We start from the raw sequence: 72089 nt of genomic DNA, 5'->3' as shown, positions 1-72089 counted from the left end.
TAATCATTAAAATAAATATTAAAAAATAAAAAAGAAAACGAAAAACTAAATGCAAAATTTTAAAATAAATATTAAAAGAAAGAAAAATAAAAAGTATTCAAACAAAATAAAAGAAAAAATAGTAATAAAAATTGTATTTAAAAATTAATAATTAGAAATAAATATCAACAAAAAACCTAAAAAAATAAAGAATAAATATCCAAAAATGTAAAATAGATATGAAAGAATTTTACGAAAAAAGAATGTTTCGAAAAAGAAAAATTGTTAAAAAAATAATAAAAAAAACAAAAAAATAAAAGAAAAATTGTTACGACAAAAAAATAAAAGAAAAATTGTTAAAAAAATAATAAAAAAAATATATTTAAAAATTAATAATTAAAAATAAATATCAAACAAAAACATTAAAAAAAGGTAATTAAATATTCAAAAAAATTTTAACATACATATGTATGTATGTATATAAAAAAATTACAAAACTATAAGAGAATGTTTCGAAAAAAAATAAAAGTAAAATAGTAAAAAGAAAAAAAAATATATTTAAAAATAAATGTCTACAAAAAAATGAAAACATATTGTAAATACCAAAAATTAATTAAAAAAATCAAGAAATAGTAAAGTAAAATAGTAAAAGGTAAAAACATATATTTAAAAAATAATAATTTAAAATAAATGTCCACGATAAAAAAAATATTGTAAATACAAAAAATGAATTAAAAAATCAAGAAATACAAAAATATTTTTTTATACATCTATGTCTGTCTTCAAGCAGCCTAAAATGCGTGCAAAGTGTAGTAGCCGGCCAAAGAGTTTTTGGTGTTAAGAACGAAGCCATAACGAATCGCGCTACATACGAGGGCATAAATGCGTACATACATACTTATAAGCGTACATACATACTAATAGTACACATACACAGTTAATTCGAAATAGAGTAAATCGAAAATATCTGTGGCATGCGTAGCAAGTAAGCCAACGGATCTTAATTTTTTTGTGCACTTCAAGTGATCTTTTAACATTTTTTATGCTTTTGTTGTTGTTGTTGTGTGCTAGGTAGGCAATGCGACCCGGCAACGCACGAAAACACTTACAAATCGGATTAAAGTTGACAAAAATCCAATTAGCGCGAGGTGAGGCAGGCGCGTTACGGTGGCACGAACGCGCTGTCGCATAGATTTAACGTGACCAAACGGTCTAGTAAGGCAAATAGAAAAAATAAAATCAAAAAAACACCACGCATAGAGGCCAGCGAACGAGCCATTTGCCATGCAACTCAATACAAAAACATAAACAAAAAAACAAACGAGGCGATCGACGCGCGTATTGGAGCAGCGATCGTTGGCATTAATCTGCGTGTTCAAGGTGTGAATAGACGAAGTGGAGCGGAGTGTGGCGTAGAAAGACTTTATTTACAGATATATGTAGACCATATATGTACATATATCTTCGTACATATATACATATACTATATATACATATATGTATTTATATATATATATATATACATATGTATATGTATACATTTCGCTATAAAATCACACAATGCCATTGAGTCAATGAGCCGTGTAAGGGCGCCGTTGGAGCGGCGCTCAGCTAAATGTCCACTTTTAGGCGCGCACACAGGTGATGCTGCGGCCACACACGCGCCATTCATTTGCGTAAATATGTAAGTATTGCATGTGAATTTAAACATTTGCATATATTATATACAATATTGGTACAAATGGCAAATTGGATTGCGCAAATGCCAAACGAAATCAATTTAATTGAATTATTCACAGTCGAGCGGGCAAGAGACTTTTTTTCACTGCGTTGTCTCTGAAAATGGACAACTAAATTTTGGAAAAAAAAGAACGAGAAAATAAAAGGAAAATATATAGAGAAGAATTTTAATTAAGTTCAAATAAATAAATAAAACAAGAAAAAACGTTAAGGTATAATGTCCTTCACATCGATCCATTTGTATGGCAGCTATATGCTATAGTAGCCCAATCTAAAAAATTGGTAATGAATATTATAGCAATGCTTAAGACTATAACCAGTGCCGAATTTCATGAAGATATTCAGTCGAATAAAAGATTTTTCTTTACAAGGACTTCAGTTTAATCGAGTCGTTTGTATGCCAGCTATAAGCTATAGTATGCCGATCTGAAAAATTTGCTCGGAGATAATAGCGATGCCTCGCATAATAACCTGTGCCAAATTTCGTGAAGATATCTTGACAAATAAAAAGCTTTTTCATATTAGGACTTAAGCTTAACCGATCCGTTTGTATGACAGATATATCCTATAATGGTCCGATATGAAAGATTGGTTTTGAAGATTGTAGAACTGCATTGGGTAATAACACTTGCCAAATTTTGTGAAGATATCTTGACAAATAAAAACCTTTTCCATACAAGGACTTGAATTTAAGCAAACCATTTGTATGACAGCTATATCATATAATGATCCGATTTGAACAATTTGTTTGGAGATTGTAGCGTTACTTTAGGCAATAATCTGTGCCAAATTTCGTGAAGATATTTTATCAAATAAAAAAGTTTCTCATACAAGGTTCTCGATTTTCATCGATCAGCTTGTATAACAGCTATATCTTATATTGGCTCAACGGTTTCAACGAATGAAGGGAGAAAAACAACATTCACAAAACTTCAGATCGATATCTCAAGAATTGAAGGACTCATATATACAGACCTAGAATACGAGCAAAGGTGCCCAGAACCAAAGCGATTACACAAGACTTCAGAGACTAGACGTTCGTTTTCTCAAGTAAAAAGCATAGCTTTCGAGATTACTTGAAATAACATACAAGCTTACAGAAAGAACGGTGGCACTTCATAAAATTGTTACAATATCCTGAAATTTAATGAAACTTGGAAAATGTTCCACAAGCTCAGTGAACTCATAAAGCGGGCACAAAAAGAGTTACGAAGTGCACGTCAAAGATACTTCAAGAGCTTGTTGAACCCGTGAACCAAAACTTTGGAACCGACAGAAGTGAGACCGTGATCAAGAAATATTTTCAGTTAGATTCTATATTCTAGAAAATCAAAGCACGAAGGGAACGAGCTACCTGGATGCCAAACGGCAAAAGTCATGTGCAAAACAATAGATCGGTAGCTCATTCTATTGGCACTTGATCGAAGAGACTGTAGGAATATGGGACTGACAGATCAAGAAAACTGCAGGAAATGTGTAAAAAAAGGCTTCCATGAAACTACGGGGCAATTCTTGTGCACTTTTTTCGCATTGGCAAGACTACGCTGTAAGCATCTGGGTTCCCCACAGAGTTTGTTAAAATTCGCAAGCATCCTAAAGGATGACTACTCCTCATGGATATAGTAACTGAACACCATTTGGTATCGCAAACGACCAAAACTGGTCTATGCGTGGCTCATTGGCCTATCAGATGGACCTAACCTAACCAATTGCCGTACCTAAAAGTAGATCTATCCCAGCCTAGCTGTAGATATACTATATAACCATATGTTCATCCAACCTTTGGATTATCGCTCTTGTGAAAGCATCACCTATCGATAAACATACGTCGAACGCACTCACTTCAATCGACCTCACTGTGTACTAAATTGCACTATCATTTGCCAGCACATTTTTTGTTGGCGATTCGGCGCTTAAACAGGTGAATTTAATTAATTTTTCGTCCAACACAATTTTCTGCAAACAAATATACGCACAACAACGTGTACACATGTATGTGGCATTTTCAATTTGTATTATTTCATCTTAACGATATTCGCTATTTTTACCACACACATGCTTTTTTAATCAATTCTTTATTTTTTAATTAACCACACCCCGGTGGGTGATGGGTGATGGGTGATTGCATGCATACAAACATACATACTATATAGTAAGTGTATTATACATATATGTACTCGTATAAACCTTATATGGCAATGCTTATGTATCAACCTGCCTATAAGCCCATATGATGGTCAAAAGTGCAAAGTACTGTGGGGCAAGTGCAGTATTGCTGGGTGTAGAATTAATATTTACTTGCCTTCTATATACATATATTATGGATAAGAATTAAGAATTTTATATGTGAAATATAAACATTTATTTCTTTGAAAATATATCTACTTGTCGATATATTAGACAAACTGATACCAGTTGGAATATTCAAGCGCTTTAGACATTTTCATAATTTTTATAAAATATTTACAAGAAATTATATATTGTTATCGATTCGACACTGTGCTATATTGAAAAATTTTGTCAATTTTACAATAAAAAAAATTGTTATACAATTTCAAATATATAGTATTAAAGTTTTAAAAATTCCTAAAGAACAATAGAATGAAAATTAATATTTTATTTGTTAATATTTTTTTAATCTTTTCATTGTAATAAGCCCACTGTGCAATCCTTAATATAATAAATATTTCACAAAATTTTTGTAGAGCAATAAATGAAAATTAATATATTATTTATTAATTAAATTTTTAACGTTTTCAGCGTAATAGGCCCACTGTGCAAACTTTAATGTAAAAAATATTGCTATTAATGAAGTGTTCCGCTTAAAAAACATATAATTTTTTAACAGAAATTAAAAAAATACAACTTTTAGACTAAAATTGGCCCACTGTGCAACTTTTAATCTAACAAATATTGTAAAAAAAAGATGTGTATTAATTAAAATAAATGTAATTTCTTTTCAATAATACAAAATTGTCACTTTTTCGCTAGCAAAAGGTACCACTGTGCAAAGGTTAATGCAGTAAATACTGCTTAATGGATATGTAGTTTCATAAATGCACATACATACATATTAGCATCAACGAAAAAATTTAGCATTTCAATGCAATTATTAATAGAAAAGCACTTTTTCACTAAAATGTAAGCACCGTACATCTTTTATGTAAATAAATAATTGAAAAAAAGATAAATTTTTCGCTAAAACGAGCCCACTGTGCAAAATCTAAAGTATCAAATGCAGCTTAAATTTATAAGTTTTATTAAAAAATTTGAAAATTTTGCATTTTAATAAAAAAAATAATATAAAAAAATCACTTCGTCAATAAACTTGATCCACTGTGCAAACTTTTACATACTTAAATTTTGCTACATATTAATTGCTGCATTTAAAATATATATAATTTTGTAACAATAATTTAAAAATTTCAGCTTTTTTATAAAAAAAAAAGCCCACTGTGCAAAGCCAGTTGTATTAAATTCTGCTACAATTTTTTTAAATTATTAAATCATATAATAAATATGTATATCGATTTCCAAACGTTTAATTTTTTTGGAATAATTAAGAAATATTACTTTCACACTAAAAGTGACCCACTGTTAAATATCTTATAACAAGCAAAAAAATGGCATTACAATGTTGTTTTTTTTTGGTATAAAATTAAATTACGATGTTTTAAATTATTTAAAATTTTGTAATATTTTTTTTTCAAAAAAAAGTTCACTTTTTTCATAAAATGGCACAGTTATCGTATATTAATTTCACAAAGTTACTATTTTATTACAAAAAATTAAAATATAAGCTTTTTAGTGAAAGTGACCCACTGTTAAATGTGTGATGAAATTAAAAAAATGACATTAAAAGGTCATTAGTATTATAATACAAATTTTTAAATGTTATAACAAGTTTTTTTTATAAAATTTTTTTAAGCTTTTTCATAAAATAGCCCACTGTGCTGTTGATATTGGAAATACTGCTTAAGTTTTTGAAACTTATTACAGTATATTAATTTCACTTTTTTTAATTTGTTGCAAATTTATTGCTATTAAATGTAAATAAAAAAATAAATTTTTCACTAAAAGTGACCCACTGTTAAACGTATGATAAAATTTAAAAAATTACATAAAAAAGCTTTTAGTATTTTTTCTTCATTTTTAAATTTTATTACAGTTTTTTCATACAAAGATTTTAATTTTTTTCGTAAAATAGCCCACTGTGCAATGGCTGTTTTAACAAAACATGTTGCAATTTATTTATTTTCTTAAAAAAACTCTGTAAAATATTATTAAAGCAATAAAATTAACTGCAGTTTTATCAAAAATTACACACTGTGCCTTGAAAATTACTTTAGTTGCAACTTCAATTTATGCGCAAGACGGCAAAAAAGCGCAATGTTGCTATAAAAATGTATTTCCAATGCAAAAATATACAAATAGGCGAAGTCTACATTTATAATATACATACATACATATGTACATATGTATGTATACATACAAAATACATATATGCATGTATGTACATATGTATGTCTGCTATGTATATGTATGTATGTACAGGTAGTACAGTGTACTGCATATATGAGCGCTCATAGATAAAATTCATGGCATTCGCAGGTCAACACAGCGGGCATGGAAGGTCGCAACATGCACTCGTCCGGTCGCCGCCATTTTTTGCCAATATACATACATACGTACATATGTAGTATCATATATATTTTTTTATTTCATGCGATTTTTTTATCACTCCGCACCTTGCATTTGCATGTGGCGCACAAGATAAAAAATGTGCAGAACACACATACACACATAAACAGCGAGCGAGCAATAGTCTATTAAAGTGCCTGTCAGTCACTCAGTACGTCCGTCCGTTCGTCAATTTGGCCGACAGACAATCAGGCACCTGAACATATGCTTCAATGAACATTTAAATGTGGCTGAGTGGATTATTGAATGGTTCGATAGCAACGCACCGAATTAAACCAAAAACAAACTGGACGCTAGCTCGTCATCTCCAGTACATAGCGTGGTGCATGGCATGGCATAGCTGAGCATAGCGCTGCACAGAACCGATTCGAACTGAACTGTACTGAACCGAACTGATTGATTGATTATTTGTTCCGCATCATTCACCTGGAAAATTCATCTCAACTTCAATTAATTTGCGCTTATATACCAGCATATATATACATATATACACACTTATGTACATACAAAGCAAATATACAGGGAAAAATGTATATATACTTGTATATATGTACTTTATTGATACACCAGCAACTAGTTACATAACTCTATAGAGCACACATTCATATGGATTCAACACATATCTTCATACTACCGTTACATGCACATAATTCACTTGTCAGCTCGCCAGCTCACATATGTCTGATGTGCCCATTGGAGCTCCATTTGCCGGCGCTCTAGCTGGGCTTGGCGGCGCCTCTATTTATTGCTCGGCTTTAGGTGTGTTTTACCCCCAAGTATAGCCATGTTACCTTGCCTCACCTTGCACTCAGCCACATACATACATGGCTATACCGTACATATACGGCGTTAAGCATGTGGCACCTGCCCAAAACTGGTAGTCACTGGTAGCCCGTTGGCATTCATCAGCCGACTCAATCACTCTCTGTCTATAATTACGCCATTAAAACTTAATTTAAATGATTACAGTAATGAGTTCTTTACAAATTTCTCTTCGATTTCGTTGATTGGTTAAGGTGCAGCGCCAAAAAATTTAAATGAAATTGCTGGGAAAATGCACAAAACTTATGATTGGAGCTTGAAATAGGTGACCGCTGGTTTTGGTAGCTAGAAACCTAGAAAAAAAGGTAGATTTGTAGAATGCACTCAAGATCAAATTTGTCCCAGACTAGTCCGCATAAACTACGCTCAATCGATCGAAAAAATTTCGTAGATTGGCTCATGAAGTCTTATTTTATGTTAGTTTGAAGCTTGATCTCCATATGTAAAATAAATGAGTCGCGCGTTCGTCGAAGCGGATTTTTCAGTTTCGAAAAGAGTTAGAGCGAGTCAAATATGACGAGTACGCTGCCCTAGCGATGACTTCCGTTTAGTATTTGGCCAAAAAGTCAGTCGCAATTATCCTAAAATGTATCGTCACATTCAAGTTTTTTGCTGCAAGTCTAGTTTTGACAAGCTTCATACCCAAAAACTTAACCAGAAAGCTTTAAAGTTGACTCAAAACCAAAGTTAAGATCTTCTTTTGTCTCTCATAAGCTAAACAATGATTTCCAAGCTCTGTCTCTTTAACATTTTCCATGTTATCCTTATTAACAGAGGACTTGATTCAGCGAAGTTTTTAATGGCCTTCACAGAATTCAAAAGACTTGTTTGAGCCAAGTTTTTCAGGAACTTCATTGAATTCTTTGTGCCTCTCAAATACGTATGTTCCTGATAAAGTAGCCTCCTCAAAACATTTCTGCAACATTTTCAACGTTTCCGTAGTCTCGAGATGATCCGAAACTTTTTACGCGAGGTTAGGAATTTAGATCAAACACTCAAGTTTAGGACTTCATATATTTTCCAAGAAATATGAGAGTGAAGACATTCTTAAGGTGAAAAGTCTACTCCGAGTTTATGAGGGAATGTACGAAACGACTACACTTCATTGTCTCAAGAAAGTTAGGGTGAAAAGAAATTCACTCTAACTTTCATGAGACAAGATTTCAAAGCTTGACAACATTTGAGGAACCAAATATCAATGACTAAGTAAGCTTTGCATCGATCACTAAACAATTATGGAAACATCCTAGCTTCCTCACGAAAATCAGCAATCAACTACGACCAAGTAATCCTTGTACAGATCACTAAAACATTATGGTAACCTCCCATCTTCCTTACGGAAGTCACTAATAAAGCTCAGTTATCGTAAAGTTTAAGTTCTATAACTCTTGAACTTTATATTACTTTCCTCTCTAGCATTTTGCTTGAATCGCATGTGAAGTAATACCAACCAACTAAATACAACATATCTTATTTCTAGTCAACCAGTTAGATTGGCTTAGGTTAAAAGTTCAGTCGCATTACAAGCGCCAAGAGATATCCCACTTGGGCAGCTAACAACTCCAGTCGATTATGATACCTAAAACTCTTATCTTGATCTTTTTAGCTTTCCGCTTATCATAAATTTATTGGAACGGCTAATATCAGTTTCGGCTATCTCTCTTTGGTACCATGTACAGGGAATCTTATACTATGGCCAAACTTTTAATTCGGATCTCTACTATCAACAATTTGAACGTCTGAATTCAGGAATCGCTCAAAAGTGATCAGCTTTGACCTTTAGGAGAGGAATCATGTTGCATCTAAATAACACATCGAAAGTGTCTCACCAGAAGCTGCGGTTGCTTTGTTGGAAGGTACTCAGGCATTCTCTCTTGGTTCGTAGAAAGTATAAGTGCCTTCCAGTACTATGTGTAGTTGCCTAATCAACTCGAGAACATAACCTCATATATAAAACAGAAAGTAGAATATGGGATCATTCGTTTCAAATACTTTCTGAAAGTAAAACTTACATTTTCTTTACAGTGTCGGCGTACAGCAAAATAATAGTTTTCCATTACACAGAAATTAAAGATCAAGTCAAAGCCAAATTTTATAGCAGATGATGTTCTCTGACGGCGGCAGCTACGATATACTATACAGACTAAAGTGCAGCAGTACCACTTCGCTGGATATTCCGTTAATACTTTTTGACCAACACCACCACATTTTTTGAAAGTGGTTGCAACCCTCGGAGGAAGTTTCTTCATGACAGAAACATTAGTTAAGTACATATATCTTAGAAACGCACAGTTCTTAATTCGATCTATTGGTTATGCTGATCTTCAAGGTGTAGATCTTTATTTTAGGGTTAGTTTGAATTTATACTATTTCTTCAGACAGTTCAGAGTTGACATATACATATACAATTTAGTTTCGTCTTGCAATACGTTTTTTTCTGATCCAGGGAAAGAGTTTTAAAGTTAAGGTTTAGTTACTGAAATTCAAATTTCAAGTTGGAAGGAATAGTTGTATACAGGATCTGAAACATGTGATACATGTACTTAATGATAAGTAAGAAATCAAATTGTATAATATTGGATAGTCGAAAAAGCCTTTTCGTATTTCTAATCAAACTTAAATTTATTTTTTTATATTTGTTATATTTGAAGCCAACTTTCTCCATTAAAGGTGTTCTGCATTGACCGAAACAAATGGTAGTCCGATGGTGCAAGGTCAGGGCTATATGGTGGTTGCATTAAAACTTCCCAAGTCGTCAAAGATGAGTGTGGTTTAGCGTTGTCCTGATAGAAGACGAAGCCCTTTCTGTTGATCAGTTCTGGCCGTTTTTTCGATTGTTTACTTCAATCTCATCAGTTGTTGACAGTAAAATGTAGAATCAATCTTTCGACCAGGCTGGAGCAGCTCATAGTCCAATCCCACCAAACACTCAGCATAACCCTTCGAGGCGTCAATCCTGACTTTGCGACCATTTGTTGAGCATCACCATGCTTGGACCATGACCTTTTTTGCACATTATTGCCATATTTGATCAACTTTTCATCTCCTGTTACCATTCGCTTAAGAAATGATTCGATTTCCAGAACGGAAGCGATATACAGTGGATGGAGTAAGGATCTGATAAGAAAGGAACGCATAGTCTTGCCTGGTTCTGTCAAGTTTAATGTTAGTAATGATGAAGTACTACGAGCTTGCATTGAATTTCCTCTTCCATCAAACTGTTTAAACTGTTTCGGACGTAAACCCTTTTATGTATCTGTGCAGAAATAACGCTACGGAGAAAATTTGTGGACCTGTCTAGTCTTGAAAAGTCTAACTTTTTTACTCCTTTCGATGGTAATTATTTTCTCTAAATGACTAAGTTTAGGACTAAGCACCATCAGGGGTGTTTTTATTTCTTTTAAATATTTTGTGTGCCTTATTCTGTGCCTGATCTGACATAAACTAGTGGTAAGTGAAAATAATTTTACTCAAGGCGGCGCTTCGAGGTTAGATTGAGTTTTTTCTTCCGTCAAACTATTTCCAGTGGATTTTTTTTGTGTGCTTCATAGGACATAGACTAGAGCTGAACTCAACGATGTAGAAGGTCTTAATTTCGTTAAAATATTTTGAAGCTAGTTCAAGTTCGTACCTTTTCTTCAAACTGTTACGAATTTTCGGTGCCTGATCTGACATATGTTAGCGACAAGTAGACAATATACTGTCTAGTTGAGTATTTTAAAGTTCAAGGTTAGATTAAATTTCTTTGTCGGATCTGACATAGTAGACTAGGGCTAAGCTCCATTGAGAAGGTCTCAATTTGAGTAATAAAATATGTTTTGAGTTTAGTTCGAATTTTTTTCATCTGTTTCTTATATGAGTTTGTAACCAGAAAATATGAAGCTCTGCTCGAACGCTCCAAATTTAGGTTCACCGAATCGGCGATGACTTTGCAAATTTAAACGAAATTATTGAAATTTCGAAAACACATAAATCGCAACAATAGAACTAGCATATTCGAAAATAGATTGCTTACAGTTATTTGATAACTTAATTCCAATTCGTATCAAATTAGCTAATCACCGACGATTGATGGGAACAATTGAAAAACGAGCGCAACCGTTAAATTAGCACGTTGACAAAAGCACCAAAATGCGCCAAAGCAACGGGATGTCAGAGTTATTTATTTTCAACGCATTTTAGTTGACACTCTAGCGCGCATATACTTATGTACGTTTGAGTGTATATATGTAAATAGGTATGTAAATGGCAGCAGTAAAGGCGAGACTATCGAAATAAATTGAAGATTTATGAAAATTTCGTTGTCGATATTGTTGTTGTTGTTGTAGTGTGTGAATTTCACAACCAGCGTTGTGTATTAATTAGCAAAAATGAATTATAAAGCCTTCATTAGGCGATTTCTATTAACGGCAGTGTGGACATTTTGAAGGTTTTCAGTTTTAGGCAGTCACTCATTCATTATACATATTATTATTGAGGTGATGGGTAGCGGTGTTAAAACATAAATTTCGTTAACATGACAATATAGAGGTGTTTTGAGATATAGTGTATACAGATACATATGTGTTTCATGTATGTATGTGTGTGTGGATTTGTAAAAATTTAAGATAAGCAAGGCGAAATTTCGTAAAAATAATGCGCAACTTGATTTGACAGCTATTAGTTAGTTGTCGCTTTTTTGTTGTTGTAGGCACATTGTATGTTGTTATTGTTATTGTTGTTGTAGATACGTGTGGTGTTGTTGTTTTTGTAGTTGTTGTGTCTTTATATTCAAAACATAGGCAGACATTTAGTAAGCAGGCAATTAAATAACAGTTTGTTGTTGTTGTTGTGACTGTTATTTTTGGTGTTTTTGTTGTTGTTATTGTTGTAATAGTTTGAAAGAATTGGGTATGTAAGGAAAACAAATCAGTTAAGTTTTGTTGTTGTTGTATTTGTGTTATTGTACTTATTCATCATCAAGATATAACTACCAATTTAGTCAGTAAAGAAATAAAAAAACATTTTTGTTGTTGTTGTTATGTATACTGTTGTCGTTGTTTTCTTACACAAGATATACATATGTATGTACATACTAACATATGTGCATATGAACAAATTTCAAATTAAATTAAATTTTCTGTTAAATGTTTGAAACGAAATAAGTTACTGTTAAGCTGTACAGTTGTTGTTGCATTTGTTGTTGTTCTATTATACATACATATACATATATTAAAAATATATGCAACAATTCAATATGTTAAGAAATAAAAAACATTTTTGTTGTTGTTGCATTTGTTTTTGTTGTTATGTGTACTGTGGTTGTTGTTTTTATACTCAAGATATATGTACATACATATGTATGTACATACATATGAACAAATTTAAAATTAAATTAAAATTTTGACACGAAATAAATAACAGTTAAGTTTTGCTGTTGTTGCTGTATTTGTTGTTGTTGTATTTATACATATTCAAGTTAAACTCACACATATGTACATCTGTATGATCGAATTCAGCATGTAAAAAAATAAGTGATAGCTATTTGTTGTAGTTGTTGTTGTTGTTGTATTCATTCATATAAGTTATTCGGACGAATCGAAAGTGTGACAAAAAATAAATAATTTACTGTGCTGTGTTGTTGTTGTTTTTGTTGTTCTTGTAGTTGTTGTTGTTATTCCTACTGTTGTTGTTGTAAACGCTCACATACATAAGTTATATGCACGAATTTAGTATATTTTAGCAACTACACTGCTTTATAGGCACCTGCTACTACACACATTACTAGTACTATTATTATTATTATTATTGTTGTTATCATTATTATTATTGTTGTTATTATTTTTGCTGTTGCTGCTGTCCAATTGGTTAAGTTTACCTTCAGCGAGTGTTTTCTTGTGCGCAGTGAAACTTTGGAAAGTCAACAAAAAAACAGCTGTGCATACGAGCATATCGCCATAACAACAACAACAGCAACATCAATAATTTGTAAATCAAATTTGATGTTTTATTTATTTGTGTAGCTTGTTTATTGGCAACTCAATTGCGAACAAAAGGCCTTGCCAAACGGTACTCTCTCGACATCAAAGTGATGTTAAGAAATTAACGCGCGAGAAGAAGAAGCAGAAGAAGAGGAGGCAGCAGCAACAGCAGCCGCGCCAGTGGCAGCCCATTGTCCCGCGCTTTTGTTCGCCATTGTATTTGGCAATTATTGCGCATATTTGCAATGACAAATGATCAACGGTAGTTTTTGGGCGCAGGTTATTAGCCCAAATCGAATGGGTGAAAAGCGAAAAATATTAATTAAGTAAATTAAAATGTCCAACGCGAGGTATTATTCGACGAAATTGCCAAGGGGCTAAGTGATTAGAAAAGTTTGTTGGATGGTACTCGTAACCTCAAAATTCTTTACTGCCAGGTGAAAGGATTGGTTGAGAAATTGAAAGTAATTACGCTAATAACAATAAATATAAATATACGAAAAAATAAATCTAAAGAGAGTAGGAGGGCGCTACAGGCGCGTGGAATTAAATACAAAGTATTCTTCAAACTTGTGGACAAGAAAAACTCGAGAAATAATTCGAAAAATATTCAGAGATGAAGTACAAAAAATGTTGCCTACGAAACCAGCATTTGTATTAAAATGGAATTTACAGCCTAATCCTTGAACCATAACTTGGCCACGAATTTTATATTAATAAGAAGGAAACGGTGCCCTTAAAAGAATTTACCATCTGATCAAAACTTAACCGGACTGATAGAAATCTTTAAAACAGACACCTTTTAAGCCAATATAAGCGTGTCAATGCTTAGTAAAAATTTCCATACATTTTTATGAGCCTCAGGATGGCTTTCAGTGTCTGCGCCAAATTTTGAGATATGTGGAGCTCATCGTAATACATATGTATGTATATAAAGTCTAAAGTCTATGCCGCTTCGATTCAGGCCTTGGAGCAAAACATCAAAAGTGGCATTGCCAGTTACCGGTCAAAATGCTTGAACTAGTAGTCATCGAAAAGTGTACTCAACGGATGTACCATCTTCAAAAAAAAAAAAAAATAATAATAATCTTCAAAAAATAAATGCCAAATTATATTCTTTCGTATGATAATAAACGTTCCCTATTAAATCTGAAGTTTCTGAGTTTTTTCTTAAAAAAGTAGGCAGCCTCGAAATGGATTACCATTTACTATAAACTATACTAAGCTGATATGATTCAAAGTGATGGTCTTTGGGTAGGAAACGCGGTTCTGTTTGTGCCATGGGAGAAATATGTGTGAAGCAAATTGGGCCCAAATCGGTAGAATAATTCATGAGATTTGAAGTTTTACCGAGAACCGCGAAATGTGTCGCACCCTCTTTTCAAGCTTAAGTTTATGTTACCTGCCTATGAGTGTATTTCTATACGGAATTTGACAATTCCAGCATTAATACCACATGTTTTCAATACGTAGACTAGACTATGGGTGCAATATCTCAAATAGTTAGTAGTTTATATGTTTTCCTTACAAGCAAAATTCTGGTTTCAAGCTCATGAACTTTAAAAAAATCAGTCTTCCCAACTGTTTGTAATTACTGTTTGCAGATTCAGTTTTACACATCGTTGACGGTTTTCTTAAAATATTTTAGAAATATTGAACAACTTTGATTATTTTCCTACTAATACTTCGGTTGAAATATGGGCTCAGTCAAAGATACATATATCACTGCCAGTGTCATACCGGTACGTTATGAATCCAGAAAGATATGTATATAATTTCAAATTATATTGGTTAAACTGTCTACTTCAAAGCTTTCAAGCAACCTTCAACATTAAGAGATTTTTTCGAGATGAGGATGAGAAGTTTCTTCGCCTGTTACAGTCTAAATATCGACTCACATACCCTATATGTAGCTTGAAAAGTGACAAATCGAACAAACAACTGGCATAGCAGGCTAATTGAAAAATCACCGGGATGAGACATAGTGAAATTTTTCGACATAGAAAGCACTCTCAAGATATCAACTGTACGTGTAAATTATATTTTGCTCGAATATTTGGGTATGAGAAAACTTTGTGCCAAGTGGGTGCCGAGCAAGCTCACTTTCGACCAAAAGCAACGACGAGTTGATGATCCTTAGCAGTGTTTGAGATATTCAAGTGTAATAAAGCCGAGTTTGTGCGTCGATATGTGACAATGGATGAAACATGGCGCTTTCCTTTCACGCCGAAGTCTAAAACCTTCCGACTAGACTGCACACGATGAATCCCCTCCAAAGGGTGGAGAACGCAACAGTCGGCTGATAAGGTTATGGAATCTGTATTTTTGGATGCGCATTGAATATTTTTTATTTAAATCCTTGAGTATGGATATACCAACAACAGCGAATATATCATAGGTTATTGGACCGTTTAAAGGTCGAAATCGTCGAAACACGAACGCATTTGCAGAAAAAGAAAGTGCTGTTTCAACAAGGCAATGACCGTATCACACCATGTTAGTCAAAAAGATAGTAAAAATCCATGAATTGGGCTACGAATTACTTCCGTAACCATCGTATTCTCCAGAACTCAAATGAATGTTCGCTGGTATAAAGTTTTCGTAGTATAAAGAGGTGATCGCCGAAACTGAGGTGCTGTTCGAAACAAAGGACATATCGTACTACAGAATCGAAACCATGAAAAGATCTATCATATATCGAATAAAAAAATCAAATTTTGCCAAAATATTGTGTGTTTTACTATGATAGGCTGGGACTTTTCAGTTGAGTTCTTACATCTTATAAGTGACATGGAATGCAAGTAGTTAGACCAACTGAAAAGTGATCCCATATATTAGATGACATCGAATTCAACTAAATAAATCCGTCACTCTTCTCGCATATAATTTTCTGAAGAAAAATGCGAATAGAAGGTGACTTATATAATATTCGACAGGAATATATCGATAATGAATCTCCTACCACAATTCTGAAAGCCTTCAATTATGAATAGAAAAGGATATTAAGATTCGCAAGCTCAATTGTTCATTCGTTGTTGGCTACTAGTATGAAAGTGCAATGAGATCTCTCGTTAATCGAAATTGGCAACCAAATTCTCACTACTACACTCTACCTAATGTGATAAACTGAGCTTTGTCTATCCATGAACTAATCGCCTGCGTGGTCTCAATCTCAAAATCTAAATAAAACTGTTTATGGTATCAAGCTTTTACTTTAAGTTCATTAACCAACAAAACAGTAAGAGTAAGTAAGAGATTTTCTACTCTCGAATTCTTCCAGCTAACTACCAATCTCAGCAGCACTAGAAACCCTCTAGTTTGTGGCATTAAAAAAATTATAACCTATAAATAGTATACAGGCGGGTAATGAAATAAAGTATTATTTGATTTTCAATAAACACAGTTGTTTTTTATCGTTGACATATGTATGTATGTATGAATACAGTGGAAATACGCACCCTCATATTTGTACAAGTAGTTGCTGTATAATTCTATTATTTGTCAATGTTGATCGTTTGCCAACAAATGTGAGAGGGTAACCCAGCAGTAAATGAGGCTGTGGGTTGTTACAATGAAAGGTACGTATACGATAGTGATACAGGCTAAGCGATATGAGGCTGAGCACATTGTGAAAATAAGCGTGATGCCGCGGCAACAAGCATTGGGTAACACTAATTGCACTAATAAGGTCATATAAAGTCCGCTATGAATAGTTGTAGGCAGTTTGAGATTTTTGATTTAACTGTGAGCTATACTACTCATTTCAGCCTACATTTTATCATCCACAATATGATTCTCAAACTACTTTGCTTGACTCTCAACTGGAAGAGAGTCAGCATTCAAATCAATATTTCGCTTTTCGCTTGTTAAATCATTTATTTTAAGAAAGTCTTAACAAAATAATATACTTGTATTCAATTCAAGATATAGAGAGATAACTTTGTATGATAACGACAGCTTATGAGATTCATACCTGTTGCTCGTTCGATTCATCATTCTACAAGTTTTGACGTATCGACAAACAAACTAATTGGATATCAAGGTAAAAACTTCCGAAACCCTTAGTTTCAGGCAAATGAGATGAACTACCTGACCCTGCATTTTTATGAAAGAGAAAATACAATAACTAGGTTGTCCATTTAAATTCAATGGTAGATAAAGAAAACAAGGGAGAGAAGATACTTTATTAGGCTTGCTTATGTTTTTTCTTACCTACACTACATATTTCATTATGCCAACTTATGTGTTTTATACCAGTTGCTTGTTTTATTCAGCGTTCCATAAGTTGTGACGTATCGACCAGCAAAGTCACTGGATGTCACGCGATTCAATTCAAAAAGTTTAGCGTTCGGAAAATGGCACATACCCCTGATTTTATGAAGGAGCAAATGTTTTTCTGATCAGATAATATTCTCATGAGAATCAGTTAGACTTTCGGAGACAACATGAAACCAGTATGGTCACATATTTTTCGAACAACATCAAAACATACATTACAATAATTCGGGTTGAGGCTGACTGCTAAGCAAAGGTGCAGAATTATTATCTGATCTTTTTAAGACTTCTGTAGTAGATAGATGGAAAATAATTGTGGTTTTGCACTGCAACCTATGGTCTATTGTGCCCTCTCCTACAAGTATATCACTTATGATCACAAAGCTCCAGCGCTCTGAACAATTCCAGGAGCCTGATGAGTGCAATGGAGGTGATATGATCCCTGTCCACGTAGATGAATCCAAGGACCTTCAGCCAGCTTCTACAAATTGCAGACAACTTTAGGGTGTCAATATACAAGTATTTACAGACATATAAATGGATATGTCGAATTCCAAAATTCTTACTTAATCTAAGCTTAAATGACTGGACTACTATGTGAAGGTTGGACAAGTGTTTCTTGAGTTTGCAGTACCCAGTATAAAGCGCGACAAGTAAACTAAATTTGTCTCGGGTTGATCATATCTCTAGATTTTGCTAGGTTTAACCTCCCAATAGCAACTTGACGTGGCGCTTTCTTATTGCCTGATAGCAATCCCGGTCCCCCCACTCTCTCCTCCGTGCGGAGTAAAACCTTTACGGTGTTGGATCCCACCGCAATGCATGGTTCTGGTCCCATCATTTTGGTATCCATCGCAGAGTGCGCTAATTCGTCGGCCAGCTCATTTCCGGCTACCGCTTTATGCAGCGCCACCCAGATCATGTGGACACGATTGGCAACTGACTAATGTGGTATAAATACTTCTTAATTCCTTATTGATATGTATTTGAAAATTTTTTGGTCTCAAAACTCTGTCAGTCGTTCATTTTTATTTCCTGCACTGCTCTATCGTTTAGAGACCACCAAAAGTTGTTTTGGTGGGGAGTAAATTTTACGGAAACTCATACTATCGCTTCGTAAGCTTCGTATATCCTTTCACAAAGCCACCTTCTAAACTTTTTCCCGAGTACTTCATCACAAAACCAGTCCCTGTTCCGAAAAAGCCTGCATTTTCATGATAGGATGTCATAAGTATATACACCACATACATATAAGTCTGTATATTTCTGTGCTGAAATGGCGGTGGAAGGCGGTCGCACATGATTGACATGTCGTTGACTTGCTGTCAATTAAGCAGCAACGCGCATACGCAACATGCGCACATCGACCCAATACGCTCAACTAATCCACACGCTAATAGCGGTGAGCGGCTGTGAGGCGAGCGCGCTAAAGGCTGGACAGTTGCTGAAGTTGCGAGTAACGCCTAGCATTGATTTAATGAAACCAAAGTGGATTTTAATTTTATTTGATTTGATTGCCCGTTGCGCTTCATTTGCGCAGCGCAGAACGATTGCGCTGCGGTCGAGGGTTGGTACGTACATAGCACGAATACACACGCATACAACCGCACACGCGCGTTGCTGCCACTCAAGGTAGGGTGGTACAGCGCGCTACTGATTGGGTTGTGTGTTTACAACAATTTGTGGCACAAACACTACTTCAAATGTAATGCGTAATTTGTGTGACCTCTCCAGCGCGCAATAGAACCACTACAGATTTATTAAGCGAGCGCGCACTATTACAAATAGCACACTAAAAGCAGTAATAGCAACAGCAAACGCTGAACACAGCATGACGATCAGGCTGTCAAGGTGGGCGCATTTATATGCGCGTGGATTTGCCGGCAAATCTCGGCAATATTCACAACAACAACCACAGCGGTACAGTGCGGCAGCTGTGCGCGACACTAATGCGCCGCACATTAACGGACAGACGGATTTCCGGTGGTGCGTCGTCACAATTGCCGTGCAAAACTGCAAAAATTTTCGTGAAATGTTGGTAGACGCGCCGTATCTGCGAGTAATGAGGGAGTTTTGCGTAAGCGCACTGAGGCGCTGTGCCAACTCCGGTCCAGCTGATAGACGTGCGCTCGCTTGCGCTCAGCAAGACTTACGCTCGTGTTCCCACGTCTGTCGCTGACGTGCACGTCACATCAAGTTACGCCTCGGCAATTACGCTTGGCTTGACAATTAGACTGTTACAGCTACCACCAACACTACCAACAACAACTACCATACTACGGCTATAGCACTACCACCTTCCGCCACAATAATTGCAACAGGCCAATATCCATTTAAACGCCGCTTCACCTTTCCCAACCAGCTTACACTGACATGCGTAAATCCTCGCGTTGTCGTTCGCTTGGGTGCCGTTAAGGCTAAAGGTTCACACCGCAAATACCACTCGAGGGCAAATTGTTGATTGGGTGCCAAATTTTGCACTCGAGCGAAAGTTAAATGATCGTTAAATAGAGACACCAGCGGCAAAGTAACACGCAATGGCTGTGGTGAGCGTTTATGGTTAAGAGCGCGTTGGTTTATATTTCTGTGAGAGCAAGAGTGCTGCGCCGGCTGACTTCGCTGTGTCTTACCTTGTGCGCTTGTGTGGCATTAACGGTAATTTTTGTAATCGTCAGAAATCACTGCTACTGTTTTTTGCGAGTACACACTTTTTTGCATTTATTTTTTTTTTTTGCATTCTCTTTGGATTAAATGAAGAGCTCCGGCAGTCTCATTAACATGCCAATGTGGGAACCTGTCAGTAGCTCACAAAATGCGTGGGAGCCAATTTCATTGATGGAAATTTCACTGTGAAGCATACGAACTAAGAAGCTGCGAATTTTAGTGAAAGTAAGAAGATGTAATGCTATTGATACAGAGAAAAGATGGAGAGAGCATACGTTATCTTAACGGTACAAAAATTTTGATTCCGACTGTTAATTTGACAAGTTAAATCAATTTTTCATATTGAATGGTTTAATATTTTCCTAAATTACACGTGACTCACAAATATTTTTGCTCTCTTTTAAGAATTTTGAACAGGTAAAAAATGCTCTCAGTGATAAACTTAACCTAACTCAATTAAGAAGTATTTAAATCTGGACAATGAGTTTCAACTTAAGGTTAGTTTAGGTAAGGTTAATCTTGTAGGCCAATAAGCCATGCGATATCCATCTGGTATGGTTCCATTCCCAAGTCTAAGAGGAGTACTCATCGTTTAGGATGCTTCTGCATGACTCTGCGGCCTCACTGTCGATACCTGTTCCAGTATATCATACTGTGGGGACCCCAGTTGCTCACAGCGTAGTCTTGCAAATGCGGGAGAAGTGCACAAGAGATGCTCCATTGCTTCCCTGGTACCCTGCTTTAGGCAGGCTTCCTGCAGTCTTCTGGATCTGTCAGCCACATCTTGCGTGCGTGTGTCGCCACCAGACATGGACCAGCTATTATTCCGAACATGTTCCTAAAGTCTATTCTATCGAGTGCCAATCTGTGTACTTCCGATCTACCGTTTTACACATGACTTTTGCAGTTTTGTACCCTGGTAGCTCGTTCGATCGCATTTTGATTTTCTTCACCATGCTTTTGTCGTGGTCGTCGTATAGACAATGCATATGTTTCCCAATGTTGTTCACGTTTTCGGATGTTACCTTACACCATACTTGACAAGCTCATCCATTATTTCATAGCACTCGATGCCTTTGTGGCCTTGCAGCCAGTAGAAGTGAAGTTGCAAAATTTTCCACTGTTGCCCTGCTTCCAAGACACTTCTGGCCGTTATGCGATACGAGGTTGCTACCTTGACTACTGCTTGGCTGTCTATGTATATATTGACTCTGGTATTGCCTGCAGGTTCATTAGAGGTCAGTTCCGCGGCTCTAGCAATAGCAAAGACCTCAGCTTGAAATATACTGTAGTGGTCCGGGAACCTAAAAAGTTGCTTTATGCCTAAATCTGGACAACATATTTCCATACCAAATCCGTCGTCCATTTTCAAGCCATCAGTACAGGTGTGTAGAGCGTTACGCGTAACTAATATACCTTTACCTTCTTTTCCAGTTGAAAAGTGAGTTCACTTTCAACTTAAACTTAACTCTATTTCGGGCATATTCCAAAATTTACACCAATTTGCATGCTCCAGAAGTATAGACCTCTTCAAATAAAGGAAGAACTTTGAAAAAATTTAGGGACCAATTCTGAGCTTTTGAGTTCTGTGAAAAAGTCTCAAAACCACTTGTCATGCTCGGGTTCGGGATCGGGTTATTCATATTTAGTAGTTTTGGGTATCACACAGAACCAGCGTTCATAATTGTTCAAGTCGGACTCTGCGCTAACTTTGGTGCGAAGATAACGAAGCGATCTAACCTAATATAGTATAATAGTGGATCAGTGTTCAAGACATCGACTTCGAAACTAGAACAAAAATGTAAGACTTGCCTGAACTTGGAGTCGATAAATTGTTTCCGACTGCATACTTTTCCACTAGACATCCAGCAAACTTTCAGCTAACGGTAAAAATATTAATTTGAAAAAAATAAATATTGTTTAAAACCGGCATGTGTTTCCACATAAGTACACCGGAAAAGTGGTTTTTAAGTCAAATCAAAAAAGCATTTATAGTTTTAAACTCCATATATTTGAGTAGTGTTTAGCATTAAACTCCTAAAGAGAACTTCTGAAGTATTACATTCCGTATTTATGGGTGGAGTTTAACGTTAAACAGCGAAAAGTGGTCTTTAATTGCAGTTATAAGAACTTTTGTAGTTTTAAACTCCATATTTGTGAGTGGAGTTCAACGATAAACACCGGAAGAATGTTGCGTAAGTCGAATTAGAAGAGTTTTTGGTGTATTAAACTTCATATATGGAAGTAGTGTTAAGCATTAAACACCAAAGAATAACTTTTGGAAAATTAAAATCTGAATTTATGAGTGAGGTTTAACATTAAACATCAAAAGAAATTTCGGAGTAATAAACTACATGTCTGTAAATAGTACTTAGCGTTAACCCCAAAAGAAGACATTTTTAAGTATTCAACTCTGTATTTATTAGTGGAGTTTAACGTTAAACACCGGAAAGGTGAAGTCGAAGTAGAATAATTTTTGGACTATTAAATTGCAAATATATGAGCTATAAACACTAAAAGAAGTAATTTTGAAGTATTAAATTCTGTATTTATGTGTGGAGTTTAAGGTCAAACAAAGAAAAAGTGGTGTTTAACTCGAATTAGAAGAACTTTTGGAATACTAAACAACATGTCTGTGATTAGTGCTTAGCGTTAACCCCAAAAGAAGACATTTTTAAGTGTTCAACTCTGTATTTATTAGTGGAGTTTAACGTTAAACACCGGGAAAGTAGTGTTTAAGTCGAAGTAGAATAATTTTTGGACTCTTAAATTTCAAATTTATGAGCAATGTGTTGCACTAAACACTAAAAGAAGTAAATTTGGAGTATTAAACTCTGTATTTATGTGAGGAGTTTAAGGTCAAACAAAGAAAAAGTGGTGTTTAACACGAATTAGAAGAACTTTTGGAATACTAAACTACATGTCTGTGAGTAGTGTTTAGCTTTAACCTCAAAAGAAGACATTTTTTAGTATTAAACTCTGTATTTATGATGGTGTTTAAGTCGAATTATAAGAATTTGTGGAGTGTTAAACTCCATATCTGTGAGTAGTGTTTAGCACTAAATACCAGAAAAAGAAATTTTGAAGTATTTAACTCTGTATTTATGAGTGGAGTTTAAGGTTAACCCCTGAAAAAGTGTTTAAGTCGATTTGGCGAACTTTCTGAGTATTAAACTCCGTGCTTCTGAGTACTGTTTACATTAAACACCGATTTGTTGTCATTAAACTCGGGTTCATGAAAATTTAGTGTATTTTAATATAAGAAACTTCCCTCCAACTTCCATATTCATATGTGTATATAAGTACAAACTACTGTAAAATCAGTATTTATATTCAACTTAAGCTAAGAACCTCGAACCCATACTCTACAGCCCATCAACTGGTAGCAACGACCGGCAATTTATTGTCAACGCAGTCATTTAGCTGCATTTCATTCATTATGGTACACAAACGCACTTAATCCTTGAATGAAATGAAACCGCAGACTTTATTTCACACTTTTGCTTTCGAGAACCGAAAAAAATCACCACAAAAATTTCATTAAAAACTGCAGATTCCAAAAAGAGCAAGATATTTGTATGTACCTCTACTCTTTAATTTTTACAAATATTTAAATCCTTTTCGCTGCGCTTGCGGACTTCCGTTTTGCAGCTTGAACTGCACGCATGCGCAAAAACTCACATTTACAAATTGCCTGCAGACCGACAAGACAGGCGCAGCGCTGCAAAAATACACACAAAGCAAAGGCCAGAAAAAAAGAAGTAAAGAAAGGCAAAAGCATTGAAAAAGGTGCGATAATAAATGAAATTGAAAACAAGCTTCAAGTTGGCCTGCAGCGCGCGCTTGTGGTCGCATAATAAAAAGGCAGGTCGTAAACACGCCGTTTTGCAGACAATAACGCTGCGTGGCCGATTGTGGACGCGAGCGAAAAAAAAAAATAAATGAAAAATGAAATCACAAAAAATGGAAAAGCATTTTTTGCACCAGCGCAGACTTCCTCCTACAATTTTTAATGATAATCTCGTGAATTATGGGATTTTAAATAATTTTGGGCGTGCAGAATTCAAGCGCTGCCAACGCTGAAGCTACTGAAAGCGCGCTTCGTTGCAACGCGGACACAGTCAGTTATTGGCTTGCGCGCGGGTCTTTCAGCCCCTAAGCTATGTATGGCCAACGCGCATGCGCATGCGTCCGCCAGTTCGCTATCTGCCAACTATTTATACCCGTTTTATATGACATATGAACGCTGTCCGGCCGTTTGCTCTGCTACATAAATTTTCGTTGGCAGTCGGCTAACAGGCGGCAGCCAGACATTGGCACCTTGTTTGTTGCTTGGCCAGATTGTGTGTGTGCGGCTGGACTCAATCGGGGGAGGACCGTAATCTTGTCGTTAGCGCCAAGTCACGAGCGCGTCAGAATCATGTTGTTGCCGCCGGCATGTAGACGACATAACATGCGAAATATAATGGTGCGCCTGCGCACCATATAAATGACGCTTTGTAAATGTCAGATTACAAGATAAGACAGATAAGACGCGTCTGTCTCATGATTGTACATGTAACTATGACGAAGACTGGTGGCCGAGGAGTGACATGTAAAGAATTGGCGGTTGAAAGTGGTGTGCTGCGTTGCCGTTAATCGCTCTATTGGTGGTCACTTATGTCAACATTTCTTAATGGAGTTGGTATGGAGCTCGCATGTGAGTTTAGAATCGTTTAAGTAGGTGGGAGGGATCATCGCTAGATTTCGTCGAGTTGTAATTAAGTTAGGCCTTATGCAATTTCCCGTGGAGGAGCTCTAAAGAATTACTGCTAGGATTGAAACTCTGGACCGCTGGTTTAATGTTGAAGACTGCAATAGTTCTTTTTCAGACTAAAGGTAGTCTGAAGCTGGAGCTCTCACGCGAGGTTAGGACGCGAGGTTAGGACAGGCTGCCTTCATCCTTAAAGTACATAGGTGAGAGATATCATCGCTGTATTTTGCCGAGTTCTAAATAAGTTAGGCTTTATTTTCGTATGGACTAGCTCTTAGCTTCTGCTTACTGCTAGGCTTGAAGCTCCCGACCTCTGTTTTAATGTTGAAGACTGCAAGAATTCTTTTCCAGACTCAAGCTTGTCCAAAGCTGGAGCTCACATGTGAGGTTAGAGCAGTCTGCTTTTATCATCAAAGTAGTTAAGAGGGATCTTCGCTGGATTGCAACGAGTTGTAATTAAGTTAAGCCTTAATTACCTGTGGACGAGCTTTATAGAAATACTGCTAGGCTTGTAACTTCGGACGTCTATTTTAATGTTGAAGACTGAAACGGTCCTTTTTATGACTCAAGCTCGTCCGAAGCTGAGTGATAAAAGACTCAAAAGCAAATAGTCAACTGAATCCATCCTTGATAAGAAAATCAACAGCAAATGGTAAACTCGATCTATTCTTCATTCTGTCATAATCTTACTTACGTCGCCTCAGTCACTCGAAAAAGTTATAACGCTGGTTTTATTGTTCTAAATTGGAACTTTATTTAAGGTCTCACAAGTCAAAGGTAATCACATCTCCAAGATCACGAGGAGACTGTCGGTTTTGTTAAGCCTGAGTTTCTTATTAGTTAACAAAGAATTGTATGTCTTTTAGACCAACCACTCGGACGTAAAGCAAAACAATTCGCGGGATATTCTGAACTTAGGTCGACGTTGGCCGAGTTATGTTGATACTGACTCTAAAAATTCGTGGTGTCAAAGATTCCCACAGCGAAATGGTGTATTATACAATCTTGTTCACAGGTCACTCAAAAAAATGGAAATAAGGCTATTAGATCCAGATACGTTCCTTACTTATTTACCGCGTCTGCATGGAACCTTAAAGTTAATGGGAGAGATTATCGCTGGATTCCGACGTGTCTTAGTTATATTGCCCATAAATGGCCTTAATTTCTTTCGGAGGTGCTTTTGAGTGTCTCTACCACACTGGAAACTCTGGACCTTTGCTTTAAAGTTAAAGACAGAGGCCATTTTCTAGACTCAAGCTCGTCTGAATGTCTGTGGCACAAAAGGTAGTCAATCATCATTCTGCAAGAACCTGACATACGTCATCTCCACCACTTGAAAAAGTTTGTAGGCATAATATATTGCTCTGAGGTGAACATAGTAAGCAGCTTTTTCATTACACCAAGCCGGAACATCTCCAAGAATGCGAAATGAATACCGTTTTTGGAAAGCAGGCGTATCTTGTAAGATTTCTTTTGCAGTCGAACCAACTGCTCGGGCAATCAAACAAGTTGCGGGATAAACCTATCTTAGAACAAGTTTTGTCAAATTGTCTCACTACTGACTTTGAAAAATCATGTTATCAAAGCTTCCTGCAGCGAAGTTGTATATAATTCAATTTTGATGGGTTCACCGATCTCTTAAAATATGGAAGTAGAGCCGTTGGATGTATAAAAATCCGCACTGCGTACATCACTTGGTTCATATACGATAAAAATTCGAATAACTTATGGGCGGGTCAGCGCTTTTGAAGAAGGTATTGGTCCAATTTTATAATGTGAACAAATATTTGAATTATCACAGATCCAGGAAAGAAATCGGACACTTCTTAAGGGCCTTTTAATAACTCAAATTTTGCGTTTTCTCGAGAAGTAGAGCTACTGTACAGATTTTTACGAAATTTTCGCTTCATCTCAGGAAAAAACGCGACTTCCGTTAATATAAGTTAGGTCAAAAATCCAATCCTCCAGTCAATAACTCAGAGTCAAAACCGGTTATCGCTCATTTATAATTTTGATTATTTGCTAACATTCGTTCTAAAGGAAGAATATCAAGATATTAACTCCAGTAAATTCCAACAAAAAGCATCCTATCCTATCAATTCGTTTTAGCTTTCTCCACCCCCTGTCCACCTAGAATGATTAAATTAAAGCATACATAAAGGACAATGAACGAAATATTGACACACAAGGCGTGATATACATAAGCCATTTGTTGATTGTTTGCACAAGCTGTTGATTTTCGCGCTGAATATTCATAAGAAAGTGCATTGCCTACTCACGGCGCGCTTCAGCAGCTGGCGCCAGTGCTGGCTGCCTTTCTTAGTTCGTCTTGAATCTCGTTAATTTCACTTGCAATTGAACTCGATTGCACTTTGCATAATTAAAACGCGCCATTAACCAGGCTGCATTGTCGGAAACGCTTACATACGAGCGAAAAATATTAGCAGCAGGCAGTGAGTCAGTGCATATAAGGTGAGCAGGAAGCAGCTGAGGCATGCGGATGAGTTAGGCGACGAGGTTAGTGCGGGAAGTCCGTGATTTTGTTTAAAGTTTGACAAGCATGTAGCCGATAACTGAGAGCCTCGTATGAACTTGAGAATACCTGATGCGAGTTATGTAAGAGCCTGCTCAAAAAGTACAAAAGGTAGGAGCTTTACCAACAGAATCTATAAAATACCGCAAATTTTTAAATTACTTTAGCGTAGACGAATATCAAAGAGGCTAGTAGAGTAAAGTATTTCATCAAGTGTAGTATCACAATCCACCTCTGGAGCTTAATGTGGCAATACTTAATATCTTCACAATAGATGAAAACAGATAGATTGGTGGAAAACAGGACTGCAGTAATTTGGAGAAATCCTAAAAAGTATACATTCCTTAACTGGTTGAAAATCCGGGTCAGTTCCTGGTACGCAGATCCGACAGTCGTAAAAATGTGCTACGTACTCGAACGCTGAGTTAATTTGGAGGAATCCTGCCAAGTTGACAACCCTTGGCTGAATAAAATCCGGGTCCGTTGCGGTTACGAAAAGCCGACTGTCGTTGGAACGGTTAAAATCCAGATCCGAACAGAGATAAGTCTTCGGGGATGGACCAGTACCAGAGACGGTGAATTTTTTGATTACCATGAGATCGTGAAGATATTGCATATAGCAAAGTTGGAGAAGGTTGAAAAGGGAAGAATTTTGTTTTGATTTGGTCTTATTATACATTCTTCCAGAATGCTTCAAATTCGTTTACTGTTGACCATTTCAAGGTGAATGTAATTATGTAAACCGGGAACTAACATGTCATCTTTGATGATATTTCTGCGAAGTAAAGTGAAAAAATTACCAATATACCGAAGTCTGAAAATGAATTTGCTACCTCTTCTGATTATCGTGAGATTGTGAAAAAATCAAAAGTCTTTGGGGACGTTAGAGAGGTTTATATACACCACAGAAATCTCGGTGTGAAGTAAACATCCTCCAAAATATGCTTTACATCAGATTACTGGCGACAACGGTCTGTCGTTAATAGATGAGCTACGAAGTTTGGAAGGTAAATATAATTGAAAACGTGTACCAAACGTGTGTTTGTCAGCTCTTGGAACTGTCATGAAATTGAGAACAACGCACATAACACGATCGTTAATGGCTGAGCTCCAAAGTTTGGAATATGAAGATAAATATAATTGAAAAAACGTACCAAAGACGACCAATATAGCTAAGTCCGCGAATGATTTTGCCAGCTCTTGGAACTGCCATCAAATTATGAATAACGGAGAGCTTTTGTGGGTCTGAGAGAGATTTGAAGACCGTACAGAAACTAGGTTGCGAGGTCGGATGCTCCCAAAGATGTTTTAGGCTCGGTTGAGAGTCGCAGTAAAACGAGGTCGAAAGAAAGTTGAGTTTCGAAGTTTTGGAATAATCTTCTATGGGGAAGTCACATAAAGTTGAGGAAATCCTATACTAAAGCTGACGAAGACACAGATGACTCTTTGAAAATTGAAGTTCTTCCTTCAATTTCAGTGACGTATCGAACTTTATGTCAGCTCTTGGAACTGCCATGAGATTCTGAACAACGGAAAGCGTTCAGGGAACTGAGAGAAATTTGAAGATAGTACAGAAAATAGAATGCGAGGTTGCATCATTCCGAATATGCTTTAGACTCGGTTATCGACGACCATTTTCTAAATCGATAGTCGCAGCAGAGCGTTGTCGAAGATTAGGTGAGCTCCGAAGTTTTGGAACGATCTACTATATAGAAATCAAATAAAATTAAGGGAATCCTATCCCAAACCTGCCGAAGACACAGATGACTTTTAGAAAATTCAAGTTCTTCATACAATTTCAGTGACCTACCGAACTGTGCTCGTAATTTTTGGAACATACCGTGTGTAACTAAGGAATTCCACATATGTGTTTGTGAGTATTGCATAATTCAAAGCTTTCTTTGACTCCCGAAGACACATGCCAGCAGGTTTTGGCGTGCATTTTTACGATGCCAGTCTCTAAGTGGGGGTGAGGTGGTATCAAGCTTCCGAAGACTAAACTTAACGCTTGCTCCACAACTAAACAGGCGTTGCTAGCGAGCTGGCTGTGGCGTCTTAGCGCCATGCCACATATTACTACAGCTATGTGAGCTGCATTAATTTGATGTTGACTGCCTGAAATGCAAATGCAAATGCGAAAGCAAAGAAACAGGCAGCAAAGCAAAAGCACAACAAGAATTTTCATACATACCAATAGACATAGCTGCATGTGGCAAGCAGCGCTTTGGCGGACCGGCAGTCACTCAATTTCGCGAAACACGGAAAGTGCTGAGGTGTGGTAAGGCGAAGCGAGCGTTCGGGTGGTGGGGCTGTGTAACATCTATGGCCGACGGATGGCGCAATTTATTTAATTAGATGCATAAAAACTCATTAAGATAAGAGCCGACAGTCGTCGTTGTCGTCGCACTTGCCACCAACACGAAATGTATGGCGCATATTGGTTTTGTTGTTATTGTTTTGTAAATACGAATTGCGCACTTTTCAGCCAACATTGCTTCAACTACCGCCGCCCTTTTGCTATACCGCACCGCGCTGTCTTCAGCGGCGCCTCGTCTTGCGGGCGTGGGTTGGAGCGGGAGCTCGCGCGCAATTATACTACAGCGTTAAGTAAATTGAGTGCGCGAAATGAGCAACTGGCTATGTAGTGCAGAGCAAAAATGTTATACAAAAACAACAACAAAACAGCAATAACAACAAATGTATGTAGACGAGTTCGAGTGAGGCTTGCGGCTGGGAGGCGCTCCAACCACCAAGTTGGCCTTATACCTCAGCACGTCGGCGTAAAACTGGCACATGAGCGGTGACCAATGGCATACAAACACACAGGAATACTTATATATGTATACGCTCACAAAATGAAGGCCGCAAGACCCACTAGCGCCGCTTAACGGTTGAGCTATATGCGCGCGTTTCGAGTGGGTGGTTTGTGGCCGCCATCGAATTTGGCTCTGTGGGTTCCACTCACTCGCCGCCTAGTTTTCCGTGCAACGTTGTTGGTTTGCGGCGCATGTGTATATACTATATATAGTCAGTATGTTTGCAGGGTGCTACACAAGCTGGCAGTCGTGAGTAATTAACTTGAGGATGACTTAATTAACAAACTCTGAAGTGCTGCGAGCTGATTCGTAGAGTGTTGGCGTGCTTTAAAGTGCATTTGCTTAAAATAAAAATTTATAATCATGGTAACAAAAACAACAATAACGCAAAATGCGACAGTTTGAAAAGTTTTGCTGGAATTGAAAGTAAAATTGATTGCGTTGAAGACGAAAAATAAATTTACGAGAATGAGTTCAAGAGTTGATAAATCAAAGATGTACTAGAGAGGGGAAAAATTAAATTAAAATAAGCTTCTACTGACGAGTTTCCGATATAGAGCTTTGCCGTAAGATATATCTAAAGTTCATTCACCATAATCCGTACAAAATTTGTTCCGATCTGCATCTTCGATGTTTCTTTCTGCGTGTTAAAAGCCAAACTTCGTGTCAAAATTATTAGAGTCATAGAGAAAAATGAGAAAACATTATATGCTCAGCAAATCCATCAGAGTGGATCATACAAGTAAGAAAGAAATATAACTCTCTTAAACAATGTTCAGCTATCAAATATTTATATGGACTCTAAAGTCTCTGCATCCAAGCCCTTCACATAGCATACTTTTCAAACTTACGGCAACTGCCAATTAATTTCACAGAAGACCTCTAGATCAGATCTAAGTTTTTAATTAAAATTAATTGGTTAGCTTTAGCCCAAAACTCCTTCAGCTGAATTTCCTGAGGCAGTAGTCCGATCCTAACTAGTGAGGTACTTGCGCAGTTGACTTTTCGATCTTCTAGGTAGCAAGTAATATGAACCAGGTATGCCATAACTTAAGAAATCACGTAGGTTTACTTAACAAAAACAGTTTTATTATTCTTTCTTTTGTTATAGTAGACAACGCTTTCGAATGTAAAGCCACGTTAGACATAGTGTGCTGAAGATACCTAAAATAGATTGGTCCTGCTTCACCTAATTTTTCTTATGGAATAGAGGTTTTCCTCTTCACATGCTTCCGCGAAGTCCAGCTAACTGGTCGTAGAACACAAGAGATAGAGGGGCACTCACCCGCTCTGAGTAATGGCTGAAAACTTGGCTTGGAGGACACTACAATAGTCAGAAAGTCTGAAGCGGGAGAGAGCACCTGACAGTAAATCCCTCCAGCAACTCTCCCCCCAAGGTTTGATCCATCCGTAATGAAGCTCACTGCTTCTCTCCTCCAATGGCTTATTCTCATTCACAACTCCCTCGTCAGTATATGGGCGGAGAAGCAGGTGCCAAGGTTTGGCGACTTTCATGATCCAAGTGATCTGGTACGAAGTCAAAACGTATAAGGATATCCCAGTGTTCCGATACGTGTTTTCAAAGAATCCAGATTCTCTGAGTTTGATAACTTTCGTCAATACCTTCGGGCACAATGTGCTAGTGCCTTGGTTGGAGTGGTCTTCAGAGCACCGTACATGCTGATGATCGCTGCCCGTCATCTTTTCTAGAGCCCTCCTTGAGAAGGAAGTGTTTGAGGCTTGATTCAACCCCAAAACTGTCCAGAGCAGTAATCATTGCTTCTTGCAGGACATTGTTGAAAACTCCCTCAGTGTCAAAGAAGGTCCCAACAGCGAATTCCTATCCTTAATGGCTTCCTCAAGCCATGATACGATAGTATACAGGGCAGTATCCACTGGCCTGCCTTTAAAATAAGCATGCTGCTCTCCTGATAGATACTAATCACTCGGAATGCGCTTCCTTACGTACCAATCCATCAGTCTCTCAAGAGTTTTTAGTAAGAAAAAGGAGAGACTGATGGGCCTAAAGTTCTCGGCCGTAATTTGGGAGCCCCTACATGCCGTCGGGATGAACGTAACTCTGATTCGTCTCCAGGCCCCCGGGATGTAACTCAGTCTAATGCAGTTCGCGAAGATAGTTACCAACCAGCTGCATGACCTCGTCTTTATATTCCGTTATTACTTTAGTTAATAAGCTCAGCCTGGTTTTTTGGTGTCATTATGGAGTTTACATATTGTTCACTTAGAACTTACCTCTTTTTTAACATCAGCACTTTCTTCAAAGACAAAACTTTCGATGAAACGTTTTCTTTAGCGATTCGAAATATCTTGTTCTTCCCTTGTTTGGTAAAACCCTCTAAATATTGAAAGTATAACCTTGTCGTCGATAACGTTGTTACCCAGTTCCTGCTTAGTTTCCTGCTTAGTTTCTTTGAGCGGAGTTTAACTCTACCAGCTATATTATTGGTCTCTTATTCTACGAAAAAGGTGAAAATTTTGTTAAAGTTAAGATTTGTCTTCCTATTGTAGAGTAAGACACGTGGTTCCAGCAAATCGAGCTTACGTTTCACTTAACGGGTGTATTTACGGATATTCTATCAATTCCCACGACTGTCGGGTCGACGTGACCAGAACGAACCCGTATCTTTTTATCAAGGACTATCAACTCGGCATAATTCTGTCGCTACAACAACAACGCATATTCTATATCACCGGTTTGAAATTGTGATCTCCTTCTTATTTGCCACTACAACCGTGGGTTGGTCTGAAATAACTTCGGCCTTTGCCACTATAATTTTCAAAGTATTTTCAGTATAGATAGGTTCCTATGCACTGGGTCCTTCCAATGGATGAGTGCGTGCTTTTGCTTTCAGTGTCCACCTACTCATGGGTCTGAAAACTAAGATGGTTTTCGCTCAAGCATCCTTTTCAATGCGTACGACATGGCCTAATCAGCGCATTCTTTGGATAGTACTTAGCCATGTCGCCATGGAGCTCATACAGTTCTTGGTTCTATCTACGGACCGAACTCATCGCTGACGCGGACGGCTCCAAAAGCCTTGTGCTTTCTTATCTCGGTTCGTTATCGTCCATATTTCGGTAAAATCAGACGCGAATGATAACTTATGGAGCGTAAGTTTTGTTCGTAAAGAACGGGTTCTTACGATCATCTCACACAACAAAGACCTGAATGTGAAGACTATGTCGCGAAGGTTGGTGTTCTTTAACTTTCCAAAGCCGCACTGTTAGACCGAAAAGCTAACGAAGTGCTTACTATCTGAAGCAAACGGAACATTACTCGACGGTCTAGCGAAAAAAACGGAGCCAGTCAGATCTGTCAGACCGTACAAAATACCAAGGGAGTTATTAAAGCGATGTTCCAAACCAACCGTAAAGATCTTCAAACAGTTTTTTTATATTCTTGAACACATATAACTTTTTTCTACAACCGACTTGCTCTACCTTGGCCTCTGATGCCCGCACGTGCGCCATGGCCGAAGAAAGCGCAAATACATAACGGATATTAAATCAATTGTGCCACATAAGAATTGCATTGATTTGCAAAGAAGCCGCTTTGCACGCGCCGTGGAACTACCTTTAGTAGAGTCAGTAGTTTTGTTGTTATTGTTGCAGCATCGCTAGAAATTCCAAGAAAATCATTTCATAAAAAATGCTTTCGCAAGCATTTGCACACGCGCCAATACAAACAAAACAACGACAAACACACACTCACGCATGCAGCAGGGAAGCGCATGAAAAGAAATTGAAGCCATTGGGGAGCCGGCTCCATTGCGAGACTCAGAGCGCCACAGGCAATCGCACAACACGTGACGGTATTTGCAATTACCTAATCAAACTGGGCGGCATTCATTTAGTGCGTCTTACCATAACCTCCCAATGTCTTTGTCTATGCAATGAAGCTTGCAACATGACCGGTTCTGGTGTGGCAGGTGGCAGGTCCTATAAGATCCGCTACGCTTGGCCAGCCAACAGCTGCTGATAACATTATTAACGACTTTGTCTTAATGACATACACACATACCTCGAGACGCACGCTCCAGCGCTCACACTTGCCCCCGGCAAGCGGCCGCCCATTCATTCAACATGCAACACATTTCAATTCAATGCGATTCGTTGTCAATTTCCAGTTCAATTGCAACATCTTCGAGTGCCTTTGAAATTGTTACGCTTTACGCCATGAGTGTGCTGTAGTGGTGTGTGTTGTTGCAACATATGTAGCGCATGTTACAAGCAATCGTCCATTTAGCCGCAACTCGAGTCAAGTTGACAATTCTTGTCTGCCGTCTTGCCTGTCTGTCGGTCACGGTTATATTGTTCTACTTATCATTAACATTATACAGTTGAGTATTTATTGTTGTTGTTGTTTAGATTGTTGCATATACAGTCAATAATTTCCAACTGTCCCACCTGAGAGCATGGCGACTAGCCATCTTGCCGGCGTCTTCATTGTCTTCTTGGTCCTGCCTCTTCGGTCGTGTTCTTCTTCTTCGTCTTCAACAGTTCTGCCTCCATTTATTGCAACTAGTTGTTGTTGCTGCTGCTGTTACGTTAACAAGTTGTTATGCTAAGTAGGCGTCGAGTGGGTGTGTCCTCGGCGTTGACAAGGATGGCGCACATGTTGCATGCATTACCAATTAGATATTGTCAATATTTTACATAAGCTCCCGAGGCATAACCACAACTGCAGAACAGCTGAAATGCCTTGTGGGAAAATTTTGAAGCAGCAGGGACGCTATAGTATAAGGCTTCGGACTGTGGTCCCTTATAGAGATTTTTATGAAAAAACGTTAAATTATGGAAGAACTTTGCGATCCGGTACTTTAAACACACTTAAAAAAAACTCTAAAAATGTTACGCTGTAAGAATCTCTTGATCCCATTAAATACCAGCACACAACGAGGTAACACAATGGACTGACGTTCTAAGCTGCCAAAGTATGATCCTCTAGCTTGGGTTAGATTAGGTGGGATGTCTGAAAGTATGCGCTCCCAAGTATTAACGTATTGACCTCTCAAACGCGGGACAGTCAAGAAGGAAGTTGATTCCATCTCATCTATTTCCATACAACTTCTGCAGATGGCGTCCGGTAGGATTCCCAGCCCACTACGTGAACGCCAATAGGGTAATGGCCCATTAAAAGGTCCACCACTGGGGAGAGGCTAGTCTTCCTGAGGGAAAAAAGATCATGAGACTTCTTGCGATCGTCCTTAGGCCAAAAGGCTTTTGCGACAACGCATGTACCGTAGGTGACCCATCGCTGACCAAGCTTCCGCGAAGCCCAGCTATTTAGTAGTAGAACACATGCGACTACGGGAGCATCGACCAGTTCCTATTCTACCGATAGCGGTTCTATTGTGCCTTTTCTTGCTAGTTCATCAGCTTTACAGTTCCTGTGATAAAACCTCCCATACCAGTTTTATCACAAGGACATTTGATGCTAATGATAGCGAGGTTATGCACACTTCGACCAACCCTGAACGCTCTGTTAATCAGTTCAAGGCTAGTATCGCCACTCTGTTAACTGAATGGATGGTCACCTCTCTGAAGGAGGCTGCACTCCGGAGCAGTAAATCTATTGCTACTTTAATGGCTGCAGCACTGGCCTGGAAGACATCATAAAACTCTGAAACTGGAGTTGATAGAGAGCTCCTGATAGTAGGCTCCTCCACCAACTTTCCCCCCAATGATCCAAGTGATCCGGTAAGAAGTTAAAGTGAGTGAGAAATTCTCAGAACAGTGTTTTTTTAGGAACCCAGGCTCTCATAGTGAGTGAGGATTTCCCAGTGTTCAGACCCGTCTTCTTTTAGGAACCCAGGCTCTCTAAGTCTGATGGCAACTTTCACAGCCATGCACCTTTCGGACATTTCCACGAATCATAATTAATTCCCAAAGCAAGGTACATATGTATAACAGTTCAATCGAAGCATTTCTTAAGATTGTCGAACTCTTTGCCGATAACGACATTAACTCGTCTGCTCACTAAGCATCTTTGGTCAAGAAAAAAACATCATCTAACCCAATGCACTTCATCAACCCTCTTGAAAACTTATTTATCCACACATAAAAGTCTTTGGAAGGCGACTAACTAGGAACTTGGAAATCTGTTGGTGATATTATTTTAGTTAGAACTTCTAGAAGATCGTAGGCTTACAACTTAAACTAAACATATTCCCACCTCAGTGGGTTATATAATTATATACATGGTTACATGGAAGTATAAATCTTCTATGCGAAGCTTTGATAGCCGTCTTTCAGATGAGATCATCGGTTTTCGTTGTTTTTTTGTTTAGCACCTCATATTGAGAAATTCTGAACTTTCTGGTGGCAAAGAGCACGATTTACCGTTTTCGGCATACCTTTACCGTTACATGAAGAAACAACAATTAAGACTGGAAGCATTAGGACATATGATTGTATAATATGGTTCAACAGACTTGGTGTAAAACTACTTCAGTTAGCTATATTCTATGGCACATATTTAGCTCCATCTATATGGAATTTCAAACCCCTCGAGAGAATTAACTTTTCCTACAGGGTACATAGGTCTATCATACTAAACCAACAAACAAAACAACCACAAAGCGGAACTAACAAATTTCAACAGAAATGTATTGACAAATGACAGTTGTTTGTCATTTCGGACGTTACAAAACTATTGAATATAATTAAATTATAAACAAAGATGAAGAAGAGGCTTGGCTGAGAGACCTAAATCATATGTTTAAACTACTTATAGTAATTAGGTACAAGAAAGTGAGTCTGCTGTACATATCTGACTTAGTTAGGTCAAGTGGCGACAGCGGATGCAATTAGCCATATGTGGGGAGATTATGTCAGAACATCTAGTATATTGATAGAGTAGACCATTATGCAGCAATTCGTAACTTTATAAGGATGTATCTCACTGAGAGGACTAATAAAAATAATGTTACTTCTACACAATTATACTTATGAAAATTTAGTGCTTTAGTTAGGTTCAGAAGTAAGAAAAAATTCCACAAACAGACCATGAACTCGTGGCAGAAGGACAAGAGATATTACTGAAACTCTTTGAGGTATTATTTCTCCACTTTTCTTAAAAAGTTCATATATAGTACATCTAGTATCTGAGTATTCAGAAGTATTTACAGTCCAAGTATGGCATATAGGAACTAATTATAGGGACTTTAAAAAGCTAGTTACTCTTCTACTTCGTGAAATAGGTATTGCTTTATTAATTCTTCCAAGGAAAACAAAATTCGATATATGTATATACATATGTGATGAATATGAGGTCCATAAGCTGATTATGGAGGTACAAGAAGTGAAAGCAGCCGAAGAAGGGAGACCTTTCGGAATTGAGAGATTATATCCATTTGTGAGCTTCGAAACACAACATTTTTTTGGATATGTACAGGCTGTTATCAACGAAAACAGCAAAAAAGTCTACAAAATAACTTTGGATGCCCATAAGGACAATTTTATCAAGATAGCAGAGACTCTTAAGATATTAGGTTGGAAAATATCTCACTTCCATCTAGACGGCAACTTCATAATAACCCCCTTGTAGAAGCCCCCCTCCTTATTTGCGAAGAACGTGGACAGCCACCTTTCACAAGCCTCTTTTGCGTTCAACTTTACACCAACAAGGACGTTCGCCATGGATAGGAACAGGTGGTAATCACTTGGCGCTATGTCCGTGCTATATGGTGGATGCGATAAAACCACCTGGTGGAACACTTCACTTCCGGTTGGCCAATTCTGAACGCTTCTAGTCGATCGCCTGCTTTAAGCGGTCCAGTTGTTCGCCATTGATGGTAGAATTAAGCAAAACCTTCCTGGACGTCAATCCCGGCTTTGCCACTGTTTGGGACTATTCACCAGATGCCACATGCCAGTCAAACTCGATGATTTGATCGATATTCATCGTCATAGGTTTTCCGCCGGCTGGCTTATCCATGGTGTCGTTTTCAGAGGCTCTGAGTCGTCGAAACCACTCCTCCGCAGTTCGAAGTGATAGAGTACCATCCTCCAAAACACAATTAATCTCACGGAATGTATCTCTAGCGGATTTGCCTTTAACGAAGGAAAACTTAAAAAAAGCGCGAATTTCGGCGTTAGTAAACTCCATACGCGCACTCATTTTTGGACAACAACAACGACAAGTCGATGATTCGGAGCAGTGTTTGAAAATTTTCAAGCGTAATAAACCAGAATTCTTGCGTCCGTATGTGACAATGGATAAAAAATGGCTTCAACATTTCACGCCGAAGTTCAATCGAAAGTCATCCGTGTGGACAGCGCCAGATGAACCCGCTCCTAAACGTGGAAAACGCAACAGTCTATTGGCAAGGTTATGGCGTCTGTATTTTGGGATGCGCATGGAATAATTTTTATTGACTACCTTGAGAAATGAAGTAACAGCGAATATTACATAGCGTTATTGGACCAATTGAAGGACGAAATCACTGGCAGACGGTCGTATTTGAAGGAAAAGGAATTGCTGTTTCGCCGGGACAATCTACCGTATGCTCCCCAGTGACTATTTCGTATTCTCAGTTTTCAAGAGAATGCTCGCTGGGAAGACATTTTTGTTGCATGAAGAGTTGATCGCCAAAACTGAGGGCTATTTTGGGGCAGAGGACAAATCGTACTACAAAAATGGTATCGAAAATTTTGAGGATCACTATAATTAGTTTATCAACTTTGTGCTTTGTTATGGCAAGCAAGCTGGGCACTTTCAATTGAGCTGTTAAATGGCTGCCAAAACTTTAAATGCTTTTTTCTGGAAAAGCTTTTTTCAGAGTAGTTGGGGGACATTTCTTCGAAACGGTTGTGCCGATCGATTTGAATTTTTCACACGACCTTATTATATACATATATTTGTCCCACAACATCGAAAGGAATATGATTTTTGATAACAAGGAAGGAATAAGATTATTGACAATCCACTAAGAAGTTTAAATTTTTTCACACATTTTTCTGACCTGCAAGTTGTCATAACCCCGTAAAATTTAACTTCGGGTTCCTAATAAATAAAATGCTAAATCATTTAAGAATACATATTAATTTCTCCATTAAAGTCTCGAAAACCAATTTGCTTGCTACTTCCAGCACCCTCTTAGACACCCGCTTCCAGCGCACTATTAAAGTGAGTTAAAATATTTGCTTAATTTTCGTTCACACAAATCCATTTCGCTCGCATTACCCAACCGGCTAATGAATTTTATTGCTCATTACGGCAAAAGCATATGGTCGAGGCGGCTGCAAGCTACTTTGTAGCATTGGGGTACGATTAACCGAAGTATGTGTGTCGGGTCGTGAAGTGACAGCGGCTGGGGGGTGGTGCTGAGGCTACAATTTATTTGTGATAATCGAATTTACTGCGTCACACACGAACGTCGCAGCTGGGAGGGGATGCGCACTGCAGACAATGTGTTTGTTGTTGTGGTGCAAATAAATCAAATTTCTGGCAATTACTTACGAGCTATTAATTTCAAATTTTTCAAATTGTTTAGCTACATTTTTCGACGCCGCCACTTTTTCAATGGAATGCTGACGGCAAAGGGTGGTTGTGTGTCTGTGCAGCCAATGCCACCCGCATAGCGACGGTTGGCGTATAAAATTAGTGTGATATTTTGTTTTACGGCGCTTGTGCGCCTTGGCATATGCTACGTTGTGCGTTTGGAAAGCTAAGTGATGGTTGAATTAAGGAGATAGATTTTGTTATTGTAACTTTAAATTTTTTGGTGACACGCAGAATTGTCGGCATTTTACTACACCAATGTTTACATCCATCTAATATATTTGGCAACTGAATTATTTTTACTACGCTGAGCAAATGTTCTAGCGCGAGCTAAGACCTCTTTGTTATTTATTATTTTTTGTTTGTTATCTTTCTGTTCGAATCTTTAGTTCAATTCACTATTTATAAAAAAACTAATATTAAAAAACGCATTGAAATTAAAAAAAATCTAATGGCAACCCTATACATCGACAAAATTAAAAAGAAAAAAATTGCTGGACAATTTATTTCTATTTTTAGCAATAAAGTTTCTTTATAAAAATATTATAATATATCAAAAAATATATGGCAACTCTAAAAATTTTTTTTGAACATACAGACTTATATACAAAATTTATAAATTATCCAAATGAAAATGTTTATATTTATAACAACAATACTGTAGTATTCAAAAAAACAACACATGTGGCAACTCATTTTTTTAACATATAAACGTATGTACATATTTACATATGCACATACTTGTATGTATATGCAAAATATCATAAATTAATATATTTTTATTGACAGCAATAACGTCGCAGCAATAATATTAAATATTCTGAAAAATATGTGGCAACTCTAGAAACGTTTGAAGATATGTTATAGGCTTATATGATAATTTAGAAGTTACCCAAATGGAAAAATGTTCATTTAAAACAACAATACCATTTCTTAATAGTATTACAATATGAAAAAAACAAATGGCAACCCTATTTCTTGAAAATATAGGCTTATGTGTATGCAAAATGTAGAAGTTTCATAAATGTACGTATTTTTATTCTTAGCAATAATATCACTTGATGAAAGTAATATATGTATATTCTGAAAAACATATGGCAACTCTAAAAACATTTCAACGTATAGGCTTATAGTATGATACATTTAGAAACTACCCAAATGAATATGAATCATTTCTAACAACAATATTATTTCATAACAATATTATAATATTTAAAAAAAACATATTGCAACTCTCTTACAATGAAAACATTTTCCGATTTTTTTGGAGCAACCTTTTCATAGGAGATTTGTCATACTTACAAAATTTCATTGAAAAGTTATATAATGTATTATTAGTCTGAAAACCGATTTTGTTAAAGCTTTATTATGAGAGCATAGAATTTTCAATATCCTAAATATAAATATACGGCAACCCTAAATTTGGCATATTTTTGTTATTTGAATATACTTAATATTTTTGAGCTCTTTTGCTGATTAATTTCGGAAATCTTTGACCAAAATATTTTTAAATATTTTATTTTTACTTTTTACATTTTATTTTAATTTTATTTTAAATAATTAAAAAAAGTATGGCATCCGCAAAAAATCTTAAAAGAAATATAATCTGATTCAGATCCTTTTTGAAAGATAACTGTATATAATTGGTATTATAATAAGCTTTGTTTGTTCTAGCAAAAAACATTTTTTTAAAGTTTTAGAAAAAAAATTATGTGCCAACCCCAATTTTTTTCATTATATGTTTTTTCTTTTAGAACTAAATTTTTTACTTGGAATAATGTTTGCTGTTTGCTTTAACAAAATTTTATTTTTTGGAGCTTTATAAAAGAAATCATGGCAACCCTAACAATTTTTCTTAATTTGCACTTCGTAATAAAATTAGATTTTTATTTGAATGACAGTTTGCCTTTTTCTTGCTTTTTTTAGCAAAAAGTTATTCTATGGAACTTTTTAGCAAAAATAATTTCTATAGAGCTTTGGTAAAAAATGTATATGGCAACCCTAACAATTTGTAAATAAACAAATGTTTTGTTTCCTTTTATCATAAAATTTTGCAATTCGCAGAAAACATTTTATAATTTTTCTTTCATTTGAGTAAGTTTAACAAAAACATATACATACATATGTATATGGCAACCCTAAAATAAGTATGTCTCCTACAATACAATCAAAATGTTTTGTATAATTTCATATACATATGTATGTATATGTACATAGTATGCTTTTTTCTAACATGTGTATTTTGGCAAAAATAAGTGAAAGGTAAAAGAGAGTTATATGGCAACCTTAAAAAAATGTGTATATGATTCGTCTACTTTTATCTGCATTTTTAAAAAACTTCAGAACATATTTTCTAGTTTTTCTTTTATTTAAACTACATATCAACAACATTTCAGTGGCAACCCTAAAAAAGTTTTCACTAAGTATTCATAATAATAATATTTCTAACAGAATTTCTTGTTTAATTTTTTAATGTTTTTTTTCTTGCTTTTTCCTACTTATTTGGGTAAAAATAAATGCCAAGAATATTTAAAAAAAAATGTATGGCAACCCTGAACATGTTTCTTTATTTTCACTTCTTAATAGAATTATATGCATAATTTAAAATATAGTTTCGGACTTGCTTGCTTCTTTTAGCTAAAATTTATTCTTTGGAGCTTTATAAAAAAAAATTATATGGCAACCTTAATTTGGTTTTTTTATAGAAAAGAGCTGCGATGCCTATAGATTTTCTACCTGTTCGTACTAAAAATAAAACTACTTTCATAAATAGCTGTTTATTTGTTTGCATAGTTTAAAGTCATTCATAATTTTAGGTTAACTAACGGTTAACTAATGGTGAATTACCATTCATACACACTTATTCACTAAACGGAAAATATGCATTGGTTTCACAAATCTGTATGTGTGCATATATGAATATAAAATGTTTACTATTTCGATTTTACCGTACTTTTTTCAAAACTAACGGTTACGCCATTAAATTTGAAATGTTTTTCATTCATTCACCGTAAGCCAATGAATTTAAAAACTACTTCGAAATGCAAATATGAAGAGGCAGGTCTTTATAGATATGTATATATGTTAGATATTCATATCTAAATACATACATACATTCATAAATACACATGTATGTATATATAGTAGATGATATAAAACGAAAAATCCAAACAATGAAACTAATAAAAATGTGTGCGGAGCTTAGCCATTGAGTAACGAGCTAAGTCACCTGCCACCGTTAATGGGCTGCTGATCAATGTTGTTGTTGCTTGCTTTGGCTTTTTTTTGTTATTTTGGTTGCTCTACAAATGGTCTAATAAGCATAAAACCAATAATAACAGCAACAAGCAGAGAAAATATTAAATATTCTTATGCCTATAACGGAAGCAGCACATCATTGAGAGAAGGTTTTACAAATTTATTAACATAAATTCACACTCTCACACACACAAAGCGGTTATGTACAAACATCTCTAACCGTTTGTCTCTTCATACATTGCGTTGTGCCTTTTTCCATAATTATTTACGACTTCAAATTAGATAAAAATGTTGTCGCTTTTGCCTCGATTTGCCATAAAAATGTTGACTTTGACATTTGGGATTTTCTTTTAGGCCTTTGTACGGCGTTAATTTAACTAATTCGCGCTTTTGTTTAAAAACAGCGTTGACTTTTGTAAAAAAGCTAAGCTTAACGGTGAATGGGTGGAAGGCAATCGGTGAAATAGGTGGCAAATAAAGACTTTTTTTTATGTACATACATATGTACATAGATATGGCACATGAACCATTTTTCTATTTTTTTTATATATAAATTAAATTTTTTATATTTATTTTTGTAAAATTAATAAAAATATTTTGATATCAAAATTTTAAATAATTTTGTAAACTTACACATGTTCATAAATATGATTTATAGGCAAGAAATCGAGAAAAAGGGTTGCCATATTGGAAATTTTTACATCTTAAATGTGATGAAACTGGAAAAACATGGAATGGAAATTTAAGGCACAACAAACATAAAAGTAAACTTACTTCTAAAAAATAATTAGATATGTACATAATGGTTTGTCAAAAAATCTTGCGGTATTTTTATTGAATTTTTTTTTATTGAAATTGAAATGAATTTTTGATGACTCATGCCCAGCTCTTGACCGATGCTACGGCTGCTACTATGCCGGTCTCTTTCGAACAATTCAGCGATTTTATCGCAATTTTCGACGACAGGCCTTCCGGAGCGTGGCGCATCTTCGACCACCTCTACACCAGAACGAAAACGTTGAAACCATCGTTGTGCGGTGGAAATGGAAACTGTATGGGGTCCATAAACTGCACAAATTTTATTGGCGGCTTGAGATGCATTTTTGCCTTTATCGTAGTAGTACTGTAAAATATGCCCTATTTTCTCTTTATTTTGCTCCATGTTTGCGACGCTATAACTCACGAACGACTTAAAAGAAACGACAATCAATCAAACACGTGTTAGCGCGTGAAATGAGCTTTCCAAAAAGGTATAGCATGACCCGATGCGACAAATAAAACTAGAACTACGCGCTTTCAGCCCCAACTAGCGAAAATACCGCAAGACTTTTTTGACAACTTATTATATATAGAGTTGCCATATGGCCTCAACTAATAATGAAAACAACAAATTTACAAGTTAATGAAGAACAAACAAAAGTAAAGTTACTTTAATAAAACAACAAAAAAGTTATTATTTATAGAGTTGCCAAATGACTAAAACATATTGAAAACAGCAAGTATGCAATATTATGCATTATCCAACTGAAAATGAAGTTACTTTAACAAACTTAAAAAAAAAATATTTTTTGGAGTTGCCACTTAACTTCAACTTAAATTGAAAATTAAAAAAATTTCAATTCATTTAATTTTTACTGAGACAAAGTATATATTGTTCGTAACATATTTTATTAAAAAAGGCTGCCAGAGTTGTACAATTAAACTTTAATTAGTACTTTTATAAATATTATGATATGATATGGAGTTTAATAAACCCAATAAATGTCTAAACAACTTTAACAACTTCAAAAAAAATGTTAACAAAAAATATTTTGCAGAGTTGCCACTTGACTTCAACATATGTACATATATTGAAAAGTTGAAAAAAATATTTTACAGTGCAACATGAATTCAAAATTAAAATAGTTAAGTTGAGTTGATTAGCTTAAAAAAATTTTTAGAGTTGCCACATGCCGTCAACTAAAATTGAAATTTTGAAAATTTCCAATTAATTCCTTTTTATTGAGACAAAGTATATGTACATACATATGTACATATATTGCAAGTATCGTTTGTTATTATAACAAAGGTAGCCAGACTTGTACAATTGAACCTAAATATGTGCATTTATAAATATTTTAATTACTTTTGTAAAAAAGTTTAGGAGTCGAATAAATCCAAATAAATGCTTAAAACTCTTAAACCACTGCAAAATAATGTTTAAGGAAAAAGAAAAAACATTTTACTGAGTTGCCACTTGACTGCAACTATTATTGTTAAGTTGAAAATTTTCAATTTATTAAATTTTTGTTAGGCGTTTTTGTACACACATATGTACATACATATGTACATATGTATGTATAAAATTGTACAAAGAGGTTGCCATACATTTATGTATATATAAAATTTAATAACTTAACATTTTTATAAAATGAAATAAATAATTTTAAACCGCTTCAAAATAAATTGAAAAAAAATATTTCACAGAGTTGCCACTTAACTTCAACTAATATCGAAAAGTTGAAAATTAATAATTAATCAAAATTTTGTTTAGGCCTTTTTATACACAGATATGTATGTAAATATCATACAATTATAAAATAAGGGTTGCCAGATGTTTTAAATTATTAAAAAAAAATATTTTTTTTTTGTTTTTGAATACATTTATATATGAAATTAAAAATTTACCACTTACTGAGAAAATAATAATTTAAAAGTGTTAGCTATTTTCCAAAAACAAAATATAAAACATTTAATAATTTGCCACCTGACTGAAAAATGCAACAACAACATATTTTCTAAAAAGTAGTTTCTATTTTTCGAAAGACCAAACTAAAGAACAAAAATGAAAAAAGTTGCGAATTTATAGAGAAATGGAACAATAATTATTGCAAAAATTTAAAAAAAATCGTTTGTAAATGTTACCACCTAATTGCAAATTTCATTAAAAAAAATTTTAAATTTTTCAGTATTATTTGGCAATCAATATAAAACTTTTTACTTAAGACATAATTTAAGTAAAGTCGGCTCTAAGATAATAAATGATCACATTTGAAATTCCGTGTTTTTTTTTTCAAGATTTACTTTAGCACTAGATTGCCTAAGCAAGCCATTTTGACTCCTTTCAGGAAATATAGGTATATACTAAGCTCCCGTCTTTCTAGTGTTAAAAAGGCAATTCGTAGAACCCGTCTTAAATATGTCTGGTATGCGCCATAAGAATTCTTAAACTTTACGAAATTCCTTAACAGCCGGAGTTATCAAAATGGAGTCTCATTATCGGCATATAAAAATATTTGAATGCTTTGAAATCTTCTGAAGCTCTACATATGTGATATCTGCTATGTACTCTTTAAAGCTTTATGTGCTCTCCAAAGGCTCTGCGTGGAATAACCGCTATGCTTGGTGTAGTTCTCAGGGCCTTGGGTAAGTTTTAGTCACCGGAATGCGTCCATTGGCATTACAGTTGGTTTTAGTGAGCTGAAACCTTTTTGAACTGGATGAGTCCGTTCATACATGAGAGAATCGAGGCGAAGTATGAATTTCTGGTTCAAAGGAATTATTTTATAAGGTCCTCATAAATATATATATGTGGAAAAGCGAAAACTTCCTTATTTTTACAGAAACTTTTACTACTTTTTGCAACATTTTCGGACTGCCATGAAGTTTCTAAACCTAGAAAACTTGGGAGACCCTAGCTAAATCAACTCAACTCGTCCGCTGTTCGATTATATATGTACATATTTTAATGCAACGAGACGACTTGAGTTCATTTAGCCTTCTCTCTGTCCGTCTGTATATATGCCAACTAGTCTCTTAGTGTTTGAGTTATCCATATGAAACCTTGCACACATCCTTTTCTCACCAAGAAGCAAGTTATTTGTCAAAACCGCCGATAGCGGATCACTATAAAATATGCTTACCATGCAAACTAATCAAATCGAATCATGAGTTCTTTTATTTAACAATATAGCTTTACAACATTTGGCAATCATTATTGTCTAAGACAACATTCACATAATTCGACGCTTTAAATCTTTGGAGATATTTAGTAACACCAAAACTTTGAAGCCTTAAGGTGGGATGAATGCAAGCAATATTTTCCAAATTCCACCGATGTTATGAATTTAAATGTTTATTTGCGTGAACGATTTTTTGAGATTTCCCATCGAATGCTCGCCTTCCGCAGCTGAGCGAAGCTCGAACCCTGCGAACCGCAACGAATTTTCGCTTGATTCGACTGAGTTTTGGTTATGATTTGTTTTTACTTCAACGAATTTCCACTTGGACGACGACGATGATGGCGTTGCTGACGACCTGTGACGGGACAGACAGACCGACAGCGAATTTCTAGCACAGGCACACTTACCTATGTACATATGTACATACATGTGTTTCCGTAGCCAAAGCTTGCCATGCGGGCATGTTTGCTGTGCATAAACACTCGTCGTTGTTTGTTTTTGGTTTTATTCCTGGTGTTTGGCAGCAACCACAGACACACCGACACCGATACAACAAAAACAAACATACACGTGTATTTACTGATAGCTGGAATGCTCACCAGCTCGCCATGGCGGAAGCAACAACCCTCCAGCTGAGGAGCAAAAGCAGAAACAAAAACAACAAGAAATTTGAAAAAAAAAAAATGAAATCAAAATCGTAAACGCAAAAAATATGGATTCACAAATTCCGAAATTCCATACGGTCCATTGCGCTTCGCCGAGATTGAAAATCGCCACAAATATTGTGTGAGAGTGCGCAAACATACACAAATACACACACATATATATTTGGGGTTGTTTATGTGTGTGTGTTTGAGGCATGAAATGTTGAAGTAGCCAACAGCCGTTAAGGTGGATGTAGAATTTGTTTATGTGTGTGTGTGTTTGTGTGTAACCCTAGGTAGGCATATAGATATCCATTCCCTCATGTAGGGTTAGGTCTATTTGCCGTTCCATCCAAGCCATAACTTGCTTACGGACACCCACACACCCATACATATGGTAGTACACTTGCATATTAGTAAATCCTTGTTTATAGATTTTCGATCTTTCTGCTTCGTTTGCCGTGAAAATTCCAGTTTTATATACGAGGGTAACGTGATTTGGATAGGCATTTGGTTAATTTTCAGTTATTTTTGTGTTAGTGATTATGATATTAATTTGTTAGTTTTCGGTTATTTTTGAGTTATATATAGTATATGTAAACTGCATTGCTTACTTCTTGCAGAGCATTTTTAACGCCCATGTTATCTTGGTTAGAAGCTTGAGAAAACAACTCTACTTTGAAAATATAAGTCCTTGACAGTATCTGCTAGGACTCGTTGTTTACTAGAGAGTATCCGAATGACTACAAATTCAAATATAGTCTTCTATTCAAATTCATATTTATTTAGAACTCGTTGGTAGGTCACCAAGTCCCTGTGGATAGGTTTTTGAATCAAAACAATACAGTTAAGGACTATGTCGATCCGATTGGACTCGAACCTTTACGTTTTCTGAAGTCGCTTATATACGAGAAACGCTAGTCTGCAATAAAAACACACGATTTAAGAAAAGTTTGGAGTTAAATCAATCAAATGAAGAAGAGTTTCGATGTTAGTATAGATAGGTCCAGCTTTAAAATTTTTCAAAACTTTGCCAAACAAAGTTTAACTCTGTTGCATCAGAAAGTCTAAGTGTTAAAATAATTTCAGTAAATTGAAGTTGAATATTAACTTGCCAAAATAAATATCTTGTAAAGTGCTTCCAAGGACTCTAAATTCGAACTCAATTGTGTTAAATTCGAACGATCGATAAGATTATTCTTCCTAGAGCAAAGATTTAGACACCACGCTACAAAATATCTATGCAATCTTCCAATTTATTATTGCGGATTTTTGTAGGACTGAGGATTCGGTCCTTCGTATCTTCGTCGGAAGTAAGATTCATACACTACTTCCTAAAGGGATCTAATCTACATCTCTTATACTTCATGCACCACTGTATCTCACCAAAATAATGTCTTTCCTAAGTGATGTTGGAAATTAAAAGGAACACAACTTTTATAAGAATAACGCCTATTGGACAACGTCCCGTGAGAACTCTTACGATTCCGGCAAGATGCATTTTGTTAAAGGCAAATAGTTCAGTAGGTCTCCTGCGTTCTACTGTGAGACAAAAGTGTTTGGAATCAGAGCATCCGATTGTCGACTAACGTCTGCTAAGTGGACGCGGCGTCCATAGGTCCTGTGAATCCAAGATGGTAACGGAAACACAAATCGTCCCACTCCGTCGACAAACGCTTGCTAAGTGGACGCGAAATCCAAAGGTCCAGTGAAAGCAAAATGAAAACGAAGATTCAACTCATTTCCACTCCAGCAACTTACGCCTGCTAAGCGATTGAGAAGTCAATATGTTCTGTGAACCCAAGATGACAACGGAGTTCTCATTCCCACTTCGTCGACTAACGCCTGCTAGGCGGACGAGAAATCCATAAATCCTGTAAGCCCAAAATGGCAACGGAGATCCAACTCGTTCCCACTCCACGGCTAAAGCCTGTTAAGCGGACGCGAAGGCCATAAGTCCTGTGAACTTGGGATAACAACGGAGATCCAGCCCATTCCCACTTTGACGAATAACACCTGCCAAGTGGACGCTAAGTTCATAGGTCCAAAAAACGCAAGATCACAACAAAGATCCAACTCGTTCCCACTCGGGTGTGAGCGGGTCAAAATCTGATAATGGAGTAGATATCTCGATCAATTAGTACCAAATCTTCTGAACGATCTTCAGAGGTCCAAACGGTCCAGACCTCACTCTATTCAGCGAATATCTGGCTTGGTTCCGCATAATCTCACCCATATCTTACTTGTTGTTTTCTATTTCTTCCAATATTTTCAGGTTTTTTTTATACGTTTGCAGCACCGACTCACGAACTCGTCCATATTTGATTTGCGCCGGTTGCTTAGTCCTCAACGTCGACGTCAGCATCGTTGTCGTCGTCGTCGCTGTCGCCGGCCGTGTAGACAGCAACTACAGTAACTGACATTTACAGCAAACATGACAGCAACAGTCAGCAGGAACAAGAACAACAAAAAACAACAACAACAAATATGATGTATGTGTCAGTTAGACAGTCAGCTGTGTAGCAAGAGATGCAGAAGGAGTTGAGCGAAGGTGGCGTGCTTCAAGGGGTGTTATACGCACACATGTACACATACACACACACATACACACATGGAAAGGTAAGCGGTGGGCGGCAGAGCAGCGTGGCTGAGTTTAGCCGAATTGAACGCATGAATAAACCGATGTCTGTTCGCAATAGATTTTCGGACGAATGATTCGTTGGCAGGCACTCCATTGGTTGTAATGCTTGAGAAACCCGTTTGCTGGCGCGTACACACGGACGTACATTGCTTGGGCTGTTGGGTGTGCGACTGACGTGCTTGGCTGTCTGTTGACCGTTTTGACGTGTTGCATGCAATTATTTTGATTTTAATGATTTTCGGTTTGCTAGATTCGCACTATGGCTCTCGGGTTACGTTAATTGCCAAAGTTAATGTAACAACAACAACAACAATAACGATAGAGTCCATTAACGGCACATGAGGCACAGCATGTCGCTGTGTTGCAATTAAATTGACTAGCGTGAGAATATCGACAGCGAAATAAATATCGGAATTATGTACAAATGAGAAGAACGCTCACTCAGAGGCAATCAAGTGGAATGTGCGAAATTTTCAATTGCTTTAAAATATACTATTTGCATATCAGGTTATACATATATCCCTTGAAGCCTACAGAGAGCTAGCTTTTAATGATTTCAATCAGACAAGCTAAATTTCAGGATTTTTCAGATAAATTAGGTTCGGTCGTAGGGTTGATTCTCACACCAAAAGTAAAGCAGAATCACACTTGGACAAGTGTGAACGCTGTTTCTTTGTGAATAGTTGATTTTTCCAAAACTCCCAGTAATGTTTCACCAGATCCTCACGGATCGACGAATTGCTTTGAACATACCACAAGTTCGTAAGGCATCTAATATCAACCCCAGTCACGTCGCCAGGTTTGCCAAATGTATCTCCCGTATGTTTTAACCTCAGTCTGGCACAAGCTTGAAGGTTGAATGGAAGTGCCTAGATTATACCACTTCGCCTTCTTCCATATAACTTTTGCAATTTCCATCTTGCTGGCCCCACCACCATAAAAAGATCATTTCAGAAGTTTCAGAACAGTCAGAATACCTACCATAGCCGTGAAATGAACCTTATTAAAAGAGAGTAGCTCAGAAGACATGTTACATTCCACTCGTCTCATATAAGCTCACCGGCTTTGCAGCTTGCAGCGATTCGACCCGACACCCAACGAAATCGGATAACAAAATAGCTTCATGCTACTTATCCAGAGGTCAAACACGCCTTGACTTCAGTATTGCAGCTCTGAGGGGAGCTGCACTTCGGAGTAGTGCATATACTGTTATTTTCATTACCTTCGCTTGAAAGATCCCTCTTTCCCTTAAGCTTCGTTCTATCTATCAAACAGATCACTGTATCTCTTCTCCAGTGGCTTCACACCGCCCAAACATCCATATCAGGGAGTTTCGCAGATACGAAGCAGGCTGACAAAGGTTATACGATGTAATGGTTCAAGTTGTCATGGTTACAATCGAAGTAGCGGTAGATTTCAAAATATGCCTAAGGGCCGCACTTTGAACATGTTCCATTTTTGGGATGTTGTGCAGGACGTCTCCAAGTTGGTGCATCCTGGGTAACGCTAAATGACCTGCGGCCTTCATGAACTTTCAACACCTGCACGAATTAAGCTTTGGACTCCGATTATGAGTAGGATTAGCTCCATAGGATTTTGGTAAAACCTTATGCTGGTGATGGCGTGACTATGATGGAGTGACACTCATCAGAAATGGCTGGCGGGCTAATGTCGCAACCGCCCCTTTCTCGTTAAAACCCTGCCAGAAATCAGAGTATGTTCCGCTATACAATCCAATAGAGCTTGGCGTGTTCGACCGTAGCAAGGAAGATGATGGCATCTCCCGCGAGGAATAGAAGATAGTCAGAAGAAATTCTGGGCCACCCCCAAAGTGTGGCACCATGAAATTCATAATCTTATTAGATGTGCCGATGAACGATCCGCTGTCTTATATAAAGGGGCAGAGCCATATTGGAGGCTGCGGACACACCTGACCTTCCGCTTCGCTTTTGGACTCGCTACCAGCTGAACCTCTCTCAGCGAGTGAGATTGAGGAATCCTTGAATACTGTAACCTCTCAATACCCACACATGAGAGAGTTATAAATCTGGAAAGAACCGAGGAACCATATTGCCAAGCACTGATTCTGTTAAATGCAAAGTCCCTGGGACCTTTCAGCGAAATCAAGGAAGCCACAAGCTATGGGTTCGAAAGGGTGGTCCTTATATTACAATACGATAGTAACTTTTGACCGAACAACAGTCGTGACAATTAGATTTTGTCAATATCCCGACTCAATATGGCTCTTCAGAAAGCGCTATGTTAACACTAAGGTCCATTAAATTCTCACTTCATCGCTCTGACCAGCGGAGATCTTTCTTCTATTACACTTTGCATAAATATTTCAGGATTGAACAATAATATAAGCAAGATAGTCTTTTGTCACAGATCTTAGCTCGGAATCACTTCCTGGCCGACTAATTGAGCGGTAGTTAACAGTCTGACGATTACGGAAGTCCTTAACTTAGATAAATTTCTTAAAGTGTGCCACTAAACCAGGTCTAAAATAGTATATCGTCTAGCTTATATCCATTCTCGACACTTAAAATGTTTAGAAGTCTGAAAATATGTCTAGGAAAAGTCTGAAATTTAAAGATAAAGTCATTTCAATTAGTTTTTATTGAAACGTCGTACCTAATCGCTACCAATTAAACTCCTTATCTCTGTTTAAGGCCGGGACATCATTAACGCAACGGCATTTAATAACATTATAATCTGATTTGCAAAATCCATTAAGTCTATTTTAAGCACTAATCCATACTCCTACCCCGGAGAGCTTATCGAAGTATTTCTTTAATAGTAGTTAGGTACAATACAAGTTTTGGAAAAAAAATCCAATATTTTTCAATAGATGGCTATAGACAGTTTTGTCTTGTGTTGTGATGGACGGTTAGAGGGGTGTTCCAGGTGATTGGTGTGGCTGGCGGAGAATAATCTACTATTAGCTGCTTTACTACGGCCACACTCTTAATTCTTACATGCAGAAATCAACAAGCGCACTGTTTCGGCCAATAGTAGATCCCTCACAATAGTAGTAGTAGCATTAGTAAACCTTCTCTGGGTCGATGAGCTTTCCTCAAAAATTAGTGAAAAACAACTTGTTGCCGCGTCTGCGCCTATTTTCTACATCTGCTTGTTCGTCGATGTCATGGTTTCGCGCCGTCATTATGGCAATGTTCGGTTAGAATATTTTGGTCATTCTTATGTTTCGTCTATACCAATCTTTATAATCATAAGATCATCTCAGCTGTGATTTTGACTCATTATTAGCTTTTTCTCTTTTTGTTGGCGATTCATTTGTCTTCTTTCTTTCTATTCTCTAGTAAAGAGTGATCCCTTTCGATATTCTCTACTTAAAAAAACACAGAAACTTCAAATTTAATTGAAAATGTTTATTATCACGAAAGAATAAAACAACATTATTTGGCATTTATTGTTTGAAGATTATCTCTTTCAAATGTTGGCCGCGGCTACGTCTCAGATTGCTCATCCGTTGAGTCCAATTTCCGATGACTCCTTCGAGCATTTCGACTGGTAACTGGCGAATGATACGCGTGATGTTTTACTCCAAGGCCTTAATCCAAGCGGGATTATCCGCATAGACTTTACATATCCCACATCATGATATTGCACGATTTTGGTGGCCAATTGACCGACTCAAAACTTGAAATTATCTGCTCACCGAAGTGTTCTCTCAATAAATCCATTGATAGATTCCAGTGGCACCGTCTTGTTTCAGGCATCAAATAGTCGGTTATCATGGCATAATAACGGTCGCCATTGATAGTTACGTACTCATCGGCATCATTTTTGATTCCTCGGTTAAACCGTTGTTTTCTCTGGACGCAATGACAGCACTTAAATCTCTTCAGGTTGCTTTTCGCCCTAAATGTGGCAATTTTGCTTAACGCTGAACAAAATTTGGCTCAAAAGATCGGAGCTTCTTGGAAAATATATTATAATTTCACAACCAGAAAAGATATTGTCCATATTCAGTACCCACAAGTCCATCTTAACTACACTTTCGGTCCCTGCGGTCTACAAGTGACTAGCGAGCGCTTCAAGCTCTGACTTTTCCTACCTCCCTCCCTCTCTAAGTCTTAATGTGACCGAAATAAAGTCCAACATAGGCATGCTCTTATTGACACTTGGCCATTGGGCGCCTTCACTATAGTCAAATCAATAAAAACAACAACAAATAACAACAAAAACTGAAAAAGTATTCAAAAAGGCAAAAGTAAAATGTCATTGACACACATAAATAAAAGTTATGACAGACGAAATTTGTCCACCACTAGCGCTGACACACGCGCTGCACTTACTTACCCACATAAGCAACCAACTACAAAGGAAACCCCCCTCTACAACAACAAGTATGCGGTAATGTCCAGCGCTTTTTAAGTGTTCTCGTCCTGAGAACGCCAACAGCTGCTGCAGCGGAACGACAGCACTCGAACTATTAACTAACAAATACTAATAATAACGCAAACAACAACAACAAGTTAGAGTGGAAACAACAACCACAAGGAAAAGTGATATTAACAGCGTATAAAAATGAAATCAACGTCAGTGATGAAATAAAAAAATATACAAATATTAATAGATACTGTACATATATACATGTATGTATGTAAGTGTATGTGTGTGTATGCACGAGTGTGTGCGTAAAAGTGTCATAATGTTTGTCTATTGCGTAAAATTTATGATGGACCCGAGGACAACAAATCAAGGCTCTGTGCACTGTTTGTCTGCACATTAGTGAAAACAAATACAAACACACACACACATATGTATGTAAACAAATTGTGATTTTTCTTAAATTCACGCATGTATGTGTGTGTTTCACGCTTTTCACTTTGAAATGTTTTTAAAATTTAGACCATTGCTGATTTTTTATTTATGTCCATTTAAATTTCGATTTCATTTTTTTGCTGCTGGCTGCGCGTGTTGGTGTTGTTGCTGCCGGCAAAGTGGTTGTTTGGTTGGTTGGTTGGCTGTTATCCCTTATGGTGATGTTGGTGCTGTAGGCAGAGGGTTTTCAGGCGGCTGTCGGTTACGCTGGCGTTGTTGGCTAATCGATTTTGATGGCGTGACGTCATCATGACGAATTCGCAAATATACACAAATGGAATTTCGTGATTTTTTTTATAGACACAAACACAAGCATATATGCATACATTAATAAATGTATGTATGTATATGCAGATGCTTTTAGTTTTATTTTTATGTTTTCTGATTGTTGTTTTTATTACAAAAAACATACTGCAGTTTTTCCTCTTGTTACTCCAGCATTTTTGGGGTGTTTCGCGGCTAATTTGCATGGTTTGTGTCATAGCTAATTTGTGTAGCCAGCATGACGAAATTAATTTACGAATATTAATGGTTAGAAACATTTTATTGCACACAAAAAACTAGCCAAATTTGAGGTGAAAATGTACGAAAAACAAACAAAAACTCAAGGAAAGTAAGAGTAAGCGACCAAAAATTCCAACGAAACTGAGTACACGCAACCGTTAACCGGTTCATAGTTGTGGTTACACGGTGAGTTTTGGACATATATTCAAAGCTTTTCGGAAATTCCGTCGATGAATATTCGAATTACTATTAAAAAGGTGCCGATGCATGCTATTGTTCACAAAACATCGGGTATATACCGGTTCCATAAACTCGACTGTCGTGGTATCCCAAGATACATTGTGTCTACACAAGCACCCGGAAAAATAACAAATCAAAAAAATGTTTTTTGCTCAGTTGGTAGGACTATCCTGAATTACTATGCCAAATATGAATGCGATCTGTCAACCAGTTTATTTATAGTAGTAGCTCAAAGTCGGTACACCTCAGTAGTGCGTTGCTATTTTCACAATGGATGAAAATATCGAACAAAGAAGCAGTACGAATATTAGAAAAGGCTACGGTGTTTCAAAAACACAAGCCTACGAGTGGTACAAAGCCTTCAAAGACAGGTTAGAGATCGGTGAAGACATGCATCGTTCTGGACGAGCTTCGTACTCTTCAACTGATGAAAATACTAAAAAAGGATATGGTGCTTGAAAATCGTCAGACAAGTGTTAGAGAGATAGCAAGAGAGCTCGACATCACTCACGAGGCCATTCGAATGGTTTTTGGTGAATATTTTGGGTATGAAATGCGTTCTTGCTCAACACGTGCCGATAAAGTTGAAGTTTTTTCAAGAAGAGTGCCGTAAACAGATCTCTATGGACATGCTTGATCCTGCGAATTCCGATCCCACTTTCATGGAGAGTACCATAATTACGGCTGATTCATATATTTATGAGTTTGACATGCGAACAAGTCAACAATTATCGGAATGGAGGGAAAAAACGAGCCGAAACCAAGAAATAAACCACCATTAAGCCGCTTAAAACGGTGATGCTCATGGTTTTTTTTTCGATATTCGTGGTTTGGTGCATCATGAATTTGTTCCGGATGGACAGACGGTCAATAAAGAGTTCTATTTGGACGTATTGATGCGTTTGCGTGAGATTATCCGTCGAAAACGGCCGGAATTGTGGAAGAACAATTCATGGATTTTACACGATGATAATGCACCATCGCATCGAGCCACAATTGTGACCGAAATTAAAGCCAAAAACACAATCAATAAAACTAGCGTATTCACCAGATTTGGCTATCACACGTTTTTCTTGTTCTCCCACTGAAATTGCCGCTTCGTGAAACACGTTTTTCAGCCGATCGAAGAATGAAAACATAATTCGCTGAAGGCCATCTCAAAGAATGCTTATGAAAAGCATTTCAAAGACTGGAAAAATATCTGACATATCTGTCTGATAGTCCGTATATGCGCAAACCCTCAGTGTGTGAAATATCGATCTGAAATTTCGCATACGTTTTTTCTGCTCATTTGTCGGCATCTCTTTAAAAAGCTGCCATATACATAAACTACTGCAGCTACGAGATCCTTATGGCCTACAGTAGCACGCAGAAGATCAACTCAACTACAGTTGCTCTTAGCAAGCATCATCTTGCCGGAATTAATCTTAATGGACGTGTTCCAATAGGGTAACATTTCAATATCCAGTTTTTTGATAGATTGTGGTTGCCAAGTGAAAGTTGCCGTAGTTGATATTAGCCGCCTCAACAAATTTGTGGTCGGCTCACACGGCTTTATCAATTTTTGATCAGTATTTAAGGAGGTTTAGACATCACAATGGACCGGCGTTCTCGGCTGTCCAAGTGGGATCGGTTTTGGATCGATCTTGTATTCGAACCTAACTACTTTTCTTCTCATCTAGAATGGTTAAAAACATTTCAAAGTCTTGGAACAAGTTGTTCCCCAGGGTTTTCCATTATATAGATAAGAAAGTTTATAATTTGAGGATTAACTAGATAATAGTGAAGATGAAATGTCAGATTATTGGGTTTAGTGGAATTGAGTTTCCAGCTGCCTCCGAGCGGGCCAGCTAGTCTGCCGCTTTATTTACTTATTTTCCTCTATGACTGGGCACCGAACTAAAAGTCTAGTTATAGTCTTCTTGCGCAACCAAACACAGTGAGGGTTAGTATTGGCGATTCGAATGCTCTTAATGGCTATCCACTAAAGAGATTATGTACTTGTTGGTCAGATCATAAGCCCATTTGGCACCTTCACACATGATTCAGTTTAAAAATTGGAATATAGGCGTGGCACGGCCCACTTTTGCTTATAATTGATATTACACAAACGACTTGACCGATTTGAATCAAAGTGATTGTTTAAAGTTTCCAAAAAATATTCATAACGCCATTTCAAAATATTTCAAATAAAAACAAAACCACGCCCACTTTTCGTATGATGCCACTTTGAGTCCCATCAACATATTTGACCTTAAAATGGGGAACTCAAGCATTAGTAAAGATGTTACAATAAAATTTCGCAAAAATAGTGCTGTTCACAGACTATAACTCTCTTCGGAAATTGGACGAAATCGGTGCGAACATTTTCGTCACCTCATTTACCGAATGCCGTTTGGTGTTTCGTCTTCTCGGTTGAGTCTTTTAGGAATATATCGGTCAGTATAACAGACTTCATGTTATGAGAAGTTGGGTTTTTGTATCTCTCAAATAGTTTGGAGTAATGCTGTCAAGTTGACAGTTCTTTGACGAATATACAACCGTGTTTGTTCTGTTTACTTAGACCCGACTGTCGTGTGAAGTAATCACTGTTGTTGGCTCTGATTTTTTTAACGCGACTCTACTATAGCAGCCGCCGTTCACCGATCTTCGAGCATATTTCTACCAATAATTGAGAGGAACTAGCATAGCAACAATAATAACATATTATGCATACTCATGCCTGCGCATGCCTCCATTACAACAGCATATTTTAATTGCATATGCTGCGTGCTCATTACAATAATATGCGAGTAAGTATTTCAAGTAGATGCCATTCTTCTGCATGCTGATAAAAATCTACGCTTCTAAACAAAATAATTTAGACACGCTAGATTTACAAATGATTTACTCTCGCATACATACATATGGAGATACATTAATTTGATTATGAAAATGCGGCATATTTATGCGTAAGCAACTACAAATTGTCCACCGACACGCTAATCTTCAAGATCTCATCAAATACCCAAAACTGAAGAGTTCAGCTGACACCCATGAAACGCAACGAAGAGCTACTAATGAGTACTTGAGGTAAAGAGCGCTTCTCCAGAGCGTTTTGAGTGATGCGCTAAGCGTATTTTATCAGCGCCACAATCAATTTGAGACATCACACGTATTTATGCGCCCACACAACCGAAGGCGAAAGAGCGGCGAGATTTCTAAAATGTGGAGGAAGTGATAAAGAAGTATTTAGTTGAAAAAAAATATGGCGACATTATGAAAATATTATGTGTGAACGATTTGGTATGATAGCGGCGATGAAAAATGTTATTATTTTAATTTTTTTCTAATTGAAAAATTTTAATTATTGTTTTGTGTTTGGCAACGTACTTGAAAAACTAAAATTTGCTTGAGAATTAAAAAAAAAACATTATTTTAAGTGAACCTCGAACTCTCTGTTTCAAAACTTTTTACTCACACTTTTACCAATTTGCTTTGCGACCCATTAATCAAACTTGCAAAAAAGTGCGAAGCATTATTTACCACTAAAACTCATATTTCCCTTAGGATTTGAAAATCAATTGCCTTCACTAAATTATTCAAGTTTCAAACGATATTCGGATAAAAAAATATTACCTCCTCTATATATTCTCTCGGTACGCGAAGAACACACATTTGATATCCTGATATTGATACCTGAATGGGATTGGTAAGGTTTTGTTGATATCTGGTCCTAGATATCTATATTTTTGCAAAAAAAATTTTAAATTAAACGCAATATATATATATATATGTATATATATTCATCAATCTCCATTTTTTCATCATTAAAGATATCCCCATCAGGTGTAAAACACTTATGCCAACGATTTTTCCAGTCCTCAAAACACTTTTCATAAGGACTTTTTGGGATGGCATTCAGCTCCTTCAGCGAATTTTGCTTTATCTCTTCGACCGACTGAAAACGAGTTCCACGGGCGGAAAATTCAGTTTGGAAACAAGAAAGAATCACAGGTAGCCCAATTTGGTGAATACGGTGGTTGATTGATGGTATTCAACGCATCTTTGGCTTTAAATTCGACCAAAATCTTAGCTAGACTCAATGGTGCATTATCATCGTGTAAAATCCATGAATTTTTCTACCACATTTCCCGCCATTTCGACGAGTTTTATCACGCAAACGCCAAATAGCACTACTTATTGACCATTTCGCCCTTCGCAACAAATTCATGATGCCCCAAACGACGAATATCGATAAAAACAATGGGCATCACCTTGATTTTTGAGCGGCTTTTGCGTGTTTTTTTGTTTCGGCTCGTTTTTTCCCTCCATTGATTGTTTACTTGGTTGCATGTCAAACTCATAAATCCATTTCTCGTCGGCAGTTATAATGCTCTCCATGAGTGTGGGATCGGAATTCGCACGATCAAGCGTATATTCAAAGATACCTGTTTGAAAAAAATTCAGCTTTATCAGGACGAGTCGAGCAAGAACGCATTTCATACGCAAAATATCCACCATATCCAGTCCAACGGACTCGCGAGAGATGTTTAGCTGTCTTGCCATCTCTCTAACACTTGACTGACAATTTTCAAGCACAACATTCTTCACTTTTAATATATATCAATTAAAGAGGTCGAAGGTCCCCCAGAACGAGTCATCTTTTCAACGATCCCTCCACCATCTTTGAAGTCTTTGTACCACTCGTAGTCTCGTGTTTTGATAAACTGAATCACCGTAAGCCTTTGCTAACATTCGCATTGATTCCGCATTACTGAAGTGCACCGACTTAAGCAGCTACTGTAAGCCAAGTGGTTGACAGATCGCACTCATGTTTGACATAGCAATGAGAAGAGAGAGGTGAGTGGGCGTGGTTGTCACCTGATTTTGAACTTTTTTGAATCTATTTTCACTAAATTTTAAAATTTTTAGGGAAAATAAAAAGGGTATTTACCCTTTGTTTGATATACTAAACTGCTTGAAAAGTGGCAGGTGACACGCCTTTAACATAGTTTTTTATACATATGTACGTAGGACCAAAATATTAATATTTCCACTTCAATTTAATTTTTTTCAGCGCGTTTTATAGGAGATTTCACTGTAAGTAATTTTGAAGAATACATTTATGCAGAAACTGGGCATGGTTATTAGCTGATTTTAAATATTTTCATAACTTAGAGTGAGCTACTGAAGTGCAATATTTTTCTCAATAAGCTACGTATCCACACTAAATATTTTCAATTCTCTTATTAACGCTTTTTCCTACTCAAAAGTCCTCTACTCTCCTTTCCATCATCCTCTCAACTCTCTGAAGCGCAACTTCGTTTGCTTGTTAGCTAATTGCAGTTTAAAATTTCAAAGCACACTTGCAGCATATAACAAATTCACCAAATAAACCACCAAATAAACCATTTGAAAAAAGAAAAAACAACAATAACAAAAAACAAAAAGTCTAGCAGCACTCCTCAAATATTGTGGCACTACTACTTTTGACCACAAGTCCTTTAAAATGCGCCATACAACAACTGTTGTTGCAACCACAATGGCAACTGTCATTGTATGACAGTTAAACGCATAATTTGAGTCAAGCTAAAGTCGCGTAGCCACTGCAAAAAAAACAAAAACACCGAAAACAACAACAAAACCGGCAAATATCCGCTATGTCGTAGGTCCTTTGCAGCTAAATGCAAGGATAACAATACTCATGCAAACATTTTGAAGCCAAAGAGGCGTGCAAACAACAAAAATCGTCGCAAACTCCAAGCACAATTGCCACAAAAAACGGAGCGGAGAGTAGGAAAAGTGAGCGCACGCAACACAGAAAAAATAATATTCAAATGGTTCACAAATGCAAAGATATCAGCGCCTCTTGGAACGTATGAAGATTTGTAAGTATGTGTGGCGTGCGGTTGGCTTCATCATTGTCATCATACTCATCATTACTAGCAACCACAAGGCAATGTTGTTGTGAGTGGTAGTACTTGTGCGAGAGTGTGTGGCGAAGTTTGCGAAAAAATCCGACGAAATTCAAATTCAAATTCAAAACCGAGTCCGTGTGTATGTATGTATGTATTTCTGCTTCTGTATAATTGGCAAGTTGTTAGTTTTCGTCCTTTGCATGCGTTCTGAGAGTGTGTCATTTGTACAGTTGGTACAAAAAATATTCGCCGGTGTCTTGACTTTTCTGCGGTGAACAAAATTAAGTCCATCAGATTTGCTGACTCTACCAAACCAGCTTGTGATTCAGTGCTTCAAATATTCTTTGTAAAAAGTTCGACTATGATTTTCTTCCGATTTAAGACTTAATAATCAATAAAATAATACTTTGTTATTAAATGATTATTAAACCTTAGATCCGAGGTTCAAACGGGTTCCAAATGTTGCTCATAAGCTTCAGGAAATTTGTAGAGAAAATATCGATCACTAGAGGAAAATGTGACGTAACTTTACAGCCATAGCTAAAACACATTGGTGTAATATTGGATTCAAGACTAGAACTTAAAGAACACTAGGAAGCGAGATGGAGCTAAATGGGGTGAATACGGTGGTAGCGGTATGATATTGGTTGAACATTTGGCGAAAATCTAACGTAGAATCAATGCAGTATGCGACGGCGCATTATCGTGGTGCAAACGTCGACGATCGGTTTAATTCTAAGTACGCCAAACCTCTATAATCGAAGAAATCTGTCAACATAATCTTGACCTCTGAACTGCTTTGACGTGTTTTTTACGGCTTCGACTCATCTTTGTCACAATATTCGGCCGATTTATCGTCTATGTCCGGGTAGTCAGCAAAGATCCAAGACTCATCGCTAGTAATAAAACATCTTATGACATCTTCGTAGTCGGAAAGCATTGTTTCACAGACGTTAACACGACGCTGTTTTTTCGAAAAAATTTAGTGATTTTGAAACCAATCGTGCTTTAACTTTGCTTAGGCCCAAATGGTGTTTCAAAATGGTTTTTATTGAACCTGCCAATATTCTAACGTTCTAAAGTGAGATCTCTGACTATTAATGCTCGATTCTGAAACACCAATTCCTTTATTTTACTGCGGTGTTGATGTTGATGGCCGTCCTGGGCATGGTTTGTAGTCAACGCGTTCTCTTTTTGAATAGTTTGTACTAATCAAAAACACTTGCTCGTGACAAACATTTATCAGCGAAGGCCTTTTTCAACATTCTGAATGTTTCGGCAACAGAAATTTGATTCCGCACACAAAAAAAAGGGAACTTCAGGACAACTGGTTTCATTCATCATCCAACTTAACTGACTTATGATTATCTTTATATTTGTCTTCCTAGCTAACAAAGCTCTCTTGACCTAAGCCAGGCAGTATAACATTCCATTCAATGCATTCAAACTCAATAGAAACAAGAAAAAAAGTTAACTTCGGCTGCACCGAAGATAATATACCCTTCACAGGTGCATTTCTTTTAGTAACTATGTGTTCAGTTTGTATGGAAGCTATATGCTATAGTTAACCCTCTAATGCATGAATTTTTGTTTCGACTGTGATTTTTATATTAGACTATATTCAGGTCTGTGAAGACGAATCTGATGTTAGTTTTTCGATTTGTCAATTTGTGTACCTTTTACAGGTAAAATAAAAATCCCGCCTCAAGGCGGACCTATGCATTAACCCTTATTGTTCATATAAATTTATGTTTTCATTTCTTCTTTATTGTGATATTTGAAAAAACAATCTTTTGCCGTTGAATTGCATAAATTAATTTTACATTTAATGCAAAATGCCTGAGTTTCTGATTTGCATCCACGAAATTTGCACATTTTTTTGCCTGAGCGGTCCAAAAACTTACACCAGTGTCCTATTTGATCGTATCTTATATTTTCTGATAGGTGATACGTCTTTTTAGCTTTTGGTGGAGGTGTTAAAGACGATGGACGACCACGTTTTACAGGTTTTGTCGAACCAATCAAACAAAGTGTTTCTGCCACTTCTGATCTGAAGTCAGGAAGTTTACACTTTAGGACGTCCTTATTTAGTCGGTTATAAAGACAATATGCATTCACCATACTCACGTCCAGCATGTGGTAAAATAATTTATTTGTCCATTTTCTGGTTTTCATTTTTATGTGGTATCGACCAATCAATCCGTCAACTAAATCCACACCACCCATATGCTGGTTGTATTCTTTCACAATAGCTGACAATCCACCTCAACATTTTGTTTCCAATTTTCTTCGATCCGCAACGATTTGCCTTTAAGGAATATGAACTTCACATTATGTACAACTGCATCTGTTCCTACGTAGGTGGATAACAGACGAACTGCTCTTGTGTCGTACCACAAAACGCTGCTTATGTCTACTCCCAAAACACTTCCCACGTATTCTTTCATTATACCCACGTGCTACTTTTTTGATTGCAGCTCTGCGTCTGTGGAAAGTTTTATATTTGGTACTGATTTCCGCGCACTGTACCCTAAACTGTGAATTGGGCGACTTCTCATATATAATAGCAATCCCAATGAGGTATAAAAGCTGTCAAAGTAAATAATATGATTGGCATTGTTTGGTATGATTCCAGACAACCTAACTACAACATTGGATGCAGCACCAAGATCTGACAATTTGGCAAAATTTTGTTTTATCGCCGGCGCCACAATAAACTTCAAAGGAATACGAATATCCAAAGGAATCGCAAATCACGAATAGTTTCTGCTCCCCATTTGTGAGGTTTTGCTGGCATATATTGCCCTCACTGGGTTTCCACTCATTTTCGTGGCACACATTTGCTCATCAACGCAAAAGTCTCTGCCGCATTGGAACTGAAGAAAAACGTTGGTTGAAAATGTTTTACTAGCGGCCTTATTTTATACAAGAGGTCATAACCAGGTTGACTTTTTCTATACGAGACGCATCATTATTGAAATGCAAGTGGTTTCTAATTTCTTCAAATCGATTGCATGTCATGGATAAACGTATCGTGGATCTAATCCGTATTGTCCCCAATATGAGCGACTGTTAGAAAGCGATAAACAGATCGCAAACAACAATATTCCCAAAAACTTACGCAGCTCTTGGTGATCGATACAAAACTTTGAAGATATATCTTTTGCTTGGCATACAAGTTCATCTGTAAGGCTATTGCCTGCAAAATTTTTATTAAAAATTTAATAAACTGTTATATATTAGAAATTACCTTCAGAAAGTCTTCGGTCACAAAATATGCAAAGCAGTCGTAAGGTGTTTTTAAACATTTTAAAAAATCCGGCATGTCCTGGCCTTGAAAAGCCAAATCTGCAACACTCAGCTGAAGTTTTTTCTTCTTCCAAAGAATCGATCTTATCGCACTCATATCGTTTCTCAAATCACTTGCAGCTGGTAGGACTCCGATTTTTTCTTGCGATTCTAATGCTTTGTGCACAGAACGTGTCACTGTCGACGGTAAGAATACACTAGAAGTAACGTCACAAACAGGCAATGGAGGAATCGGTGGCAGCTCAATTATTTCAGCATTTTCTTCAAAGTCTGTCACATTCAAACTGCATTCGATTGCGTTTCGCATCATTTCTGAGGAGTTTAGCATTGCATCAATGATCGTATCATTTTCCGGTAGTGAGTAGGTTGGATCCATATCAGAATCGTCACTATCAAAATCGCATTCATTGTCGGAAGTATCAGTTACCAATTGCGACTCTTCGAAATATTGTCGAATTTCTTCATCCGTCATATGGGTCTTAGAATAACGCGACATATCTGATTATTATTCAATAATAAAATAAGAAAAATTTTCAATTGTATCACAAATATTTCATTTTACTGGAAAAAGGTAGGCAGCGCAATGCATGAGTCCGCCTCAAGGCGGAGTTCAATATTTTCGAATTTACTCACCTGCTATTAGTTTTTTTATTATAAATCGAACACTATCATAAAGAGCACAAAATTCCACACCCGTAAGTATTTTTTTCAATCCTGAAACGACACAAGAATTTATATTTCTTGTTGTTCAGAAAATTGTGCTGGATTGCAAAAAATTTAATTAAATTGGCGGGAAAGTGCTACCTCTGTCACTTCAACCTGACAGTACGTCAAAACTAGAAGTAGTATTGCTAATCTGAAAACCATTACGTAAGTTGAACTTTAAGCTGTTCTTTGAAAAAATCCGAATTTTAATATTAAAAGAAATATTTTATATCTGATTTTGAAAACACCCCGTCTGTAGGCAGGCATATGCACTAGAGGGTTAACCGATCTGAACAATTTCTTCGGAGATTACATTGTTGCCTTAGAAAATAATCTGTACCAAATTTCGTGAAGATACATTGTCAAATGTGAAAGTTTTCCATACAGGAACTTGATTCCGATCGTTCAGTTTATATGGCAGCTATATGTTATAGTGGTCCGATATCGGCAGTTCCGACAAATGAGTAGCTTGTTGAAGAAAAAATGACGTTTGCAAAATTTCGAAAGGATATTTTAAAAACTGAGGGGCTGTTCCTATATATACAGACGGACGGACGGACGTCGTGACAAACTTAATATACCCCTGTTGAGGGTATAAATATATACTCCCATTGCCTCAACAGCATTCATATCGGATTTGAGGTCCAACTTTACCATCAATTCGAAGTTATCGAGTTGTACATGCTATGAAAATCGCAACAATGATAGAGGTACCTGGCACCTGGTGATAGAGTTGGGGACAGAAATATTCAAAGTGAAGTTTTTTGCAAGTTACCTGAAGTAATTTAGGGAATTTAAGTTCCAGTTGTTTCACAATGAGTCTCCTAAATACCTAGGTGTGTCGTCAGACATCCACCTCACCTACCTGTCTGAATTTAGGTATCTCTGTTTTGATTCAGTATGTTTCGTCTGTTAACTTTTCTACTCCACTGTATGTTAGTCGTTTTTGGCAGAATAAATCATAACCTCAAAACTCTGTGTAGGTCACACCTGACGGATTACCACGCAGAGCAAGTTGATATCCAGCATTTTTCCATTTGTTGTGCATTTTTTGTTTATTTTTTGTTGTTGCAATACCAAAAGTACTCAGAAATATGCGGATAGTGAACCTCAACTGCAACGCTGAGTGCTTTTGCACCGGTGAAAATGGTGGAGGAGATGAGTGGGATGATGCGGTAACTGAAACTGAAACAGCTAGAAGCTGGTTGGTAACATGAAAAAACAACAACAACAAGTATCAAGTGATATAAATAATCGGAAAAAAGTACCAACTGGCAAACTGATGACACTTCAGCAGTACATGGAACAACAACAACTACAACAACGGTGTATGAAGAATGCAAACAACTACGATAAGTGCAAACTGTAACTATAAATCAACACAGGAACACCCAAAATATTGCTTTGGTACAGTGGCGAGGAAAATAAAGGCAACGACTTTTTTTAGTATATGTGAGGAAAATGTTATATTTCTGCAAGATTTCTGTAAAAAGAGTATTAGGCCAGCAGTATAACTTTCATAGGAAACAAGACTCCCCGAATAAGGAAATATGTTCAATATCTCACCCAAACTCGAACCTGAAACCATCCCAATTGTCATACACTTCACTGTACAGTTTTTAGCATCTCGTTTCAATTTTTTTAATACTTATCGACATATGGGAACCTTTCTAACCTAAATCTGGAGACGTGCCTTTCGTCTATCACAACATGATCGATCTGGTTGGTGGCTTTTCGATCCGGAGACAGCCAGGTAGCTTAATGAATTTTATTTTGCTGAAATCTAGTACTACAGATAACTCTATATTTCGGGCCCCGGCGAAGTCGATCAGCCTCAACCCATTTGGGGATGTTGAAGGATCATGAAGGCTGAGATTACCGACCGTTGTGTCAAAGATACCTTCTTTGTCCACCCTGGCGTTAAGGACGCCAAGCACGATTTTGACATAGTGGCGGGAGCAGCTCTCATAGGTGCGCTTCAAACGCTCAGAGGAGGCATCGTTGGTCGCAAATCAGCGATGTGTTGAAGAACTTCGCTTTGATGTGACAACTCGGCGACGGAGTCTCTCTCCCATCACGAATACCACACCTAATTTGCACTCCTTTATATGATCACTGTAGTAACCTCGCCTCAGTCCTTCAGCCGTCCATTTTATTCCTTGGACGGTCTTTACTCTAACGAGGATATCAACCAGCTGAGCAGAGGCACCTCAAATCATAATCCTTAACACGTTTGCAGAGATCGTCATCAAAAGGGGCGTCACTTACCCGAGGCTATTGTTTCCTTTTCATTGGTAGGTTTTTTTACGTGGCGGGTCCTAAGATCACCGCGCAACCCTGGGGATAGACAGACGTTTGTTGGTTAACTTAGCTTTTTGAAATACCCTCTACCCTCTCTCTCTGAGTACTCCAGAAACACAATAGAACTCTTAAAGCAGCGACAATAATTACAAACTGTGACGATGTATTCTAGACAAAGACCCTAGTGGAAAGTCATGTGACTAATTGGAAATGTGTAGAGAAAACTCTGGAGTATATAATGTGGTCGAAACACTTTTATATCGTCAATAATCTCTTGGTTTGAGGATATAAAATAAATAAAGCCAGGGGAATAAATATTGTAAACTGTTGTCTGAACTGTCTGAGGAGAAGTAGACTTTTGAAACTTAAAACTTGCAGACCTTTGTGAAGCCATAAAATAGAACTCCTTCAATCAGAACACATAAGTAGACAAAGCACCTTGAGGTAATTTCATTTCACTTCCCACCAGCTCAGCGGGATGTCTGAAAGTGTGAGCTCCCAAGTATTTAAGCCTTAATCTCATCAAAGCGCGATAGCCAAGAACGAAGTGTTAATATGTTTCTACCTCGTCTGCTTCCTAATACCTTCTACAATTGACATCCGATAAGATTCTGAAACCTGTCGCGGGTTCGCCAACAAGGTAATGACAGCTAAAATTCTTTACTGAGAGCGAAGAGCTCACTAGATTCTTTACGATCCAGCTTGCTCCAAAGGAAATTGCGTTGGCGCAAGAGCTAGAAGTTGTGCAGCTTTGGCCAAGATCTCAGCAAACTTAGCTATCTAATGATAGACCACACGAAGACAAGTTAAAGCATATAGAATAAGAGTAGAGCATATAAAGTATATACCTTATTTAAATAACCAACGTCACGAGCTGAGTCGATTCAGCCACGTCCGTCTGTATATAGTTAGTTTCTTAGTTTTTTAGATACCGTTCTGAAATTTTGCACACGTAATTTTCTTTTCTAGTAGCTGTTCATTTGTTGGAACTGTTGATATCGCATCACTATGTCATATAGCTGTCTTACAAACTGACCCCTAAAATTCAAGTTCTTGTACGAAGAACTTCTTAATTTCATGAGATATCTACTTGAAATGTGGCATATATTATTATTTAAGGTGGTACTATAATTCTCGAACAAATTGGTTAGATCGGTTTACTATAGCATATAGCTGTCATACAAACTGACCGACGAAAATCAAGACAAAGATCTTTTTATACCCTTTTATGCTATACGAAAAGGCACTGAACCTTCGAAAATCACTTTGATAAGTGTGCTGCTAATATTGTGCACATAATTGTAAACCTACATAGAAAAATATTTCGTGCATATTTGGTGCATATTACCAGCTACCGTCATCAGAGTTGGACTACATTTGCCTGCAATCGAGTATATACTCAAAATCTGCACACAGGTGCGTTAATTTGTAGCTAAGCATGTGTGTAGTGTGTATATGAAATTGTATCTGTGTATATGTATGTATATGAAGTTGTTTTTGTATATGCATACCTGTGTATAATATATTAGAGAAGTGTTTATAGGGTTACGTGCCGCCAAATGGATGCACTGCCAGCAAGCGCACAAAAATTCATAAACATTTGATTGTTGTTGCTGTGTTTTTTTTCGTTTCGTTTGTGAAGGATTAGATGCCGAACAGTAGCAGCAAAAAAACTGCAAATTCACTGCTGTTGTAAAGGAAAAAGTGTGGGAATGCGTTGAGCACCACGTGCATGATGATGTGTCGCCATTTTGCAGCAGCAACAAAAACAAAAACACACAAATGCAGGATGTTGAAGAGTCAGAGCAAGAAAAAAATTGTTTTTGTTTTTTGTTTGGAATAGCGAAGGTGTATCAGAGCACAACGCTACAGTATTTTCCTTGTTTTTATCATTAGTTGTTGTTATCATGAATTGTTGTTGTTTTTTTTGTTTTGGTGAAAAATAGCATTTAGAAGGCTAAGGCCAAGCACTCGCGTTCTAACAGCAAAGGCTGCCAAGCGCTGGCTACCGTGCACGTGTGGTTTGCATGCTTGTTGTTGTTGTTGTTGTTGTTATCTTTATCACTTTGCCACCGCATACATATATTTATGAGTGTGTGTGTGTTTGTATTGCTGCTCTATCTCATGGGAAACCCTACGCCATGGCTAAGCGAGAGCGAAAACTGCAAGGATAATAAATCTTATTTGTTGTTGTTTTTTTCCCCCGTTTTTTGGTTGGCACCTTAAAAAATTTTTTGCTAAACTTTTCTGTTCACATATTTTCGCTTGTGGCTGGCATTGTTGTTGTAGGCTATTTGTTAGTGCTGGTGGCTCGGTTGAAAAAAAAATGACAAAAACAACAACAAGCGATTTGCAGGCAGGTAGTTTTGTTTGTGTGGCAAGAAAAAATTTTGCTTGCTCGACCACCTTGCCGTTATGGCTAAAGGACATTATGCACATATACATATATACCAGAAATAAATATACATATCCTTATGTATGTGTGTGTATAGGTAAGTGAGTATGTGAAAATCTCAACGAGCAGATTTGACATCCTTGAACCTCACTGCGACTTATACATATGTATATATATGTATATATATATCATAATATACATAAATGTACATATATTTGTATGTACTATATATTAAATATATGTATGTGTGTATGTGTAAATAAAATCAGGTATACATGTATGTATATAGTATATATTTGTTCGCCTACTTTTGGAGTAGTGTTTTCCGGTGTTTGAGTTTCAGCTTCCAAGAATCTCTACCCGCATTGTTCCCATACATGCACTACAACAACAAAAACAACAACATTTAGTCCGCTCATCTGTACTTAGTCATAAATACATGAGTTTGTTGTTGCTTGTTTGTGCGCTGAACCGCTGAAGTTGAGTTGTGAAGTTTGAAGTTCGCCATTTGTAGCGAAAACAATAACAACAACTAAAAATACAACAACAATATGGCATAAAAACGTTAAGTGGTCGAAGGTGGCCTTTTAGCGTGTCGTAATCGAAAATTGCCATTAAGGATGCGAGAATATAAAAGCATACACACGCTCGCACACATACAAACAAATGTACATATGTATGTTTATACACTCATAGAGACATTTATTTGTAGCTGAGCAAAATTGCATGCGTGAGTTAATCGAAGGTGTCTGTAGGGTAAAGTGGGTATATAGAAAATGTAGGGTATGTAGGAGGATAAGTATAAATGTATATGTGTCTGTATATGCAAAGGTGCATATGTATATGCATGTATGTGTGTGTATCTGTTAACATTTACTCGCATTCTTCTCTACACTTCCATCTAAACTCACACACACACATCCATTCTTATTGCAATCCTCAACAACTTCTGTTCGGTAGCTCAACCTTTTGCAGGGGTGTTTCGGTAATAAATGTTTTTCAAATACCAAAACAAAAGCAAAATTCAATAAATACGGAAAAAATACAAAAGATTTGTAATTAATCAGGCTGTCAGTGTGCAATTGGTTGACTGGGTGGACCGGCAATAAATTTGCCGTGACCTTAAACAGCATTTTATGACAATCAATGCACAGAACTTTTAAGCATTTGTTGTTGTTTTTTTTTCTAAAAAAAATTGGTAGTAATATATTTTGGCGGTATTTTAAAAACGTAAACTTTTAAATATCTGCAATTCAACTACTTGGAAACATTTTTTAAAACACTCTTACTAACAGAGTATCCGTGATCTTAAACTCTTAGAAACCAAAAAATTTTAGTTCGAAACTTTAAAAAAATGTACATACATATAAAAAATACTGATTCAAACCCAAATAGTAAAAAATACTTCAGCAAAAATACTTCTAGTACTTTCTCAGATTGAATATTTTTTTTGAAAATATTTTGTAGTCGAAAAAGTCGTTTCGTATTTTGTCAATAGATGTTGTTGCAGTCGTATAACTCCGGTGCTTTAGGAAATAATATATACCAAATTTGGTTAATATATCTTGTCAAATGTGAAAGTTTTCCATACACGCATTTGATTCCGATCGTTCATTTTGTATGGCAGCTAT

Source organism: Bactrocera tryoni, chromosome 2 (assembly GCF_016617805.1).
Source record: "Bactrocera tryoni isolate S06 chromosome 2, CSIRO_BtryS06_freeze2, whole genome shotgun sequence".
Lineage (NCBI taxonomy): Eukaryota > Metazoa > Arthropoda > Insecta > Diptera > Tephritidae > Bactrocera > Bactrocera tryoni.
Note: the sequence above shows the minus strand (reverse complement) of the source record.